Source organism: Malus sylvestris, chromosome 12, assembly GCF_916048215.2.
Source record: "Malus sylvestris chromosome 12, drMalSylv7.2, whole genome shotgun sequence".
NCBI classification, from domain to species: Eukaryota; Viridiplantae; Streptophyta; class Magnoliopsida; order Rosales; family Rosaceae; genus Malus; species Malus sylvestris.
In genome coordinates this window covers 23,887,540-23,948,487 of record NC_062271.1, presented here as the reverse complement: position 1 = coordinate 23,948,487, position 60,948 = coordinate 23,887,540, and the positions used below count along the sequence as shown (strand labels likewise).

The 60,948-nt window shown below is 38.9% G+C and overlaps 7 protein-coding genes, 1 long non-coding RNA gene and 2 pseudogenes across 22 annotated transcripts; 7 read left to right on the top strand and 3 right to left on the bottom strand.

The window, feature by feature from the left end:
* Positions 1–6,555: 6,555 nt before the first annotated feature.
* On the top strand, positions 6,556–9,279 carry LOC126591877 (E3 ubiquitin-protein ligase AIRP2-like). 3 transcript variants are annotated; one of them, XM_050257584.1, is made up of 6 exons: positions 6,556–6,908; positions 7,421–7,537; positions 7,784–7,934; positions 8,037–8,103; positions 8,217–8,451; positions 8,839–9,279. In XM_050257584.1, the coding sequence occupies exons 3-6, from the start codon at positions 7,827–7,829 to the stop codon at positions 9,044–9,046; spliced, it is 618 nt and encodes a 205-aa protein (XP_050113541.1). In that variant the 5' UTR covers positions 6,556–6,908; positions 7,421–7,537; positions 7,784–7,826; the 3' UTR covers positions 9,047–9,279. The 3 variants fall into 3 exon arrangements, with proteins under 3 accessions (XP_050113541.1, XP_050113540.1, XP_050113539.1); XM_050257583.1 differs by having other exon boundaries at positions 6,557–6,908; positions 7,421–7,532; XM_050257582.1 differs by lacking the exon at positions 7,421–7,537 and having other exon boundaries at positions 6,557–6,908.
* A 1,086-nt stretch (positions 9,280–10,365) lies between these two features.
* LOC126593876 (chlorophyll a-b binding protein CP29.1, chloroplastic-like) lies at positions 10,366–12,906 on the top strand. The gene is made up of 2 exons (XM_050260042.1): positions 10,366–11,052; positions 12,377–12,906. Exons 1-2 carry the CDS (start codon positions 10,381–10,383, stop codon positions 12,734–12,736), a joined length of 1,032 nt encoding a protein of 343 aa, XP_050115999.1. The 5' UTR covers positions 10,366–10,380; the 3' UTR covers positions 12,737–12,906.
* A 728-nt stretch (positions 12,907–13,634) lies between these two features.
* Positions 13,635–15,966, top strand: LOC126593708 (uncharacterized; annotated as a pseudogene).
* A 2,053-nt stretch (positions 15,967–18,019) lies between these two features.
* LOC126592474 (protein yippee-like) lies at positions 18,020–20,540 on the top strand. 2 transcript variants are annotated; one of them, XM_050258156.1, is made up of 6 exons: positions 18,020–18,180; positions 18,397–18,537; positions 19,439–19,482; positions 19,955–20,063; positions 20,172–20,227; positions 20,299–20,540. In XM_050258156.1, the coding sequence occupies exons 2-6, from the start codon at positions 18,442–18,444 to the stop codon at positions 20,381–20,383; spliced, it is 390 nt and encodes a 129-aa protein (XP_050114113.1). In that variant the 5' UTR covers positions 18,020–18,180; positions 18,397–18,441; the 3' UTR covers positions 20,384–20,540. The 2 variants fall into 2 exon arrangements, with proteins under 2 accessions (XP_050114113.1, XP_050114114.1); XM_050258157.1 differs by having other exon boundaries at positions 18,024–18,290.
* A 1,097-nt stretch (positions 20,541–21,637) lies between these two features.
* LOC126591772 (pentatricopeptide repeat-containing protein At3g54980, mitochondrial-like) lies at positions 21,638–24,899 on the top strand (annotated as a pseudogene).
* Positions 24,900–28,863: 3,964 nt separating this feature from the next.
* On the top strand, positions 28,864–32,058 carry LOC126593758 (flocculation protein FLO11-like). 2 transcript variants are annotated; one of them, XM_050259876.1, is made up of 6 exons: positions 28,864–29,212; positions 29,299–29,410; positions 29,811–29,925; positions 30,271–31,227; positions 31,416–31,668; positions 31,773–32,058. In XM_050259876.1, exons 1-6 carry the CDS (start codon positions 29,017–29,019, stop codon positions 31,775–31,777), a joined length of 1,638 nt encoding a protein of 545 aa, XP_050115833.1. In that variant the 5' UTR covers positions 28,864–29,016; the 3' UTR covers positions 31,778–32,058. The 2 variants fall into 2 exon arrangements, with proteins under 2 accessions (XP_050115833.1, XP_050115832.1); XM_050259875.1 differs by having other exon boundaries at positions 31,416–32,058.
* A 2,564-nt stretch (positions 32,059–34,622) lies between these two features.
* Positions 34,623–43,273, top strand: LOC126592617 (RNA polymerase II C-terminal domain phosphatase-like 2). Of its 10 annotated transcripts, none has more exons than XR_007612724.1 (11): positions 34,623–35,109; positions 35,382–35,852; positions 36,563–37,702; positions 37,819–37,870; positions 38,545–38,678; positions 38,790–38,843; positions 39,252–39,348; positions 39,442–39,590; positions 40,254–40,324; positions 40,566–40,644; positions 40,765–41,389. XR_007612724.1 is itself a non-coding variant. In XM_050258369.1 (10 exons), exons 1-10 carry the CDS (start codon positions 34,840–34,842, stop codon positions 40,868–40,870), a joined length of 2,544 nt encoding a protein of 847 aa, XP_050114326.1. In that variant the 5' UTR covers positions 34,624–34,839; the 3' UTR covers positions 40,871–41,389. The 10 variants fall into 10 exon arrangements, 1 of the variants encoding a protein (XP_050114326.1); XR_007612731.1 differs by lacking the exon at positions 40,566–40,644 and adding an exon at positions 39,730–39,820 and having other exon boundaries at positions 40,765–40,864; XR_007612730.1 differs by lacking the exon at positions 40,566–40,644 and adding an exon at positions 39,730–39,820 and having other exon boundaries at positions 40,041–40,324; positions 40,765–40,864.
* On the bottom strand, positions 42,139–47,845 carry LOC126592618 (uncharacterized). 2 transcript variants are annotated; one of them, XM_050258371.1, is made up of 9 exons: positions 47,527–47,845; positions 47,000–47,039; positions 46,687–46,847; positions 45,837–46,589; positions 45,168–45,269; positions 44,645–44,684; positions 44,355–44,515; positions 43,503–44,255; positions 42,139–42,786 (listed from the first exon to the last, which is right to left on the bottom strand). In XM_050258371.1, the coding sequence occupies exons 1-9, from the start codon at positions 47,728–47,730 to the stop codon at positions 42,484–42,486; spliced, it is 2,517 nt and encodes an 838-aa protein (XP_050114328.1). In that variant the 5' UTR covers positions 47,731–47,845; the 3' UTR covers positions 42,139–42,483. The 2 variants fall into 2 exon arrangements, with proteins under 2 accessions (XP_050114328.1, XP_050114329.1); XM_050258372.1 differs by having other exon boundaries at positions 45,168–45,215.
* Positions 47,846–49,100: 1,255 nt separating this feature from the next.
* LOC126592282 (probable LRR receptor-like serine/threonine-protein kinase At3g47570) lies at positions 49,101–50,685 on the bottom strand. Its single transcript, XM_050257991.1, has 2 exons — positions 49,773–50,685; positions 49,101–49,620 (listed from the first exon to the last, which is right to left on the bottom strand). The coding sequence occupies exons 1-2, from the start codon at positions 50,683–50,685 to the stop codon at positions 49,445–49,447; spliced, it is 1,089 nt and encodes a 362-aa protein (XP_050113948.1). The 3' UTR covers positions 49,101–49,444.
* A 3,137-nt stretch (positions 50,686–53,822) lies between these two features.
* Positions 53,823–54,818, bottom strand: LOC126593806 (uncharacterized). The gene is made up of 3 exons (XR_007613037.1): positions 54,528–54,818; positions 54,347–54,444; positions 53,823–54,171 (listed from the first exon to the last, which is right to left on the bottom strand). It is a non-coding gene; the product is annotated as an uncharacterized LOC126593806 (long non-coding RNA).
* Between the last annotated feature and the right edge of the window lie 6,130 nt (positions 54,819–60,948).

The window sequence follows — 60,948 nt, the reverse complement described above, 5'->3', positions numbered from 1 at the left end:
GATCAATGCCAACCGAATGGGTGGTGACAAGGTAGTGCCAATTTTCACCATGCGATCCGATAATCTTTTGAGATAGAGACCTTCTCCAACTCTTCAGCGGGTTGTGCTTGCTGGGTAAAAAAGTCATCTCGAGGATCGTCGGGTTGACTGTTGACACCGTGAAGATCCAAGTTGGCTTCGTCTAGGCTGGTCTTTATGACTTGGTCATGTATAGAAAAGGTTTCCTTGGGCACAGGCAAGTGCTATTGCTTGATCGAAGTGTTGTAACATGATCGTTCACTAAGTTGATCTCCTCTGATGTAACCATTGCCATAAGGGATTGGAAATTTCATCAACAAAATATATGTGGATACCATGGCCTTGAGATCATTAATGCATGTGCGTCCGAAGATGACATTGTATGTCGTTGGGCAATCAACCACCAGGAAGTTAGTGGTAATAGTAGTTGTGTAAGGGCCTGTACAAATGGTGAAAGGTAAATGTATGTTCCCTTGCACGATATCACCGGAAAAGCTTATCAAATGAGAAATCGAGCGATCGAGCAAGTGTTCAGCTACATTAAGTGCCCTGAAGCTTTAGCAAACATGATATTGACTGAAGCCCCCGTGTCTACCAGGATTTGTCGTACTTCAAAGTTGGCTATGTGAGTTCCCACGATCAGTGGGTCGTTGTGAAGGTAGATGATACCTCTTTCTTCCTCATGGTAGAAACATATTGGATCTCAGTTAGGCTTTTGATACTTGCCTCCCCTTATGTCTTCCACGTGAAACACTTGGTGACCAGACCTTAAAACTCGTTCATTATTTTTCATGGTCCTGTTAAAAGATTTAGATATGGGTGTGCCGCCACTTATGGGATATATCACATTCACCTAGCGTTGGTTACGGTTACCCATTGGAGGGTTAAGGAGGAATTGATCAATTTTTCCTTCATATGCCAAAGCTTCAATATGATCACGAAAGGTGATACATTTCTCGCTGTCATGGCCGTTATGCTCGTGGTAGCAGCAAAACGTGCTTGTGTTCTTCGTGGGCTTGTAATCCGGGTGCCTCGGCTTTAGCTTCAGTATTAGGTGTGTTATGCTGGGGTAAATTGCCACACATGTGGTGTTCAAATGTGTGTATGCCTCATACATCGGGTTAGGGCTTGTCTTGACACATGCTTGACCCACTGTGTTGACTGCGTGGGGTTGAGAATTATCGTGGCGATACCCTTGGTTATCGCGGTAGTGTCCCTTACTCCTTTTACTAAAATGAGACTGGTAAGGATGGAAATCTTTCCTTTTGCCCTGAGATTGATATGTTTGTTGACTTGGCAAAGTATTAAGTAAGGCAGAGGGAGGCACCGCTACCATTTGGAAGGTTGAGGTTTTCTCATTTGGGTGGGTCTGGCTTTCATTTCCCACTTGCTGATAGGGGATGGTTGTTAGGGGTTTCTCTTGGTATGTCATTGCCTCGACGGAGGCATAGTTATAAGCATGCACCATCACCTCATAGTAAGTCTTTCAAGTGTTGGCATTGATCATGTACTTAAAGAAACAGTCACTTAGGCCTGCCGTGAAGGCTTTGAGGGCAGTCTTGTCGTCTGCCTCAGCACAACGGGAGTACTCATGGCTGAAGCTGCCAGCATACATATGTAATTACTCGTCTAGCTTCTGATGAATAGTGTACAAGTCATCCGCAGAGTGCAAGCGATTGGTCTGGAAAATGTGTTGAGAAATAAACAGTTTCCTCAATTCCTCAAATGAGTCTACCGTCTTAGGTGGAAGACGGAAATACCAATTTAGAGCTCCGCCAGAGAGGGTAGAGGGGAAGATAAGACATCGCTCTTCGTCGGTGTGCATCCAGTATGCCATGGTAGACTCAAAGAGGTTAATGTGTTCAATCGGGTCCTCATTTCCAGTATAGAGTTGCAAGCCAAACTTCTGCTTTGTCTTTGCTTGGAGGGGGTGTCAAGGATCTTTCTTGTAAGAGGGTCAGGCCTAGGTCGGTTCCAATCAGGTATCTCAGCTTGTTGTTTGGCCTTCAACTTGTTTACTTCCTTAAGGAGCTATAGGACAAGAGGGTCCTGAGTGGAGTCATGTACCACTGAAGCTTTCTTTTGTAAATCTCCATCTCCTCTTGGAAGTATGAAGGTTTGATCAAGAGCATGTGATTTTTCCCTGGACTCGCCGTACTGACTTCCAAGGTAGGTCTGTCGGAACATCTCTGAGTCCCCTATACCTTCGTGTTTCTCTAGGACTTATTGCCCCTTCCCCAAATTGGTAGCCGGCCTAGGACATGGGAGGGGACCGAGTCTTTCAGAGACCCTTGGGTCATTGATCTTCGAGCTTACATGGATGGGATTGTCTCAACATTGCTTTAGGAAGTCTCGACAGTCGCGAAAGACGGCTTTCGATCCTTCCACTCCTTGTGTAAGGAGATGCCTTCCTCCACTCCTCATGATTCAGGTTGAAGCAGCTGGGTTAAGGGAAGTCTCATGTTGGTCACCATTTCGATGAATAGCTCGCTCCTCAACAGGAATACCCATGTCGAGGGCAAATGACCCTCAGCGTTTGGGGGCACCCAATTAATGGTTGACTTCCACAGGGGTGATGAGCTCGTGTTTTTTAGTATATCTAGCCTCGTGGAGCATCTCAAAAACCTTCTCATACTGCTCTTGAAGGATCTCATTCTTCATCGCTATCTTATTGTTCTGAGCCTCCAGCTCATCGACTTTAGCCTGAAGAGCAAATTTCTTTTGTTCCTTCTTTCGTTGCTTCGCACCAGGTGCAAGAGGGGTGTCATTCTGTGTGTTATGACTTCCTTCGCTCTCCATGTTGGAAAAGGATGCATGGTCAAAAGAAAGTGTACGAATGGTGGAAACCAGCTTAACAAAGCTGAAAAGAGTGGGAATAAGTGTCGTTCCCACAGACGGCGCCAAATGTTGATGCACAAAATCGACGAGGACTTTGGTACAACAGAAAATGTTAAGTTTGTGACTTTCGCTAGATTACTCCGGTCACTAGTGTGGATAAGTATGTAAATTGATAGAGACAGGGAAGCAAACATAAGATGTACTTGGTTCACCCAGATTGGCTACATCCACAGAGTAGAAGAGTTCTCATTAATTGTGAAGGGTTTACACAAGTACATAGGTTCAAGCTCTCTTTTAGTGAGTACAAGTGAATGATTTAGTACAAATGACATTAGGAAATATTGTGGGAGAATGTTCTCCTTTTATAGAAAAGAGTTTCTAGCTTTGTTTTAACATTGACACGTGTCATGTTGTGATTTGCTTCTGATGTTGACACGTGTCACGCTACGATTGGTTTCTGATGTCGACACGTGTCAAGCTGTGATTGACCTCCTGGTTGTAAGGAAACTCTTCTGGGTCCTTGACGATATAACGTTGACCGGTGCTCAGTAGTTTCGGGATTGGTATGGTACAAACAAAACTAAACATGATAAATACCAATATTAAACTAAACATGGTAAATACCAAAAATATATATGACAATATTTAGGAATTTCTTATATATTCATTAATCTTCAAAGTGGAATATATATAGGAGTTACAATTGGTATTACATATGTACTTTACCAATGTGGAACAATAAACTACTATTTACATTTTAACTAATATATAATTGGCAACAATAAAGCATTTTCCACCCAATTCAGTCGGTTCCCAATTCCAATCCACTTATCTTGTGCAAAGAAGCATATATAATTCGAGGTAGCAAAACAACAAATGCCTTATCGTGATTCATTATTTTTATGTTTTCTGCTAAGTAAATTTATTAAACAAAGTTGGTGGACACTAATTAATTTCTAAACTAATGGAAATACAGGATTATGGACTACAACTGTGCAAGAAACCACCTTTTTGATGGCGTATATCTATAATATGTATCTCTCAATCTTTCCCCAGCTGGGAACCATTATTCCTAATGTATGCGTACATTATTTTAACTATAGTTAATGTGTTAACGGTAGTGTTTGAAATTTATTCAATACGATCCATATTTTCGTTGAAATATCGAAAAATTACAGTTACTCTTACACTATATTTGGATGAGGGAAATAAACTTAGAATTTTGATAAAATTCAGAATTTATAAATTGACATGCATCAATTTCCTTGTTTGGATTAATAAACATAGAAATTTAGAATTTCCGCTTGGGGAAAAAACTTGGAGTTTGAGACCTCCGATTCCCAAGTTTAAATTCCATGTAAATAAGTGTCATTTCTGAATTTTCATGAGTGAGAGTTTAAAAATAATAAATTCCGTTTCAAATTTCATTGTTCTTTTAGATTAACCAAACAAGAAAATTCACAAATCCTGGAAGATAAAATTTCGTTATTTCAATTACCATCATTTTAAAATTCCTTAGTAATCTTCAATTTCCTCATCCAAACATAATGTTAAATTTCGGCTAAAAACGAAATATTTCGTTGATATTTCTGACACATCGGTTAAATAACGGAGAAACTTTATATTTTGTTTGTACAAGTGTTTTTGACATTGAGCAAGTTTTCATTATGTCTATCGAAGGTAACCAATATTTTGATATTTCCATAAATTTGCACATTGATATTTCTACTGATACCAATATTTTAAATACCGGTTAACTGTAAATATACCCAATGGCGGAGCTAGAAATTTTTCACCGGGTGGGCTAGCTTAAGATTTAAATCATTATAAACAAAGAAACTTGATACTATATTTTTTACCGTATCAGCCAGCTTAAGAAAATTTTCATAAAGTGAGCCAAGAACTTTCGTTATTCAAATAAATTCAAACTTGTACAGGTACAACAAGAAGCGATGGTTTGTGAACTGTATTATATAATTAAACCGAGAGAATCCAAAACAGTGACTAAATATATGACGGGTTACATTCAAAAATCAATAAAAATTACATGTAAAATTTTATTTTCTACCAAAAGCTACATGGGCTACAGCCCAGGGTAGCCCTTAACGTGGCTCCGCCTGTGAATATACCAATATTTTAAACATTGGTTAACTGTAAACGATTACCTATACTTGATGGTAAAATTTACATGGATATCTGAACACTTATCACATGGATTTTTTTTAAGGTAATAAGAATTTATTAAGAAACCATTAAGAATGTACATAGGACCAATATGTCAAACGTAATCAAGATGTCACACACGCTAAAAAAAACACCACAGAAACTATTTTTCGTATTAATATAATATGAGTAGACAACATAATTGATATGTCTTATTTGTAGAGTATACTAGTAAAAAATAAATACACGTGCCCGCTCTCTTGTCAAGATAAATCCTTGGATTCAAATTGTGACAAAACATGAAACTTATTCTCTTTGAAATTTAAAAGCGATAGAATTGGTCCATGAGTTTGTTCATCAATAATCATTTTGGTCATTCCGTAAAGAATTTCCGTTAAATAAGGAAACATGACAAAAATACCCCCAATTTTGTCAAATCATCTTGACCCATTGTTTATTAAATTGATGATATTTGTGTCATTTTTATCCTTATTTAACGGAAATTTTTAAGGAAAAAAATATCAAAATAATTGACGTTTGACAAACTCAGGGATCGGTTATATCGATTTCAAATATCAGATACCAAACTAAAGAGTTATGCCGATTTCAATGACCATTTTGGCCAAAATGCCAAAATGAAATATGATAATAGGCACCATAAAATTGATTACTAAAACAATTAATAAGGAGAGAAATTTATATAAAACGAGCTTATTGTCACATGACGTTCTAATTCAATAATACAATGATATTTAAAAATAATTTACAAATAACATTGTATTAGTTAATCAAAATAGTACGAGTATGTTCGTTCTATGTAAATTTAAAGTCTCTGTAAGTTAAAAGTCTGTACAAAAAATGAACTCTATCCGTTTCATATAAATCAACTAATAGTGGTCAAACTTGTCGACAAATTTACTTTTTATTTTGTTTTTTTTTTTGGTACTACTTTACTACTTGTTGACCAAGTAAACCCCAAATATCTAATCAACGAGGCACCAAATTGTGGGAGTCCCTATATTATAGGGACTAATAGGCCAATGATATATTACTCCCGACTCCATGATAAACAGTAAAGCTGAAAGTATACGGCTGGGCATGTGGTGGTCCCTACCATTTCACAAATCACGACACGTCGCGCTTTCAACAACCACCGAGCACGGGACCCACACACTAACGGTTGAACCAGATCGTGATGCATGGAGGCCACGCGTCAAGACGACCGCTGCCGTCACACACCCACACTGCACAGCCCGGATTTAGCTTCCTCCCTGTCCTCACCTGGGGGTGCACGTAGCTCCTATGCAACACCGCCTCGACGACGTCGCTGTCGCTGAATACCGACCGGCAAACGGCGAGTCGGTAGGCTAAACGGTCACTCTCAGGGTGATGATGGAAAAATATCGGGGAACGGTCTGTCATGAATCTTGAGGCGGGAAGGAAAGGGCAAATGGGTCATTTCATACGTAATAATTTTTCGTTTTTTTGTTTTTCGTTCCATACTCTTCTTCTTCTCTCTATTAATACTGTTTACGTGTGCTCTAAGCGAAAATCAAGTAAGCCCCAACCCTTCTCTCTCTCTCTAAAACCCTTCTCACTGTGCACGATTCTCTCTCTCTAACGCTTTAGCAGTTGCGAATTCACAACCCCAAAAACCAATTTTATAAATTTTGACCAGATTTTTCTTCTGGTTCTAGAGAGAGAAAGGGTCAAATATTTCTGCTGTTTTTAGAGAGAGAGGATTTGAGGTGAGTGGAGTGATGAATGTTTAGAGTTTTTCATGGGAGGGATGAGAAAAGAGTAAAAACCATCAGGAAAAGAAAAATGCGAAAGTCCTTCAAGGATTCTCTCAAGGCGCTCCAAGCTGACATCCAGTTCGCCAACACTCTGTAAGAACTCCAATTCTTTCTCTCAAATTTCATCCGTTTCTGTTGATTTTTGTAAATTTTCAGATTCTGGGTCGTTCCCAATTTCCATTTTTTCTTTTGGGTTTATGGGATTTTGATGTAAAAAGATCGTATTAGCAATTCGACGATGTTTCAGAAACGGGTTATCTGTTTCACTTGATATTTGTTCATCTTTCTGGATTTCACTATGTAGTTTGCATTACAGAATTTACTGACATTTGGTAAAAGTTGAACAACTCACCACTGATTTTTACTGTTACTCTATGAGGGTCTGAATTTCTGATGATATTTTTTTTTCGTGTCCTTGTAATTTAGGGATTCATCGATATGGATTGAAAGTTTCCTGTTTTATAAACAATCGGTTCTGCTACTAACCCACAATTCACAATTAATTTAATTTGTTGATGATAGGCTGGTTGCTGTAGATTTATCGAAATTGCCTCTTGATTTGGTGGTTGTTCAACCTCTATATACTAATTTGTGTAGCCGTGTAGGAGGGGGATGTGAGCCGCTGCTTCCAGTTTTTACTCTGATTTGTGTGGTGGGAATTGTGGAGCTGCAATTATTGGTGTTTTCAACTGTCCCAAAATTTTCCTTTTTCTTCAAGTTGGGTAACTTATTTCTGTAGAACTTCAAAATCTGCAGTTAATTTTGATAGAGGATAATACCCTAATCCTGTTCTCATCCTAGCCAATCTGGGAACTTTTTGTTGGCCCACTGCATATTCAAATGTTTTAGGGTCCGAATTTTTTTTGTTTTGATGTCATTTGCTTTGGAATTTTCTGAGGGAAATAGAGGGGTGGTTGTACCTTGTAGGGCTTTATCTGTTTGAAATTTAATGTTTCTTCTGTATACAGGGCTTCTGGTTATCCGAGGGAAAATGACGGGGCCTGCTTCCAAATGAGATTATCCTACAGCCCGGCCGCGCAATTCTTTTGGTTTCTCATTCAGTGGACTGATTGTCACCTTGCTGGATCCATGGGATTGCTTAGAATTATAATATACAAGGTGAATTGTAGTGACCCCTCCATCTAACTTTTAATCTGGTGTATTGGTAATAAAGAATTGTAGCTTCTTGTCATTGTTGTGATGGTGTCAATTTTGTCGCAGGTGTACGAGGATGGGAAGACCACCATGTCTATTCATGAAAGAAAAGCTAGTCTAAAAGAGTTCTACAGTAAGTAAATTGAAGGCAATTTGTATTCTTTTATTAGAATTCTTGAACAGAAGTGTTTATAAAACAAAGATGTACAACTCTTTAGCAATCCCGTTTTGACTGTTTCAAATCAGGCGTGATATTTCCTTCGTTATTGCAACTTCAGAGGGGATTGACTGAGGTAGAAGATAGGAAACAAAACGAAATCCTTTCCACCAAGTACAAGAGAAAAGACGAGGCGGTCAAAGGAAAGCTCTCCGAAATTGATTTAGAGCGAGAAGAAGAATGTGGTATTTGCATGGAGATGAACAGCAAGGTTGTATTGCCCAATTGCAGTCATTGTCTGTGTATGAAGTGCTATCGAAACTGGTAAGCAGCTGTTACTTTCTCCTTCTCTATCCCCTTTTGCTTGTTGATCTTGATTTCTCATATTTCTTACCGAAAGTTTCCTGTTTGTATTCAATTTTTCTTGCACAAGTGGTTGATGATTCAAGTAATCTTCAACTGCACATAGGTAGGCTGAAACGCGATAATTTAGATCCATATATTTTCAAGTTTAGCAATCAAAATACATCGTATTAAGAATGTATTGAAAGTGATGTTCTATAGTTCTCTTAAGTGATAACATAGCACCACGGTCAAATAGTCTCTGGCATATATAATCTGGATCTAAGATATCTGTTTTTTCCTTGGCTACATCAGTTAATGTGTCTGTTTTTTCCTTGGCTAAGAGGATTTCCCTTTTGATTTATCTAGGCGTACACGGTCTCAATCATGCCCCTTCTGCCGGGACAGTCTGAAACGAGTCAACTCATGTGATCTTTGGATCTACACCAGCAACAATGAGATTGTTGACCTGTCTACAATCTCTAGGGAGAATTCAAAGAGACTTTTTATGTACATTGATAAGCTTCCTCTCATCGCGCCAAATCCTAAGTTTGTTTCGTATGATCTTCGTCGATAACAGGGGCTGGAATATCACCTGGGAAATTCTCATTACAATTCTTTCCGTATCTCCAATTTATTTATATTGGAAGTGTAAATAAAGTTGCATTACTTTGACAATTTTCTCTTTAATTTGTAATTAATTACGATACTAACATGCCATTTGTGGTAGGTTAGAGGTTCTTTTATCTTTGTAAGCAAGCATGAAAGTTGTTTTCTGTTTCGAAATCTAGAAGCCCAATTGGGAACAAACTGATCAAATTGCGTAAGCATTTATAGTTTAATTATTCTTGAACTCCTCTCTTCGTTAGTTTGTAAATGGGTTTCAGACGATTCGCACCGTGATCCGCCATGCCAGATCTTGGTGGAAAGGCATGGCAGAACACGGTGCGTAAGCAACCTACTTCCGATTTTTCTTTCAAAGAGAACCTGTTTGGTGAAGGACGCGGTGCCACAGCACGTACGACAGTCTACTCCGGTAACAGATAACGATCAAGATCTTCTGGCAGCATCCAGACCGCCGTAGACGCCATGCCGATAGTGACTTGCACATGATTCATTACAATTTCATGTTACTTATGCAAAAGCTCTCTTAAAAAAACAATGACGCATCTAATCCTAAACATTCGAACATAGCATTAACTATTCATGTATTAACATCCAAAAGGGGTGGGGTGGGTATAAAATGGGACAAGCATGGATTCGGATAAGATTAGAATATATTGGTCTTGTTGCTTTTGTAAAAAGTATTCTACTGACGTGGGGTGCCCAAGATTTTTCTCATGAAGTATGTATTCCTTAAGCTTTCCATTCTCATTCAGATCTTGCATTAAATATGAGATGACTTTTTAGCTAAAATGGTTCATGACATTGATGTAACTCTGCAATTTGGTCTCTGACAATAAAAATCGATAGCAGTGGTCTTTGAGTTTGTCCACCGTAACTCCGCATTCGAATCTTATGAGGTTATGCTACACTAAAGATTTGGAACTCCGCATTCTAATCTTATGAGATTATGCTGCACTGAAGATTTGGGTCTTTTACTTGTGGATTGAGCTTTTACGAAAACGCCGTAGCTAACCTAATTCACATGCTCACCACTAGTTCTAGTTACTTGTACTGGGCTCTTGTCATTACAGTTAGAATACAATTCAAACGTTGGCTTACAAAAACATATATGAAACAGAAGAAACTCACTGAGGAAAAGGAACTAGATTTTAGGGTACTCGTGACCTCAACCACAAGAAATGCCACAATGATCTCAAAAAGAAAACAGTCAATTTGATGTCCAAATTTCCCAAACCCCACCATCAGATAAGGCAAAGATAAGGCCGATACCCTCACATCCGTCAGATGGATACTCTTCTCAATCCAAGGGCCAGTAATCCGCCACACCGGATCATCCATTCCAACCCGATAAAATACTTCACTTCCATATCTCCACATAAAAATCCCAAACAAATTCACTTAAACAGACATTGCAATAATCTCGATCCTACCTCCACCCCCGGCGCCATGGCAACAACCACAGCTGCTGCCGCCGCTACATCCTCCTTCATCGGGACACGCCTCCCGTCTGAGGCGTACTCGAACTCGGGTCGGGTTCAGGGCCGGTTCGGATTCGGGACCAAGAAAAGGCCGCCCAAGAAATCAACAAAACCCACTTTCTCGACTGACCGCCCGCTCTGGTACCCGGGCGCAAAGGCTCCGGAGTGGCTGGACGGGACCCTGGTGGGCGACTACGGGTTCGACCCGTTCGGTTTGGGCAAACCCGCGGAGTATTTGCAGTACGACTACGACGGGTTGGACCAAAACTTGGCCAAGAACTTGGCGGGTGACGTCATCGGGACTCGAACCGAAACCGCGGACGTCCAGTCGACGCCGTTTCAGCCTTACACGGAGGTGTTTGGGTTGCAGAGGTTTAGGGAGTGCGAGCTGATTCATGGAAGGTGGGCCATGCTCGCCACGCTCGGTGCTCTCACTGTTGAGTCCCTAACCGGGATCACATGGCAAGACGCCGGAAAGGTACGTAGCTTACATTTTGCATTTTTTTATTTGGCGCCAAATCAAAGTGCATATACGTGCACTCATTTTTACTTGTCATACATTTTTCTTAATTTTCGACCATCAGATCGAATGAATTGAAGAAGATAAACAGTCAAAATTTAATAAGAACGAGTGAGAGATAAAAATGGCTCTGTGAATAGCTTGGTGTATTTGCCACTTATTATAGTCTCATTGTATTTCTCTTCACTTGTAAGTGAAAGATTTTAAGTTCGATCTTTGCCAAAAGACAAATTTGAATCATCTTATTATTAGTTCATTGTCAGACTTAACTTACTCTCCCTTCTAGAGTATAATATCATTTGTTCGAATCTTGCCAAAATACAAATTTGAATCATCTTATTATTAGTTCAATGTCAGGCTTAACTTACTCTCCCTTCTAAAGTGGAATATCATTTGTTAAAAAAAAAAATAAAAAACAAAACAAAGGGGTTTTTGAACTTTAATCCTTCAAGAAGATTAAAATTTAATAAAAACCTAATGTGAGATTGGATATTGATTTTAGTCCCTTAATGTGTACTTAATTCAAATTTATATTATATATATTTTTTAATATTTAATAGATATCTTATTTAATGTCATTACATTAAATTTTAAATTTATTATTATACACATTTTAATTCATTAATTTTATTTAAATTCCTCTGATTAGTGTACCTAAACGTCCATATCATAATATATTTTACTAATTTATTGTACCGAAATGTCCGTACCTAAATATATTGTAGTAAATTAGTGGCACATAAGAAAATATGCAAAAATATAAGTGTACCGAAAATTCTGTACCTAACTATATGATATTAAACTAGTGTACTGAAATCTCAATATCTAAATATATTATACTAAACTAATATACCTAAATGTTCATACTAAACATATTATACTAACCCAGTGTACCGAAATATTCATACATAAATATATTGTAATGAATTAGTGGCACATAAAAAAATGTGCAAAAACATAAGTGTACCGAACAATCACTACGAAAATATTTTCTTATATAAGATACTCACAATAATGAGAATTAAAAATTTATAATATTTTCATAAAATTTAATTTATGAACACCATAAAATTATAAATAAAAAAGAGAGACATTGAATACATATGTTGACATTTAATAGAGTCTAGGGACTAAAATCAATTTTTAATCTTGTATAAGACATTTTTCTAAACTTCATCTATTTAGGGATTAAAATCTGGTTTTCTAAAAAACAAAATAATTTGGTGTATTTTTGTCTTTTGACCTCACAGTCAACGCTAATTATGTGGAGCTATTTGTACAGGTGGAGCTCATCGAAGGTTCATCCTACTTGGGTCAGCCACTCCCGTTCTCACTAACCACATTGATCTGGATCGAAGTTCTAGTGATTGGCTACATCGAGTTCCAGAGGAACGCCGAGCTCGACCCGGAAAAGAGGTTGTACCCGGGTGGCAAGTTCTTCGACCCCTTGGGCCTTGCCGCCGACCCAGAAAAGAAGGCCACCCTTCAACTGGCTGAAATCAAGCACGCCCGCCTCGCCATGGTTGCCTTCCTCGGGTTCGCCGTGCAGGCCGCCGTGACCGGAAAGGGACCGCTTAACAACTGGGCTACCCATTTGAGTGACCCTCTCCACACCACCATCATCGACGCCTTCTCTTCTTAGAGTCCCCCATTCTCTACGTGTATATCGTGTTTGGTTTTTTTACTTAGTGGACAATGGTTAATTATGTAACGTTAATTACTTAGCTGATCATGATTTGTGATGCTTAAGTTTGTAAAGATTGTGATGTGATCAAAGGATTAGTGTACGCAATGCCATGTGAGCTTTTCCTACCTGCTAAATGACTACATGGTTGATATTTTATGGTACTTGCTTTGGACATCAAACAATTTATCTCGAGTTAAAAATTTGGGTAACTTAAGTAGTGAGAGAGAATAGTGTAACGAGTTTTTGATATGATGGTATAAATAAATAAATATGTATCGAATTCGTCATTCAAGAGAGTTTAAACTTAACTTATTACTTGCAAGGAAAAATAATGTCACTAAAATTTAATATTAAGTGAATATTAAGGCATATAACTTATCGCAAATGAAACCACACTTTAGGACTTGATTGAAAATAAAACATAATTGTATGGCCCATAGTTAAGAAAATTTTCATTTAACAAATTGATCGATTATAAGATTTTTTTAATTTTTTATTTTTATGGGTAAATAAAATCAAATAACACTTATCTAAGTGAAAAATTAAGGATTTAATCAAAGAAAAAAAAATACATAGCATATTCAGGTTAAACCAATTAGTTATAATAGCGTGTCTACCCTTTTCACTCAAGTTCAAGATTACATCTCCTGCTCCCAAGATGATAACACAACTTATTGATTTTGCAATGAATAATAATCTCACTCCATATGAATTAGAATAATTTAACTTGTCCTTTTGTAATAAAAATAAATAAATAAAAATGAAAAAAAAAATGAAAATTGCTTGAAAATTTTGAGTTTTAATCAAAAGACAAAAAATGTTGTAAGTAAATAGTACCAAAAGTGACATTTTAGAGTAAAAATGTCATTTTCATTAGATTTTCAACTCTATGATGGGAGTGGTGGGCTTTGATTACTCTTTAAGCAACTTGCATAGCCCAAATTAGTAAAATTTAAATAGGTGATGTTATTCATATATTTATTTTTATTTTTAATTTTTTTATTAATGCTTGTCACCCAATTCAAATTCCTTGAGCAAAAAGGCATCCGAGATTTAGCTCCAAAGCCGAAACATAATCCAGACTTTGCTTCTCCCCCAAATCACGACTCCGCGACGGCGGTACACGACCTACCTCCTCCCGCCTTACCTCCATTAACGAAGACTCCCGTCGGTGAAGGAAGCTTCTTCGACAGCTAATCCGAAACATTCCCAAATGGTAACCTACTCTCTTTCCCTCTTGTCCATTAAGCTCACCAGGTGTTTGATTGTTTGCCTCTGAGAGATTGGTTACTGTTTTTGCTTATATAAATCTTCTTACTTTATCGAAATTGCGCATTTGATTTGATTTTATGTTCGGTAAAATTGATGATAATTGTTACAGATGGCTGCATTTTGCACATGAAATGTGAGTATTTAGGGAAAAAAAACAGGACATGGGAACTCGGAGTGGTTTGTGGAATTTTGCCAACAAGTTTTTCACATCTGGGATTATAGGTGTATATGTTTCGGATTGATTTGCTAGTGTTGCTCTGGTGCGGGGTTCCTCTATGTCGCCTACGCTAAACCATGGAGCGACTTCTTTGATGGGCTTGCCAACTGGTTGGTATATTGAATGACGTCTCACTAAGATTTTTGTGTTGTGCAATGTGATGGTTTGTTTAGTGGTCTGATTGTGATTCGGTTGCAGATGACAATGTTTTGGTCGAGAAACAATGTCTTCAAAACTACAAGTTCTCGCATGGTGACGTGGTAGTTTTCCGGTAATTTTTTCCCTTAACAACACTCGAGTACTATTTGTGCCTAGTGAATTATAATAAGAAACCTGATGGAACATTCTGCAGCTCCCCAAGTAACCACAAGGAGAGTCACATAAAGAGAATAACTGCCTTACCTGGGGAGTGGATTGGAACGCATCATTCCTATGATGTGGTGAAAATTCCAGAAGGACATTGTTGGGTTGAGGGAGACAATTCATCTTCTAGCCTGGATTCAAGATCGTTTGGACCAGTAAGTCTACCTTACTGCTAAGTTTGTACACCAGAGAAATAAATAGTTTAACGATAGTATAATTTATCATCGTGGCCTTAATTATATTGATTTGGTGCCCAAAGATACGAAACAATAAGCTGACTAGGTATTTGAATTTACTTTTGTATTTTTTATGGCAAATCACTTATTGTTTGTTTATATTCTGAAAAGTTGAATGCGGAGTAGGATGGAAATCGTTTTTCTATTCCGTTAGCTTGTGGCTCGTAAATGAGACAAAATGTTTTTCTAGGACACGATAAATTTGAAATGCTATATAGATAATTAGTTTGGCATTTTGGAAAAAGTTTGCAAATCATTGTTATGCTAGGTAATTTTGTTGTCGTTGGAAAACATTGATAGAATCTAATGCTTGACGTAATCTAAGACTTTGTTTCGGACATTGCTTATGAACATGCTTTGTTCGGTTCAGTTGTCTGCATCAGAATTGATGTTGTGCAAAATAATTTGAAAATGTGGCTACTTTTGGCATCCTTCTAAATTTCTGCTAGATGATTTTGTTGTCATTGCAAAACATTGATAGAATATAATGCTTGATGTATTCTAAGACATTGTTTCGGATGTTGCTTTCAGTTCAGTTGTCCTCATCAGAATTGATGTTGTGCAAAATAATTTGAAAATGTGTCTACTTTTGGCTTCCTTCTAAACTTCTGTTTCTTTGGCTAACTTAAACAAGCTGTTGTTGGCAGATTCCTCTTGGTTTAGTTGAAGGAAGGGTTACCCACATTTTGTGGCCTCCTCAGAGAATGGGTGCTGTTGAGAGAATAACACCGCACGACACGATTTCATCTTCATAGTCATTACTCGTGCATCCCCTCTTTTGAACGGGAGAACGTATACTTTTCCTTCTGGACCCTTTATATTTTGACCACACGTCACGGAGGCACGCTTTCATTGGAGTGTTATTAATCAAGGAAGATCAAATGGTGCCCGTTTCAACTTCCGGCCCTCCTCGAGGTTTAGCCATCAGCTCATCAATGTTCTTTGTCTTAGCTCTTGTTTGGTTCTCTACCTAGTTAATGTCTTGTGCTAAACCTTGTCCGCTGGTCATCAAGTTAACAAGAATATGTGTTTTGTGAAACCATCTATAGGGGATCGCATCCAATTTTTTATTCAATAAAAACTTCATTTATTTTTCATTTATTAATTAAACTAGGGGTATTTTAGTAATCACAATAGTTTTCATTCCGATTCATGTGAATTAGTAAACAGTTATATAGATCAATGTTATTTCTACTCCGATTCCAAACAGTTTTAGTAAACAACTTCAAAAGGAATTTGATTCTGATTTCCCCTTATTTCTATTCCTCCTCAATTCAATTCCTCTCAATTTGATTACGGATTAGTAAACGCGTCCTTAGATGTTTGGTGAAGTTTTGCTTTCTACACTGACCTAGAGGAGCCCTTTCCTTCCTTTGAGGCGGTCCCATCTACAAATTTTTCACGTACTCGAAATACGAGATGATACACCACATGTCATTATAAAAGTGGTGGGATTCTTGAAAAATAAAACCTTCCTTCACTTATGTAATAACATGTGGTGTTTCACCACATGTTCCAGACACACTGAAAAAATTTATCATTTCCTTCTATGGAGTTGCGCTCGGTTGCGTGGTGAAACCAAACTCTAATACAATTTTTTAAGAGTAGAAATTGCCCCTAAAAATCGGCTTGGAAGGGAAAGGTAAGCAAAAGCTCTGAAACGCCTTTAAGATATACTAAATGATGTGGGACAATTGGGTTCTAAAAACAATCATGGATCGTCTTTCTTATCACAACGTGAATAGTCAGGTAATAATACAGTTGAACACATAACCTAGTTGGATTGGATTGACTTTTTTGCTTTGGTCTAGTCACTATGAGTGAAACGTTTCTTTCGTGTGTCCTTTGGCACCTTCTCGTGAAAGGGATTGGTGAATTACTTTCTTTCCGTCCTCCAACCAAATCTGAATCTCATTCGGTTTCGTGGCACCGCCCCCCCAAATAATGCGTCCTTACTTTCTACCGTGGCGTTTTCCTATTAGCGACAAGTTTTTTCAACCGAACAATAGGCCACGAGATTCTTCCTTTTCTTTCTTTTTCCCAAAATAGTAGAGGGATTTTTTTTTTCTTCTGAAAGCTTTTTAAACTGTGCAAAACTTATTTATTTGTAAAATATTATAACGAAATGCATGTGGATGTAGTCACATTATCGAGCAGATTGCACTTTTAATAGTTGAGTTTGAATCATGTCAAAGACGAATTTGAACCATATTATTCTTAATTCATTGTGAGGTTAAGTCCATACTTTTTTTTTTAGTGTAACTAATATTGTTTGTTTAAAAAAAAAAGAATAGTTGAGTTTGAATCTCTCTTCCCTCCTCTTTTTACAGTTCGGAATCAAATATCACGCGTATAAAAATAATATTAAAATACAATTTCTTGTAATTTGGGGAGTTGTTGGTTCATACAATTAAAGAACGGCTTAATGGAATAAACGGTCTCTGTGATGATAATTGATAAGGTATTCGGAAGATAGCCTCCGGTTTGGAAAATTTAGGAATTAAACTCTTGTAGTAAAGTCTGTTGGGGCATGAATCCTAACAGACTTCACCATGAGGGTTTGATTCCTAATTTTTTTCTCCACAGGCCTAACTTCGGAATACTATATCACCACAAAAAACATTTATCTGTTTAGGCCTTAGAGAAATTAAAAAAAAAAATCTTCTTAAATAATTTAACGTTTAAGTTGTTATGTTGGGAATTAAGAACATCATTCGATAGTGATGCAAAGATTATTAATTAACAGTCTCTAGATGTAGCATATCAAATTCGATAGTGATGCAAAGATTATTAATTAACAGTCGCTAGATGTAGCATATCAAATTCAAAGAAGGATACTAACTTTTCCATTCATTTTGCTTACCCTAATGAGGAATCAAAGACTACCACTACTGCATTTAACAGCTCTGCGACGAAAATAAGTACATTACGCAAAACTCGTGAAAATAAGATTTGCGTGATAAAGACATACAATGTACCACAACACAAGAGATTTTTTTTGGTATTAATCTTTTCTCTAAAATTTACAATCTACATTTTCTCCCTTAAATGTTATCAGATTTATTATAATTTTATACTAAAAATATTACATTTTTATAATTTAAAGACAAAATATTTCACTTCAAAAAGATAAAAGAGAAGGAAAAAGGAAATAGAAGGTGAAGAAAAGGTAGCAAGGCACCTTTGGTCCGATTGTATATTTGTACTTGGAAAAGCACTTTCTCTGCACTTCTTCTCAATTCTCCATGAAAGTTCTTATTTCTGTTCAGCTCCCTCTGTAACTACCGGGAAAGATCAACGTGATTATAACTGTACGTCGCCGTTCTGTTCTTATTCTTCATATCACACGGTTATGGGAAATGCACTCCTGCATTGTGTATCATTTCATTTTTTTTCGTAATTTTTTTCTTGGAATTTTCAGGTTTTAATCACGTTGATTTTTCTCAAGTTTTGGTGAAGATAATCTCTGGGTTTCTTTTGGAATGCTTGAATTTCTAACATGGCGGCCGATCTTTGTGTTTTTGTAGGGAAAAGAAAATCAAGAATTAAGAAAGTTTAATTGTATGTGAGAAATGGGAAGGCTGTTTGTGATCACTCTTGAGGAAAACATGTATAGCTGCAAGCACTGCAGAACCCATCTCGCTCTTGTCGACGACGTAATCTCTAAGGTCCGAAATCGCCTTCCCCGTAATTCTGTTTGTTATGAATTTTTACTGTTTATTTGCATAATGCACGCTACCTGGACATTCAGGAACTCTGTGAAATTATGATGCATCGTTGTGATATGTAAATGTGTGGCGAATTTTCGATGAGAGATTTATCGGTGGTGGACGTAAGAATTTAGTTTGTGTGGGTTTGTTAAGCTAAATTCCAATAAGTGATAGATAGGGGGTCTAATCATTAGATATTGAGGAGTTGTGATACGTAAATTGTTGGTTTAGGTTTTGTTTAGAGAGTTTTGTTTGTGATATTGAGGAGTTGTGATACCTTTATACCGTAGCACAATGTGATGGTTCATGTTCAGACTGGTTGAGATTGGAAGCTCAAACATTGGGTTGTTTCTGGGTTCCTTCTTTTATTCATGGTGCAGGCTTTCGTTTCCTAATTCTGTTTATGGCTCATCACAATCAGCTTTGGCTTCATGTGAAATGGCTTGCGCGTTTGATGAACGGATATGCAAAATGCTCAAGATTTTGAACCTTTATCTGCAACCCTCTATGATGATATTCCGGGTTTAATTATGCAATTCTAGGAACACAGATTGTTGCTTTACTTGCTGGAGAAGAATTAGGTCTTCAATTCCTGCTAAGATTAGGTCCAAGATATCTATTTTACACTTTCCTGGTGTAATTGTTAAATTTTGGCTGGAAGATTAGATAGGAACTTGCGTCTCTGTTCTCTACTATAATTCGAGACCAAAATGTTGTCCTGGTTATTTGTGTTACTGTTGGTTTGAACGCTGATCATATGGAAACTAAAGCGATACAGTATGGTGTATTTTTGATATCAGGAATTCAGGATTGATAAGTGACATTCTAACCCCTTGATTTGCTTCTGTTTTTGTTCCAGTCTTTTCACTCCAGGCATGGGAAGGCTTATCTTTTCGATAAAGTGTAAGTGTAATACTATTTTACGGTTGAAAATTTGAATAGATTCAGTCATAGCTATGGATGCTTGTATATCAGTTTTAGGGTTATGAGCATGTGAGTTTATATTGGTCTCACTTGCCACAAAAAACTTGGCCATCCTATGTGCATGTATTGTTTCTTGTCCACCGATATGAAATGACTTGAAGCACCAAACCGAACACGGTCTGATATAGGCCAGAGGATTCATTCCGGTTGATGAATTTTGAAAGCTTAACTTTGAGGATGGCAAAAGAAATAGAATTAATGAAATCAGTGACAGCATAGCAAATCTATTTTGGAGTATTGTTCTCCCAAAATTCACTAATTAATGCATTTGTCTCGTAAATGCATTTTCGTTCGCTTGAATCCTATGAAGAAGACTTATTCATAACTGCATCAAGTGCAGCTTACACATATGAATGCTGAGTTAACCCTTCGTTTCCCCAATGTATGGCAGCGTAAATGTCACACTTGGAGAGAAAGAAGAGCGGATCATGATAACAGGATTGCATACCGTTGCTGACATATTTTGTGTTTCGTGTGGATCAAATGTGGGATGGAAATATGTAAGGATATCTTTTCTTCAAAACGATGCTTTATTTGTTTTCGGTATTTGCAGTACTTGCATCAAAGTGACAGCTGAATGAGAGTTTTATTTTGGTCATCGATTTCAGGAGGCGGCGCATGAGAAATCCCAGAAGTACAAGGAAGGAAAGTGTATCCTTGAGAGGTAAAACCAAATCGACGTCTGTGGTTGCTGAATTAAAAGCTTTTAGAGTGATTTTCTGTGTTCTTGAGCAGATTCCAGATTCTCGGTCCTGATGGAAGCAACTACTCAATCGCTCTCGAAGCTCAGATTGGCGGAAGCGATGGTGATGAGGCTTGATTTCCCATCCATTCAGGAAACTGCACTATTAGTTTCAAATGTAAATTCTTAGCAATCTATTTTCTTTATTGAGTAGGCTTTGCTAATTGATTTAGAACATGGTATTGATGACCAATACAGTTGCTAATCAAGTTCTTCAAAAAAAAGTATTAGCTTACATCTGGTTTGCTATCGCTCTTTTAGGTTCACTGGAAATATACAGACATGTTAATATATTATAAGGTCACATGATGAGTGAGACACTCGTACGGGGATATGTTCCTGATGATAGGGCAAAATCTCGTCATTTTGGCATGATGGATTGAGGTTTTGATGAGACCTTTGAACTTACAAAGGTCTAGTTCCTTGACTCTTGACTTCTGCAGTGCCTATGAAGGTATGCTTAGAAAAACTAAACTACACTCTCAGGAGTAGCAAATTTAAAATAATGAAAAGAGTATTGTACTAAAAGTAGTTTAGAGGTTATGCGTTTGATTTTCTCCTCCCAATATTTGTTGCAATGGGAGAAACAAATAGGTTTAAAAGTAAATACTCTTAACCACTTCAATTACAAATTTCTTCTAAAATAAATTTAAAGACGTTGGATAAGAACAAACACTCACATTATTTAGTAAACAAAATATATGAGTTGAGAAGCGGTGCAAATGTGACTAAAATAAGTATGTCAAGTTAGTCTGATGTTTTCACATCAAGTTTATATCTTTTTTTATAGAATATAATAGTGTTCCAGTATTTTTAAGTCATATAATTTTTAGTCACTAGAATTAGATGGTATAAAACTCACCATCTACGAAAATCGAAGTTAACATTTCACTTATGTATGAATAAATAATTATGTGGTAATTTTTTGTTAAGCGCCATTTTCTGATTTGCCTATCAAACAATTAATATCCTTAATATGTATTTGGGGATTTGAATTTTATCTCAAGGGGGTAAAACCGTAAATGGCCAAAGCTCGCGCCGCAGCCTCTGTTGTCATCCCCTTCCTCGCTTCATCACTATGCCACCAAGCCGAAGCCTTTGATCTCCATCAGGGTTTCTGCAATTTCTTCTTCTGCAGCAAAGGACCCCAAACAATGAAGTCCCTCCACTCCTCGCCACTCCCTGTACTACGTCGTCTTCCTTTCTTAAACCCTAAATTCCTCTCCAACACCCCATTCAGAATCGCCGCCATTTTCCGGGAATTCCAATCCAAGCACAGATTTTTACGAGAAAATCACATCAAAATCTGATTTTCCCGAGAAACCCACATGAGAAATCGAATTTCAGGAAAACCCAGTTGCATCAGACCCCAATCAGGGCGAGTTCGCCGCCCCAGTTTCTGAAGACTCGGAATTAACACAAACCAGTGTGATCAGCACTCTTCTTAGCCACAAAAGCAAGCCCAATTCGGCAGTAAATTACTTCAAATGGGGTGAGAGGGAGCGAGGTTTTGTCAGAGGTGTCGATGCCGTTTGTGTGTTGCTTCACATTTTGATGGGCAATCCGAAGACTCACAGGCGTGCTAAGATGTTGCTTAACCAGTACGTTTCCGGCAATTCGGGCGTCTTTGTCCATCACTTGGTGGACTGCGCCAAACGGTTTGATTTTGAACTAGAATCTCAGGTTTTTGGCTATTTATTGAACAATTATGTTAGAGCCAATCGAATCGAATGTGCCATTGATTGCTTTAGTAGAACTCTGGAGCTTGAGATGTGTCCTTGTGTTACGTATGTAAATATTCTTTTAACAGAATTGGTTAGGAGAAATATGATGGGGGAAGCACGAGAGGTGTATGATAAAATGGCTTTGAGAGGAATTGGAGGTGATCGTGTCACTCTACACGTGATGATGCGTGGTTGTTTGAAGCAGGGGAAGCCGGATGACGCAGAGGAGTACTTTCGAGAGGCGAGGGCAAGAGAGGTAGAACTTGACGCAGCATCCTATAGTGTTGCTATTGAAGCTTTTTGTAAGAAACCCAATTCGTGTTTGGCTTTGGAGTTGTTGGATGAAATGAGAGAAATGGGGTGGGTTCCTTCCGTGGTCACGTTTAGCAGTGTCATCACGGCTTGTGTGAAGCAGAGGAATATGGTTGAAGCCATAAGGATTAAGGATGGTATGGTAAGTTGTGGGTACCCAGTTAATTTGGTTGCTGCTACAAGCTTGATGAAGGGTTATTGTGTGCAAGGGAATTTGGAGAGTGCTTTGGGTTTGTTCAGTATGATTATAGAGGATGGACTTACTCCAGACAGGGTTACGTATGCAATTCTTATAGAATACTGCTGTAAGAATGGGAACATGGAAAAGGCTTATGAGCTTTACACGCAAATGAAAGATATGGATATTTTTCCTGATGTCTTCATTGTAAATCATTTGATATGAGGATTTTTGAAATATCGGTCATTTGGAAATGCGTCTAACTTGTTTGATGAGGTTGTTGAGTGTGGTGTTGCTAATGTTTTCTCATATAATAATATCTTATCATGGCTTTGTGGGAAGGGTAAAGTAAGTGAAGCTTGTAGTTTATGGGATAAAATGATGTGTAAAGGTGTGGTACCTAATGTAGTATCTTACAATAGCAAGATAAATGGCTATTGCAGAATAGGGAATATGGAGCATGCACGCAGTGTATTTGTGGAGATGCTTAAAAGGGGTTTGAAACCAAACGATGTGACTTAATATATCTTGATAAACGGCTACTTCAAGAACGGTGATGTAGAGCATGTCTTTGATGATATGGTGGCTGCCGAGATTTCTCCCACAGGCTTCACAGTTGGCATTGTCATCGATGGCTTGTGCAAAGCTGGTCGTACATCCGAGGCAAGTGATATGTTAAAGAAAATTGTTGCGAGGGGTTTTATTCCTGGATGTGTTAGTTACAATAGCATTATAAATGGGTATACCAAGGAGGGTGACATTAATTCTGCACTGGCTGTATACAGAGAAATGTGTGAAGGTGGAGTCTCTCCTAATGTTGTCACGTACACCAGCATTATTAATGGGTTTTGCATAAGCAATCAAATTGATATGGCTTTGAAAATGTGGAATGAGATGGAAAACAAGGGCATTGAACTGGAGCTACTGCATATTGTGCTCTAATTGATGGGTTTTGTAAAAGACGAGACATGGGATCTGCGAGTGAACTTTTCTTCGAACTCCTTCAAGTTGGTTTATCTCCAAATGTAGCTGTTTACAGTAGCATGATATCTGGCTTCCGGAGTTTAAATAACGTGGAAGCGGCTCTTGACTGGCACAACAGGATGATTAGAGAAGGTATTCCTTGTGATTTGAAAGCATACACTACATTAATTGATGGATTTCTAAGAGAGGGAGAGTTACAATCTGCTACAGATCTCTACTCAGAGATGCGTCAGAAGGGAATTGTACCTGATAAAAGAACATATACAGTTCTGATAGATGCCCTTCGTAACAAAGGACAGCTAGAGAATGCACGAAAGAACTTTGAAGACATGAATAGTAGGGGAATGACTCCCAGTGTTCATATTTATAATACTTTGGTTGCTGGGAACTTCAAGGAGGGGCATTTGCAAGAGGCTTTTAGGTTGCATGATGAGATGCTTGACAAAGGTCTTGTACCACATGACGATACGTATGATACTCTTGTAACTGGGAAGTTCCAGGGAACGAACGGTCTTGTTGGAACTTCATGTGGAGATATGCACCAGATTTGACTAGTTTGTTTATGACGTGCCTTTCTACTTTCCTGCATTCTGCTTCCAAGCACTGGGTGGGGAATTCAGCTTCATGCTTCAGATGTGGGGTGGGTTCTGAAGCGTTGGCGCATGCAGTATGGTTTGGACAAGTAGGAAATGACAGCTTTTACTGCTGCAGTTCCCAAAGGTGTTGGGGCGCAGCTATGGATTTATTGAATCAGCTGCGGCATGTCTTGTCAGGGGAGGAGCTTTGTCGGTTTCCATTCATCAGCTGGTATCTTTGGAGTGAAAGGAACAATGTTCTACATTATCAGACTCCTCGCGACCTTGCCCTTCTTCTCCACTCTGTGATGGCTATTGGGGTGTGGTTGTTTTCATGAAAGCCATTCTCCAGCTCCCCATATATCCATATCCAATTTCTAGTGGAGACTCCTCACGTTTCAGGGCCATTAAAGTTGATACGGATGCAATGCCTCTTTGGGTTGAGAGTTGTTGGAGCAGTGGTTAGTTGGTCCATGGCGAATTGAGTTGCTGGACACTTTTCCTAGAGAACCAACTGACAGCGTTACAGGTCTTCCGACAAAGTTTCAACCTTCTGAAACTCCTAGGAGTGTTCTGACTGTCGAAGGTAATATCATGGAAGAGTTGAAACGGATGATTTTGTTTAGTCCGAGCGAGTCTAATTGAACAGATCATTTTGTTTTTCTGGTTATAATCGAGCCTGTGCGGCTAATTCACCTTCCTATCCTATGAACTGTTGCTTCTACTCAAAAAGTTGCCTATCGGAAAATTGCATTGTTCCTGTGCTCATTATTCATTCATGAATCTAATTCTGTGAGAGTTATTCTCCAGCGATGTTGCCAGCGGGGGGAATCAAACGAATAATCTCGAGGTCAAAGGTAAATGCTCTTAAGCATTTGAGTTACGTCCACTTTCAGTGACATAGTTGCCTATCATAAAAACGGACAGAAACATTGCATGATGATTCGAACCCTCTATTTTCTAGGTCGTTGTATAAAGATTAACTTTGCCAAAATCAACCAAATGTGAAATCCTTTAGCCATCAAACTAGCATTCAATGATTAGACGAATCATGTTCTTCGATCAAACAATTAAACATTGAAATTTTAACAACGTTAATTGAATGGTTAAAAGTTGATTGATTTGATAAGTGTTTTGTAAAGTCGATATTTAAAAGACGACCTAAAAAATTTACGGTTCAAGTCATCTTCAATCATTACAAATAAAATAGAAAGAGAATCAAAATAAAAATAAAAGAGAATCGAAAAAGTATAACAAAAATGTTGAACTGAGAATGTGGTTAACATCTCCCTTGCAATAATGCGGTGATGCCTGCCACTTGCAATTATTCTTATTCTGCAGCTACAAATGCTTTGTATGGTCTCGGGACGACAGGACCTGATGGTGTAAAAACATCATTGTCTTAGGCACTGATTGCTCCGACTATCACCAAAAATTCTACACTCGATGCGACAACCACGTGCCCCTTACCCACTACAAATAACACATGAGAGTAGCATGGGGCTCGATTGAGCATGCAACATGCCATGCACGTCTCACTCACTTCCGACCCCAAAAATACAAAAAGTTTTTCAGTATGTTAGAAACATGGTCTGACAAATAAGTATCATAATATAAGTGGCTAAATATTTGAAAAAAAATTTCAACCAATTGCATTATGACACTTAGTGTATTTGATTGTATTTCTGAAAACACTAAGGGGCATGTTTGGTATTCCACTTGAAATTTTTTATCCTTTCTCAAAACATTTCTTGATAACAATTTTTTAAAAAATCAAAAACTTGATTGGTTTGCAATTTAAAATTTTTAAATCTTACGACTTAAACTAGACAAAGAGATCTAAAAAGAGGGGTCGCATGAGAGGGAGAAAGAGGAGAGAGGAGGTAAGAAAGTAAGAGATAATTGAAGGAAAGAGAAAGAAAAGAGAGGATTGGACGAGATAGAGAATAAGATAAATGAGAGAAAGAATCGAGAAAATAAAAAGAACGGATTGAAAAAGAGATGAAATGGTAAAAAAAATAGGACAGAGAAAGAAGAAAAGAGAGATAGATTTGGAGTGAGAGGGGAGGAGGGGGAAAAAAGAAATGAGTGAGTTTAAGTTTAAAAATTCTAAAAACTCATTTTTTATGTTTTTAGATAATAGACTATATTTTTTTAGTAAGTCTTGAGTTTAATTTTTGACAATAGTCTTACAAAACAAGTTTTTAAGGCCTAAAACTTAAAATTATTTTTTATTTTAAAAAGTTGGATTCAAGTAGAGTACCAAACATACCCTAAAAATTCTCTTAAAAAATACCACAAGTAAAGTAACACAACACATGTATTTCTATCCTCACCCAAAATGTTGTCGTATTCCATTTTACTCTCGAAACTTACACGCAGGCTATGTTTGATTCGTAGAAATGAATGCGAATTACATTTTAGGGGATTGAAAATGGAAGGTTGAGTTTTTATGTGTGGAGTTTGATGTTAAGAAATGCATTGTCTTACTTGTTTTTCTGATTTTAGGCAAACCTTAATTTTGTAGTTTCCTTACTTATTTAATTGGGAATTTTAACGAAAAACTCCTGGTATTGTTCACTTTAACGAAAAACTATACTTTACACTAAAAAGTCAATTCTGGTACTATTTATTTTACCATTTATTTTGTTCTTATCGTTAAAACTCAAAATTTTCAAACATTTTTTATTAGTTTTCTTTATTTAATTTGGTATATTAAAGTTTCTTTATTCAATTGCTACATTAAAATTAAGAACCGAAAATTGACATGACAGCACATGCATGAGCATCAGTAACGTTTAAGTGCTTTGGCTTTAGAAAACGTGCCCTAAACACAACGATTAATATTTTGCCAGAAACCTGAAAACGTAGTTTAAACGCTCGAAATTCTCAGTTTTTCTAACTGATTTAAAACACACAATACTATAAAAAGTCAACATATAAAACACGCATGTACTGCTACGCGAAATTTCATCCTCAAATCTAATGAGTTAGCAAGTTAAATCAAATTACAAAAGTACAAACTTCATGTCCAAAATTTTTAAAAATTGAATTACATGATCTATAGTGAATTTTTTTTTAAACGTTCCAAACTTTCTATATTTAAAAAGAAAAATGCACTTATAATAAATGTAGAATATGATTTTTAATATATCAATAACATTTTCTTAAAAAATACAGTCATATGATATGATCCTTTTCGGATTGGGCTTTGTGTGGGCCATAGGTTACTGACCAGTCACAGCAATCTGCAATCTCATCCGGACCCACGAACTGCATATTGAGGAGAAATTGTAAGAGTGTAAGAAGCACGATCTCGTCAATAAAGTATTTTAATATAAATAGTTGAAATATTTTTTATTTAAATATTTAATTATTTGTATTATAACATTTAGTATACTGAATTGTGTCACGGCATATTGAAATTTTTTTTATTGTCGAGACATATCAAAATTTAAACCACACGATTCTCGAGGTGGGACCCACGACATACAAGCTCCTTATAAATCTGCCAACCAACAACAGCCATCCGATGTGGAGTAGGTCATCTCGAGGAAAGGAATCCAACAACCCACGTTTAAATCCGAGCATCTTTTGAACAAGAAAGTTTGAATTAAATTCCTCGGCGTTTTAATACGACATGTCGTCACGCAAAGGCTCGCGGCTTCCACCATGTGCCATTACGTAATGGGAATGTTACTCCCGAATTTTATATCTCGTTTGGAAAATGGGTTTGCCTGAGCGCTTAATTACGAAATTGCCACTGATTTCGTCATTTGCTTGGAATGTGATCATCTTTCAATAATTTTGGAGCTTCTTGTACTAGTACATTCAAGCAACTTCATAAAAGATGGGGGTAGAATAGTATTTTTAGGAATTGAGGAGGTGACCTATTAATTATAAGATTTCTTGTATTGCAAGTAATCAAGTATTTTATGTAAGTTTCTAATTTTTGATTAGTTTGGAAAGTGTATTATTAACTCAAGTGTAGGGAGTTATTATTAAAAAAACACAATTCATTTATCGTCAAGTTATAGGGTTATCCATTAATTGATGAGTTTCAATTGTTTTATCTTACGTTTGATCACAAAATCTCGATGTAGTTGAGGTTGTAGTTGATATGTTCACATGCAAACATGACAAATGAGCAAAGTATTCTTTTATCACACAGTTTAGCATATTATGTTGTCAGACTGTGACATCTCTCAACAGCACATTTTATGTAATTAGAGTGATCAAATGTAATATGTATTCACAATCTTGAACATATTTTGCAACATACTAAAACAAATAGTCTAGTTACAAGCAATATAAAAATCTTATTAAGAGATTTTCCTTGTCACATATTGAAATTTAACAATCTAACGAGCTACACTTTTGTTTTTTGATATATTTGGAGGAAAGTGAACTAGTAACTTAATTCTCTCCCGTCTTTTAATCCAATCCCAAGAGCTTCTAAGATGCTAAACTTTGATTACCATTTTAGATAAGATACTTATATAAAAAGTAATTAAGAGCGTTTACTCTGCACTTGAAGTCATGCGTTCAAATCTCAATCTTCTCCTACAGAATCTTATGGAAGAAGTTCTAAGCTTTTTCAAACCCAAAAATCACGCATACATGTATCCAATTCAATCCAGCTTTATCTTCACATGTCTACAGTCGATGAGGAAGATGACTAAGGCTGCGTCTCGCAAGAACAAATACAATGGCAGAGTCGTAATTATCGCCACCTCTTAGCCCATAAATAAAATATTAATTTCCCAATGCTTCGTTTTAGTATTCAAATTTCTGAACGCTTGCAAAACAGAGAGAGAGAGAGAGAACTGCCAAGAAAAAACAGCACCTGAAAATTTCAGCTACCAAAAAACTCCGCTCCTCCTTCTCTCTCTCTCTCCTCGCAGCAGCCTCTGTGTTTGCTGAGCTGCAGAGACAACCATGGAAGTTACATTGGAGTCGAGGGCGCGAGAACGGAGCTTCGGGAAGGTGGTGAACGCGAGCGACAGAGACGAAGAGCTCGCTTTGTTTCTCGAGATGCGGAGGCGCGACAAGGAGAAAAATACCGGCTTTCTTCTTCTTCCTCCGAGCAAGAACGCCGATGAGCTCGACGCTATTGCCGCCGCTGCTCCTCCGGGTACGACCTTTTGGGTTTCTTGTTTGTGGTTTAAAGTTTCGGTCTTTGTCTGTTGGTTTTGATGGTGGTTGCGTTTGTTTGTGCAGAATTTGTTAACCGTGGAGGCGCGGCGGTTTCTAGGACTGTTGGGGCGCCGCCGCGGAAGAGCCGGGTGGATGAGTTTTTGAATTCGGAGAATGAGAAGTCTGATTACGATTGGTGAGTAAATTAGTGTCAAAGTTTAAGTCTTTGATTTTATGCTTATTTTTTGGTGGGATTAAATTTTCCTAGGACTAATCAAAGTTTAAGCCTCTGATCATGGTAACTTGTTGAATTGATGAAGATAATTGCTCTGTTGCTAAATTGGATAGGATTAATTATCCTAGGACTAATGAGATGGGATCTGATTTCCAAAACATTTCGCTGAGGTGTCCGAAAAATCGGGGGCTGTTCTGTTTCTAAGGGCTGTTTTCAAGAAAAATTGATTTGAGCCTTCACATAGAAACTCTTGTTCAATTTTGTAGACTTACAGTTATAGTTCTCACTCTAATCTCTATGCTTTGGTCTGAACTCCGGAGTTGTTCTGCTATCGTTTATCGGTGATCTTTTCTATGTACAGGCTTCTTACTCCACCGGCTACTCCACTTTTTCCGTCCTTGGATATGGAAGTGCAGAAAACAATAACGAATCAGACTGAGGTTACTAATGACCATGTATTCGCTCCAAAATCTCGGGTAAGGACTCGTTAAAATGATTTCTAGATACATATAAGCGTTAAATTCTATGAGATGTATGTGCTGCATTCGTACATTTGACTCATTGTTGTTAATTCTATGAAATGTACGTGCAGCATTTGTACATTTGACTCGTTGATCGTAGATTCTATGAGATGTATGTGTGTCATAGACTCATAGTAATGTTGGACTTGAATCTTCCCATAGTTTTAGTCTTCTTTACGAGTTACAAACTTATGACTGCACATGGTGTTTTGTTGTTTGTTTTGGGACATTTCATTTTACTTACGAAGTCATGATTTGCAAATTTATGCTGTTATGTTTCCCATAACTTGGGACTTTCAGCTAGCAAACAACCAGATAGAATCTGCTTCAAGGAACAATATAACATCTAAGCAGCCAACATTGCTGTCTGGACTGAACTCTTCCAGTACCGGTAACAGAAGGCCCTCAACACCCAGAGGGTCAGGAGCTGCTACTCGTAGGTCTACAACTCCAACTGGACGGTCTACAACACCAACTGGGCGGTCCACATTACCTTCATCAACCAAGCCCTCACGATCCTCCACCCCAAATTCACGAGCCACCTTATCATCTGCAAAGCTTGCGGCTCCTCCAGTGAGATCTTCAACTCCTTCTCGGTCCACCCCTCGCTCTTCTACACCAACTGGCAGACCTTCTGCACCAACATCAAGATCAGCGACACCAACCTGTCAACTAAGTTCATCAAGTGCATCTGCTGTATCTGCCCCTCCTGGTCGATCTTCTTCAGCATCAAAGTTACGTCCCACAAGTTCAAAAACTCCCGTTTCATCACGTGGAAGTTCTCCAACAGTAAAACCAAGGCCCTCAAAATCCTCTAAGATTCCTGGGTTTTCGCATGATGCTCCACCAAATTTAAGAACATCATTGCCACAAAGGCCGGCTTCAGCCTCTAGGGATAGGCCTGGAGTGCCAAGTGTTCAAGCATCTTCTGTTGTGGCTGGTTGCAACGGAAAACCAAGACAGCAATCGTGTTCACCTTCTAGAGCACGGGCTTCAAATGTTAGTACCGCTACCAGTGGGAACTCTCATCGAGTCATAAGCAGAGCATCTGCCCATGACAATGATGATGTGAACCCTGTACTTATGGGAACACAAATGGTTGAGAGAGTAGTAAACTCGAGGAGATTGGCACCACCTAAGCAATATGACCATTACACTACTCTTAAGGGTTCTGCTGGGAAGCCTTCATCCTCTGAAAGCTCAGGCTTTGGAAGAAATCTTTCTAAAAAGTCCTTTGATATGGCTATGAGGCACATGGTATGTATCACCTTCGTTGTTCAAGCGCACTTTGTTTCACTTAATGCGTAATGTTCGGCATTCAGATCTTGCAACCCACTTAGTACTATCCAAATTATGCTTGGTGTGATACATAATTATCCGCGTCACTAGCAAAGCACTCGTTGTAAGAAGTAGTTTTTAACTAATTTTGGAATTTTCTTATGCAGGATATAAAGCGAAGCATGGCAGGCAATCTACGGCCAGTTCTGACAAATGTTCCAGCCTCCTCTGGGTATAGCGTCAGAACGAAACCATCAAAAAGCAATACAATTGGTGCTATGGACTCTCCTCTTGCCACATGCAGCAATGCTAGCTCCGAACCAAGTGTCAACACCATTCCTGTTAGTTTGGAGGGGTGTGAAGTTGAAGATATTGATCTTGGAAGTGAGAGAGGAAATTCCTCTCCTGCAAGCCATCGAGGTAGGTGACCACCCCATGTGACCATCAACCCCGGATTATTGGTTTTGCATCCATCCTCGTCATTATCTCAACATTATTATTTGACATGGGGTTGGCCTAATCAGCATGATAATTAAGCGGCAACTCATTCCTGAAGGAGCTGATGGTAGAAGGCACGCGATAATACTGTAAATGTTAGAGAAAGCTTGTGAGTGCATGTCTGTTCTGAATATCGGTCCTCACATTGCTAGCGGAACAAATATCAGGTGCATCCAATGAACCATATTCTCTGTAGACATGATTGTTCGTATTATATTTTGATGATTGGAAGCTGAAGACCTCCTTCGGCATTTACATTTTGCTGTTCACTTCAAACTACGAAACTTGAAATTATTAAGGTTTCATTCTTCATATTGTTGTCATATTAGAACATTCCACGTCGAGTTGCTTAAGGTAGTGAATTTCACATTCCTGTTTTCTCCTTTTGCACTTGTCTCCTTTTTTCTGACTCTTGATTCTCTTATGACTTATTCAATCCAAATCCTAAGAAAAGGGGAGGAATGCAGGAGAGAAAAATGAGTGCGGAAATCATTTCCGCATACTTAATTATGTCGGACAGTAAATAAGGGGGTGTTTGAAGTGAAGGGAATGTTGATAAAGGTTAACCAGTAGGGTTGATAACGTCCACATGTTAACCCAAAAATCTCTCGTGCGTCAAGAAAGAAGGATTTTTCCTCCTAGCAAGAAAAAATCAACTAAGATATATTTTCTTTTGTACAAAACTTGGTTTTGGTGAGTTTGAAACTTGAGCAGTTTCTGTGTGACTGATTACCTACCAGTACCAGAAAATGCCTAAAGAATTATGGAGGAGAACGCCCAAATCAATCAAATTTGACTTACGAATGTGATCACTCCCATTAAGTCCCTCTCCACCAAAACCCTCACTTTAATTTTGCCTAGTCTGTCCCTTCCCTTGCCGTTTGGGTAAAGAGATTAAACCCAAGAAAAACAATGTCAGCCATCACAAACAGTCATAGCCTCTCCTCTCACTCGGTTCTGTAATCGGTACTACTTTTGATCTCTTCAAATTTATCAAATTTCCCACTGAAAAGTGATAATTCACTAAACCCAATTCCTATTTCCTAAACTTTTGTTCGTACGCAACATGGGTTTTCAATTTAATCCTCCCCCTTTGCTTTCCCACCGTCCATCTGCCTTCTCTGTTTCTATGCCATTTGGGTTTTGGTTTTTGGTTAAAACCATACAGGCCCAGAAACGCAAAAGCACTTTTCCGTTACATAAGCAGGATTCCAGAGCCTCCCATTTCAGCCTAGGTTTCCAGATTCCACAGTAATCTACTTTTCTTCAAAGTTCCCAGCTTTTGTTTTTTCATTGTCATTTTACAGATGAGAAAGTTCTTGACTTTAATTTTTGGTTCTTTGTGCTTTTGCTTCTTTTTGCTTAGTGGGTTATGATGGATTTTGGAGCTTGGTTCTGTGCTTTAGGATTAGGATTTTAGGAGATAAGGTGAATGATATTTTTTTGAGGAAAAAATTAAAATTAGGAGAGGAAAAAACCCCTGGAATCCCGTATATGTGTGGTCATGCAATAAACCTAACAAATAGCAAACTTTTATTTATAAAGTAAATGTTTTTGGAAATCTATTTTTTTTATTAAAAAATAAAGACCAGCTGGTAATTTCGCTACTGCAATTCACCGAGACAGAAAGAGTCACATGCAATAAATTGAGTTGTCAAATCCTATTTGAGACTTCTAATTGGATTTTGAGGGCCAAGTATCTCTAGAGGCCCATTTTCACAGTCCCCCAATTTAAATAAAGTCCAAATGGACCTCACCCAGCTTACTAACATTCTTTATGACCGCGACGTTTATTCCTGGTCAATTACATACCAAAACATTATAAATACAACTTTTCCTGTTTCAGCTCATCCTATGTGGCCCGTCAGATAAAATAAAATAAAAAAGAACAGTCGATGCTATTTTGTAAGAGGAAAATTAATAAAAAAAAGTTTTAAAAACTTTGAGTTGTAATGATAAGGACAAAATAAAAGGTAAAGTGAATAATACCAGGATTAACTTTTTAATGTAAAAATATGATTTTTCGTTAAAGTGAAAAGTACTGGGAGCTTTTCGTTAAAATTTCATTTTGTAAGTGGCTAACAAAGTTAGCAACTGGGTCTCAGCCATTAATCTTAGTTCGTTTTCTCAGTTAAATTTATCCCAAAAATAAGTCTTAATCCAAATCATTTTTATAGCCCAATGATTGGAGAAATTTTGGACGAGTTTAAAACTTAAATTTTGAATTTTAACTTAACCATTGATGTTGGTCTTATAATTATATATATATATATATGTATAAAATATATTTTCAAATTGAAATTTCATGTAAGTAATAACAAAGTTCAGCCTGGTTTCCGTTAATTAGCTGACAAAAATCAAATTAACTGTCTGAATTAAAAAATTAAAATATAAAATAATATTGTATTTTCCACAATACACGAAATGGAAAAGTCTTGTTTGAACTGTTGCTGTTAAAGCATCACAATATTCGTCTTTTTTGAGTTAATCCTCTCAATGATGAATCAATTATTCGATATTCTTTTTTTCTAATTTTGGACGGAAAGGAAGAAAAGTAATGAAATACGCGATGGCTATTGAATAGCCTCATTTTATTTTCGCAATAATAAAGACCTGTACCTTTGTATTTCGGTGGCCAATTCTTGATGCCTCTTGAGCTGAAAGATTCGGAAAAGTCCAAAAATCCGACCCACGATCCAACGGTTCGGATCCGTACATTCAAAATCATGGGACTCCTCCATACGACACGCGTACAAATTATTTTCTCGTCTACCCGCCAAGGGCATGACACGCAAGGCAATGGGTCCGGACCGAATGGATATAATGGTAATTTGGACACATAACTGCCCCCTTGGGCCTATAAATACCCGGCGAGTCTCATTGTTTGAAACCGTAGGCAGAGAGAGGGAGATAGAGAGAGAAAGTTAGAGAGAGAGAGTGAGGGCGAAGAGGTCTGAGAGTAGTGAGGAAGGAGGAGCAGAGAGCGAAACTGGAGAATTACTCCCAAATTTTTCACAGAAAACCCCCTGATCTTTTCAAATTACGAATTGGCCTCAAATTTTCGCGCTTTCGTTCTCGGATTGATCTAAATTAATGAGCCGTTTAGGGTTTAAGTCCGTGGTCTACCATGGCGAGCTGTGTTTGGGGGAGCTGGACGCTATTCCGGTGACGGAGGGGAGTTTCCAGTTCCCAAACAATGAGATTCGAATCCACCGGATTTCGCAGCAAAGCGAGAGGTGTCCTCCCCTCTCGATTCTGCAGACGATTTCTTCGTTTTCGGTTCGATGCAAACTCGAATCGTCCTCCCCTGTCGAACAGCCGCATTTGATCAATCTCCACGCCTCCTGTTTCTATGAGTTCAAGGTCCCCACTCAATCGCTTCCGTTTTCCGAATTTCGCTTTTGTTTATGTTGGTTTTGTTAGATTGAGCTTTTTGTTTGGTTCCCTAGAAAATGTACCAGCAGCATAGAAGTTTAATATGAAGTTTTTGGATGTAATTTGATTGGATAAACTGACCTAGTAAAGTTAGCTCACTTAGTATCTTGATTAAATGAAGAATGTGATCCAGATTTTGTTTTTATTTTCGAGTTAATCAAGCGGAGTGTACTAATGCGGTGATTAATTGTGTTACGCAGACGGCGACTGTGTTGGTTGGGGATGAAGAGATTCACTTGGTAGCCATGCCGAGTAAGCAGAAGAAATTTCCGTGCTTTTGGTGCTATGCGGTTCCTCTAGGTCTGTACAGTGCTTCTCTAGGAATGCTGAATCTGAGGGTTCTTTCAATTGTGTTTGATCTCGATGAGACGTTGATTGTTGCCAACACCATGAAGTCTTTTGAGGATAGAGTTGAGACTTTACGAAGCTGGGTTGCACGCGAGAGTGATGGGGTTCGAATGGCCGGAATGTCTGCTGAAATGAAGCGGTACATGGACGATAGGTGGCTGTTGAAGCAGTACATAGATAATGATTGTGTGACGGATAATGGAAAGTTGTATAAGGTACAACTAGAGGAGGTTCCTCCACTGTCTGATAACCACGAGAAAATTGTTCGGCCTATCATTAGATTGCCAGAGAAGAACATTGTGCTCACTCGCATCAATCCTGAGGTGATCCTCTAGTCATGTTTGTTTCTTTATGTTTTATGTGTTTGTGTCCTTTTGTTTTATATGTTTGGCCTGGTGGATTGGGAAGTGCGCTAAATGCCTTTTTTAAGAGATAATGAATGAGCGGATTGAGACAATACGTTGCAATATCTCTCATTCCTAGGACTTGAGAACAACACCATCCTAATGCAAAAGTTATGAGAACTACGTAGTGTGTCCCTTAGGCAGACAAATATTTGGCTGCATGCTAAGAGCGTAGGCGAATCTTGTTTGCAAATCAGTTTTAATTTTTTTTTCATTTAGCTAGACCTTTGTTTGGGAGCAGCCTCTCCATAAATGGGGGTAAGGCTAGCCGACATTCACCTCTCCCAGACCCTGCGTAAAGCGGGAGCCTTGTGCACTGGGTACGACCTTTTTAGCTAGACCTTTGTAGGTTTTCCGAACACCTGCATTGCTTTTTTGATCAACGTATGGATGTTTACTTTTTTATCCATTGATACATGCACCCGTTCTGTGCGATATTTACCCCTTAAATTTTCCAAAATTCATGTGGCGGTTTGATTAGTCAGGAAGCTTTCAGAACTTATATAGTAAAACATCTGTCCTCTTACAAAAAAGTACAATGAGTGATATGTAGTTAATCTCATTATAGTAGCTACATATTCTCATACAAATGTGCAGAGGACTACAATACAATGTTGTTTTTAATGCAGAATCGCGATACCAGTGTGCTTGTGCGGTTACGACCTGCATGGGAAGATTTGAGAAGTTATTTAACTGCAAAAGGACGCAAGAGGTTTGAAGTTTACGTCTGTACTATGGCTGAAAGAGATTATGCCTTAGAAATGTGGAGGCTTCTTGACCCAGGGTCACACTTAATAGGCTCAAAGCAGCTTCTGGACCGTGTTGTTTGTGTTAAATCAGGCTCCAGGAAATCTTTACTCAATGTCTTCCAACAAGGAGTGTGCCATCCAAAGATGGCAATGGTTATTGATGACCGTTCCAAGGTCTGGGAAGATAAGGATCAACCTCGAGTCCATGTTGTTCCAGCATTTACCCCTTATTATGCTCCTCAAGCAGAGACAGCTAGTGCAGTTCCAGTCCTCTGTGTAGCAAGAAATGTTGCATGCAATGTCAGAGGTTGTTTTTTCAAAGAGTTTGATGAAATTTTGTTGCGAAGAATTTCTGGAGTTTTTTATGAAGATGAGGTGGTAAATTTGCCTCCTGCTCCTGATGTGAGCAATTACTTGATGTTCGAGGATACCGGTTTTGCACCAAATGGAAATGCTAATGCTCCCATTAGTGAAGGAATGAATGGTAGCGAAGTGGAACGAAGATTGAACCCATCTGATGATAAGGGTAGCGTGGAGTCAGTGGTTCAATCTGTGAAAAATGCCGAGTCAAGGTCTGACAACTCTCAAGCACCGACTGCAATTCTTCCCAATGCTGCCGGTACATCTCTGAGGCCGGTCATGCCTTCTCAGAAACCTGGTCTGCTTGGACTTCCTGTTAGACGAGATAGCTTTTCTGATCGTGACCATGAAATGAGGAGAGGACTCCTTGGTACAACTCCTAGTCTAGATATAAGGAGTCAAAGCTCTGCTGAGCCCCCTCTTCTATCTAGAGTGCCTGTACAACTGCCAGCATCCTCAATAAATGCACAAGGAGGATGGTTGGTTGATGATGACGACAACAATAGAGGACATCCGAGTAATCGCCCTTCTGGGCTTGTTCAGCAGCCTGATGTTTCAAAACCTGAAAAGTCAGTTTACCAGAATCCTTTCAGTCCTGCTACACCAGGTTCGACACCCACTGGTTTGCTCTCACACAAATCAGATTTGAAGAGGGAAGAGGTATGGTCAGAATTTGTTAAAATTTCTTTAAGAGACTTTTTTTGACAATTTGAATTAAGGTGTTACTGTAAGAACTCCAGAAACATCTCAGTGGCCAAAACTTTCTCTATTTGCAGATATCGTCTGGGTGTGATTTGCAAAATCTTCCTGTGCCAAGTCAGCCATCAGGTAATCTAATTTAGGATTTTTACCCAAAATGGTTCTTAAGATTGGCATAACTCCTCACTTTGGTCGCTGACAACGAAAATCGATAGAAGTGGTCCCTGAGTTTGTCTGTAAATCATTTTGGTCATTCCATGAAAAATCTTAAACATATAAGGGAGACATTGATGTTCCTTGGAGCTCAGAAAATCTTAAAAATAGATATTTTACTTATTATCCATTAATTTTCAAATTACCTTTAACCTTGATTTTTAAGTTCCCTTTTGATTTGTCCTTATCCTCTCAAGTAGTTTGAAAGGTTTCTTTTATAAAATACTTGCTGCCTAACATCATTCTACTTTTTAAGTTTAAATGAGGAATTTTTTTTTGAGATATTAAAAAGAACTGGAGAGTCCAATAGTCCTTTCCAATAGTCCAATAGTCTTTCCAACTTAGTATAGTTTAACATCATTCTGCTTTGTGCCTAATGAGCCTTTCCCCTTGTCTTTATCTTTATCTCCTTCGTTTTAATTTTATTAACTTGTAGCCTGTTAACCCCACAACTTGGAAGGATAGGAATGGGATTATCGTTTTGTCTTTGTATGGTTTTTGATCAAAATGTTCACGAGATAAGTTATAATTTTCTATTAGAATTAATAGTATATGGTGTTTTTGAGGAGTGATTTGGTTTTTCGGTGCAGAGGCTGGTGTATCCCAGATTCAGGCATCTTCTTTGAATATAGAATCTCAAACAGAATCTGGTAAAGTAAACCTGGTACCATCCCCTTTATCTATTGGAGTGCTGCAGGAAATTGGACGGAGGTGCAGTTCAAAGGTATGAATAGCTTTAGTTTTATGCCCCCGTTGTGGCGCCCCATGCCCTCCTTTCTTTCTTATCTTTTTAATTTTTCCTAATGGAGTTATCCATGATATGCCCGTTGCTCAGATTGAGTTCAGGTCTGTTTTAAGCACCAGCAATGACTTGCAGTTTTCTGTTGAGGTCAGTGAACTTCCTTTCTTTCCCTTTGTACTTTGGTAGTTTTATTGCTTATTGACATCACAGCTGTTGTTCTGTGTAAATTATATGCCTTATATGTATGAAGTTGTTGTGAAATGACTTAATTATACCCAATAGATGTTTTATTTGAAATGTTGTCTTAAGGAGTGCTGTTTTCCAAATATAAGCTGACCCTGATTTGTCATTAATCTTTCTTTAGCAGAACAAATCAATAAAACCTGGCCAGGAGAAAATGTCTTTTTTTAAGAGCAATTTTGGAAAAAAATTTAAAGCTCCTTTCTTAATTTGTTTGTTTATAAATTTTGCATTTGTACTTTATTTTTGTTTTGAGGAGCTATCTTGTATCAATTTTGGACTCTAATGTGCTCATTGTTAACTTCGTTTTTAAAGGTTCTTTTCACTGGAGAGAAGATAGGTTTTGGAATGGGTAGGACGAGGAAGGATGCTCAACAACAGGCTGCTGAGAATGCCCTTCACAGCTTGGCTGGTAACTTTATTAGTTAACCACTTTTTTTCCTTGCAGTTTTCTGTGGTATTTTTGTTTGTATGTGCTGAATGTATTTTGTGTGTCGGATGGCAGATAAATATGTAGCATATCTTGCACCTCGTTCTGGTGCCGTGGACAGAGATTTAAATAAAGGAAATGAAAACGGATTTCTATTGGACATGGTTGGTCCAGGATCGGCTGAGCTGCTAAGGGATGGATTGCCTAAAGAAAGAACTTCAGAGGTGGGGATAATAGATGATGTTTTCATTAGTTGATTTGATTTTCTACGTTCAAAAACATAGGTGATGCTTGGATAAAGGGTATGTGGGCAAGACACTGAAAGGAGAACCACTCCTATTTTGAATTTTGCATCTCACGAAGATGTGATGGCTAAAACACTGTAAGCGGAATGAGCCGGCCTCAATGTTTGCTACTGCTGCTTTATTGGCTCCATTAATTCCTGTTTTGAAAGGTACGGGCTTGGTTGTCAGTCCCTCATTTCTACCCGTTATCCAAGTATTCCCATGTGCTTGATTTACCTCTGTTCTTTTCTCTTTTTGGTTTGAATGAATAGCAATTATTCGTACCTCAGTCGATATGTTTTTAGATATCCTCATCACCATTACCACCCCACTGTATGGCTTCCACTTGAATTTTAAACTTCTCATAGACTTGTTTTAAACTTCTCACAGATTTCATTTTTCTTCCCAATATTTGTGCTGGATCTAACTTGTGCATGTGGTGAAACCATTTCCATTTATCTCCTGTGAGAGGGAAGCTTCTGAACCCAAAATTACTATCTTCCTTTAACTGGAAACAGGAGACCTCCATCTAATGTGTAATATTTTTTACTTTTGCGTTGAATTTCCTGATTAATGCCCGTGTGTTCAATGCCAAATATACAGGCTGCTGAAGTTGAACCTGGGAGTACTTTTACGGTGAGTCAGCAAGTTCTAAAGCGTGCCAGTTCCCCAAGGTAACACAACACTTATTTTCACCCTGTTTGAGCTGAGACATTTCTGAAACCGAATCTTTGTTATTTGCTGGGCAATTATGGAAACCTGAAGGGTTCTTGGTTGGATATAATATGGCCAAGTCATACTTTATGTTGATTTATGGCTTCTTTTGTGTTTCTGCTTGGATATTAGATGTCTTTATGGTTCATTTAGGCATTTCTTGAGTTTTTATTTTTTTATTTTTTCGCTTGGTGTTGCTAGGCCAGAGGTCAAATAGAACAAACTCCTAGCCTATGCGCAAATGTATATCTGTAAGATTGACAAGTAGTTCAAGATGATGGTCAGACACTGCCTGGGATATACAATAAAAGGCTCCAAAAGATTTTTGAGTTCAATGTTTACTATTTCATGAATGTCGGTGTTTCCTAAATTTTTCATTTTAGTTATTATCTTTTTGCAGATTGATAGAGTCGGTTGCAAAACGACCCAAGGAAGACATATTGCATGGTTCACGAAGTTTATCATTTTCACGGCAGCAGAAGAATGGGGTTGCAGACAAACATTGAAACGAGTCATTTCAATCTTGGCTCCTGCTAGCGCATTCTTCCTCTTGCACTCGACAAATGAAACAATGGTCTCGGCGAGGTCCAGGTGGCTGCATCTCTCCCCAACCTCCAATGCTTTGTGAAAACTAAAGGAACAAGGAAGTAAAAGTAGAAAGACTGGCTTTTGGAGGCACACGACTTCGGCATCTTGTACAATTCGGAATATATTTACCCCTTTCGGAGAGCCAGTTTCAATATTGCCAACGCGGGTATGTGTATATTTTGTTGGTGGATAGCTGGGCAAATTCTTTGTCTTTTTTCATCTTGCCCCATCTTTTCCTGCTTACATATTGAGGTTGGGGATTGCATCTCTGAACATAGTTCACATTTTTCCCCTTGAAAATTTTTACGTAGATTTTACTGATCATAAGTTTGCAGCATGGAACCTGAAATTTAAGACCATCTTGTTCTCAAAACGAAGGAATTGTATTATCCCGTCAAAGTCCATAAGTAATTACATTGTGTTGGTTCCTTTTCAAATCTTTTTCACATCTTCGTACCCTAGTCATATGAATTCGATACGATACAGATAGACTAGACTGATTTTTGCATACTCATGTTAATGTGATTCATTCGATTATCCTTTGATTGCTAAAAATAAACAGTAGTGGGAAGAAGGGTGCGGAAATCATTTCTCCAGAAAATATGGTGTTGGAAATGGTAAATTTTGATGTCCACTTTATGTTCTTGCTTCAGGATCTATGGGAGGAATCAAATGCTGTAAATTAAAACAAGATTTAAATTTTGCTTCGGAATCTCGGATAATTAAATCTTGCTGTAAATCTCAATAGTCAACGTACTAGCATTTAGGGATAGACTGACCTCGCAAGGGCTTCTAATTCGGTCGGTTAAGAGCATTTACTCCTGCACCTGAAATTGTGAAGAGCACCCAATTCCATACGCAATGTGCTTGTTGATAACTAATATGGATCTCAGTCAGTACAGTTTGTTCTCCAGCTACATGTTAGCTGGTAGCATCGGCAAGCAACTTCTTTGATACCTTCTTGGACTCAGAATTTCAAGCTGCATTTTTCCTGCACAGCATAATTTCCGTTTCGGTTACAATGGAGGGAATCCAAAACTCTCCCGAGATTCGACACAATTCATCGCTAACTGGTTTCCTAATTATGTTCTAACCCGAAGAGCTATGCACATCAGCCACGCACGCTGCTTGGCTCCTTCGCATTCTTCATATAATAGTTCGACACATGAAAACATAACTCATCAAAAACACAAAAAGAAGGCGTTTATTTTACATCCGAAAGACGGAGTCAGGTGTTTTCCACTTCGACCAACTGCATTTTATGACAGTGCTAGAAAAAAGCAACCAAATCCTTACAAAACTTGGTATTTGGTACAAATTTTCCTCTCACACATCATGCCACAGTTATATGACAAACTAAAAGAATACAAAAGCCTGAGCACTCTTGCATCATATCTACATATAACCGTTGTTTATAAGATTGCCTCTCTCTCCTCTTTGCAGGCTACCACAAAACTTCAGCAACAAAGCCGGAGAGTAACAGCAGGCTGACGTGAATGCCGGAAATTCTCTACCCAGGTTTCCGGAAAAGTCAATACCAAAACAATCTGAAGTCAGACAGAAGGTTTTGCAGCATTCTACGACCCCATTGCATATCATTGTGCAAGACCTCGTTGATTGGCTCTGAGTTGGACTGTCCTCCCCCCTTAGCAGAATTCTCTCTCTCACTGATCGCGGAAGCTGTTTCCACTTGAGGTTGGCCGTTGCACAAGACACTATCATTGACTGGCTCTGAGTGGAATTGTTCATCGTCAAAATTCTCCTCGTCACCGTTGGTCATTACACTTGTTTCTGCTTCAGGTAGGTCACTGTATGGTTCTCGCTTCTCGTCTAACTGAATCCATTGGTTTGAGTACATGAAAAGATAGCAGAAAAGAGGACATCATTAACAGCATTATCAAGGGCCAAGAACATCTAAATCAAATACTGATGTTCGACAACAATGCATCGCCTTATGCATAGCAACGAAAAATCATTCATCATGAACTCTCACATTTTTCAGGAATAGGGTTCCTCTAAATGCTCATGAATTAGCAGCATAAACAAAAGATACAAACGAAATGCTTGATAGAGAATTCCTTGTCACATTGCGAGTGTTAATAGTTTCAGTTAGAATCAGACAGTGCAGTTTCGATTTGCAATAGGAGAATACATGGCTATGGATTTGTATTGTAGCATACAACGTTTATTACACTGCAATGATATTGTGCAAAGAATCGAAGATGGTCAACTTTGTTGGTTAATGATTGTAACGAAAATACACGAACAGTTTCTTCATGCGAATTTATAGATGATTGCTCAATTTTGATGAAATTAAATAATTGCCTTGCGATACATCATCATCTTGAACTTCTCTTCATGGAAAACATAGATTCCAACAACATACAAGATGAAACCAAAAACTACCTAGTAGTATAGAATCTCTCCTATAGCCCTGGACAACTTGCGGTCTTATGGAAATGGAATGGATGTTATTTCAGGCTGAGGTAAATGCAGTACAAGAAGATACAGCAAAAGATAAAAGATACTTCACTCTCATCAAGCAGTTACCTCTGGCATATTACGATCCTTAGCTTCAAATGCTCCAACCGAGCCATCAAAAGACATCTGTTTCTCGATTCCCTCTTTGTTCGCTTCTTCATTTGGAACAGCTGGTGAAGGAGTCAGCCCAGGTACCAGAACAGGACCTTCTTCGTGGTTAACTAGGCTTCCCTCGACGTGAGTGCTTGAAAGGTTCATTACTGTTGCAGCTCTACCATTATTTCCGCAGATGTTGTCTGCCACCAACAACTCCTTACTTGAGATGGCTGCAGAATCCTCGCTTGGAAAAATAACTCTCTCTTCATTAAGCACTGCAGTTCTTGCGGCAACTCGTTCCTTGTATGATTCCACATATGCCTTTGGCCATTTAGGGTTCACATTCTCTTGTGAAGGAGAACCATTATCAGCACCAATTTGTTCCTTCCTTGGTTCTACTGATGGTTTCTCTGCCGAATCAGTGTTACTATTGGTGATTTTCGGTTCATTGGTTGTATTGAAGGCCAGTTCACCATTCGGCTGTGTCAGGTTCTCATCCATATTCAACATATCTGCGTTAACATTTGAACCATCGCTTTGATTTGAAACCTGATCTTCCTCTATTATTTTCTGAAGCTCAGCATCTGCCCAATCTTCGGAAACAGTGATCCTGTTCATAGTTTCCCAGGTCTGGAAAATCCGATCAGGGCCAGGCTGCCATGAGATATTCCCTGTGCTTTCTTGTAGTATGAACTTGTACTGAATCGATTTCCCAACTGGTATATCCTAATCAAACACAAACGCATTACATTAAACCACAAATTCTGCCTATACTAGACCCAAAAAAAAAAAAAAAAATTACACTTTTTAGTAGATTTCACTCACCAGCTCAACAGTCCATACATTCCCATCTGACCAGTTCATAGGTATTGCGCTTGCAGGATCCCACAAACCGAACATAGGATCATCCCCTACAATGAGGAACTCCTGCCCGAACGAGCACTCCTTCTGCAACTGGAATCTCACACGAATAGTTTTTGTATGATCTGCACGACATGGTATTGTTAGTAAGATTAATATGCACATATACACACACACACACAGATATATATATATATATATATATATATATGTATGTATTATATAATATTTTAAAAGAAACAGCATGAACTTACGTGTTTCCTGAATTTGAGAATCTGCAATCTCCAATTCTGTCTGCAGAGAGAATGCTCAGAAATCAGATTGACTATCTCAGTGCAAGTTTATTCTCCAGTAACTAACTTAATAACCATTAACACTTTATGACATGGAAACAAATTCTTCAAACAAATATTCTAAATTATGACTACATCCCTAAAGAAAGAAAACAAATTATGACAAATATCAGAAGGCTTAGACAAGATTAAACAAATAAAATCACATGATTATATAATAAAGCTTCCAAATAATAATCTACTCCAAAAAAAGGAAAAAATAATGAGAATCTAGCAAAACCCTCTTGAGCCCCAACCTAAAAAGCAAGATTCCTAAACTTTACACAAAGAAAAGAATGATGACAAAAAACAAGAACAACATCACACTCCAGAATTTTTGAAAACGGAGAAAGCGAAAATGGAAACTTCATCAAAATTTCAAAAACCAGGAAATGAAAAAACTGAATTTATGATAACTATTCAGAAAAAAGATAAAAGAATCCACCTGGGTTTTTGATGAGAGGCAAATGATCGGTCTGATCACGGGCTTGCTCTGTTTCAGAAAACACACCAAATTCAAGAACCGAAGATTCCACTTCTCTTTGGCCTTATGCATAGCAACGAAAAATCATTCATCATGAACTCTTTCACATGTTTTTAGGAATAGGGTTCCTCTAAATGCTCATGAATTGCCAGCAGAAACAAAAGATATAAACGAAATGCTTGATAGAGAATTCGTTGTCATATTGCGAGGGTTAATAGTTTCAGTTGAATCAGACAGCGCAGTTTCGATTTGCAATAGGAGAATACATGGCTACGGATTTGTATTGTAGCATACAACGTTTACACTGCAATGATATTGCACGAACATGGTCTAACAAAAATACATGAACAGTTCTTCATGAAAATATATAGATGACTGCTCAATTTCGATGAAATTAAATAATTGCCTTGCGATACATCATCATCATGAACTTCTCTTCACGGAAAACATAGATTCCAACAACATACAAGATGAAACCAAAAACTACCTAGTAATTCAATCTCTCCTATAGCCTTTGACAACTTGCGATTTTGTGGAAATTGAATGGATTGTTATTTCAGGCTGAGGTAAATGCAGTACAAGAAGAAACAGAAAAAGATAAAAGATACTTCACGCTCATGAAGCAGTTACCTCTGGCATATTACGATCCTTAGCTTCAAAGGCTCCAACCGAGCCATCAAAAGACATCTGTTTCTCGATTCCCTCTTTGTTCGCTTCTTCATTTGGAACAGCTGGTGAAGGAGTCAGCCCAGGTATCAGAACAGGATCTTCTTCATGGTTAACTAGGCTTCCCTCAATGTGAGTGCTTGAAAGGTTCATTACTGTTGCAGCTCTACCATTATTTCCTAAAATGTTGTCTGCCACCAACAACTCCTTACTTGAGATGGCTGCAGAATCCTCGCTCGGAAAAATAACTCTCTCTTCATTATGCACTGCAGTTCTTGCAGCAACTCGTTCCTCGTATGGTTCCACGTATGACTTTGGCCATTTAGGGGTCATATTCTCTTGTGAAGGAGAACCATTATCAGCACCAATTCGTTCCTTCCTTGGTTCCACTGATGGTTTATCTGCCGAATCAGTGTTACTATTGGTGATTTTAGGTTCAGCGGTTGTATTGAAGGCCAGTTCACCATTCGGCTGTGTCAGGTTCTCATCCATAATCAACATATCTGTGTTAACATTTGAACCATCGCTTTGATTTGAAACCCGATCTTCCTCTATTATTTTCTGAAGCTCAGCATCTGCCCAATCTTCGGAAACAGTGATCCTGTTCTTAGTTTCCCAGGTCTGGAAAATCCGATCAGGGCCAGGCTGCCACGAGATATTCCCTGTGCTTTCTTTTAGTATGAACTTGAACTGAATCGATTTCCCAACCGGTATATCCTAATCAAACACAAAGGCATTACATTAAACCACAAATTCGGCCTATACTTGACCAAAAAAAAATAAAAAATTACACTTTTTAGTAGATTTCACTCACCAGCTCAACAGTCCACACATTCCCATCTGACCAGTTCATCGGTATTGCGCTTGCAGGATCCCACAAACCGAACATAGGATCATCCCCTACAATGAGGAACTCCTGCCCGAACGAGCACCCCTTCTGCAACTGGAACTTCACATGAATAGTTTTTGTATGATCTGCACGACATGGTATTGTTAGCAAGATTAATATGCACATACACACACAGATATATATATATATACACACACACACATACAGGCCCTTTAAGGCTTCCTATATCTAAATATATGTATTGTATAATATTTTAAAAGAAACAGCATGAACTTACGTGTTTCCTGAATTTGAGAATCTGCAATCTCCAATTCTGTCTGCAGAGAGAATGCTCAGAAATCAGATTGACTGTCTCAGGTCAAGTATAGTCTCTAATAACTAACTTAATCACCATCAACACTTTATGATATGGAAACAAATTCTTCAAACAAATATTTTAAATTATGACAACATCCCTAAAGAAAGAAAACAAATTATGACAAAGATCATAAAGCTAAACAAGATTAAAAATAAATTAAATGATTATATAATAAAGCTGCCAATTATTAACCTACTCCAAAAAAAAAAAAAAAAAAAGAGAATCTAGCAAAACCCCCTTGAGCCCCAACCCAAAAAAGCAAGATTCCAAAGCTTTTGGCAACACAAAGAAAAGAATAATGACAAAAAGCAAGAACAACATCATATTCCAGAATTTTTGAAAACAGAGAAAACAAAAATGGAAACTTCATCCAAATTTCAAAAACCAGGAAATAAAAAAACTGAATTTATGAGAACTTTTTCAGAAAAAATGATAAAAGAATCCACCTGAGTTTTTGATGAGAGGCAAATGATCGGTCTGATCACGGGCTTGCTCTGTCTCAGAAAACACACCAAATTCAAGAACCGAAGGTTCCCACTTCTCTTTGGCCTGAGGAAACAAGGTTCCAGCTCGCGGGAAAAGACATTTTCTCTGCCCACCCACTTCTTTTCTACCGCCACCCTCGAACTCGAACTCGACAGGGTCCTCATGACTCGGTCACTGACTCACCCGATTTGCACTCGCACTCAAAGCTTGTTGCTTTCTGGATTTCCAGAGAGAGAGAGAGAGAGAGAGAGAGAGTACTTGGTTGTTTGCTAGTGGGGGTCTCTGTCACTTTTATATAATGAGCAATCCAGTTCAAGTGGCATATATAGTGGTGGGGTCCTCCTGGGGAGAGGTTGGATCCGCCTCCACGTGTAGGTTGGGGACACGTCATCGGTCATTTGGGTTGAATGGAATCTGGCTTTGCAACCCCAACCAACTGTTTTATAACTGTTTGTAGAGAGATTGACCTGCAAGAAAATGCTGTGGCCCTTGATCCTCATATACTCCGTGATGGCTGCTTTTTCCGATCGGACAATCTCAACCCTTGATTCGTTTCAGTGTCAAATGGTAAGCACTACAAAGGTGGCATATGTTACGTTGCTATGTCCAATTTTGTTGAATGTTGAACTAGTAACTTCATAATGGTTCTCTATTTTTTTTTATTATACATAAAATATGTTGACGAGAAAAAGAGAAAACAAATAGTAAAGAACAAATAGCTTTCATCACAAGAAAAAAAAAAAAAACAGTAAAGCTAACAACACCGTATCAAAGCAGCAACAACAAACACAAACTATTCATAGGTATATTCTATTCCCGTAAAATAAGCTCATTAATTAGCAGGGGAATGAGTGATTTTCCAAGAACTCAATAGAATTCCAACAATGGGATGGGAGGCAAGGTTACAACGAGGATACAACGTACATGGATGTATACAGCTTCGGGATACTTTTGTTAGAGATGTTCACAGAAAAAATGTCCCACCAACGACCTGCTTAAAGACGGACTACAACTCCATAACTTTGTTAGCAAAGCATTGCCTGAACAAATATCCGAAGTTTTAGACCCATCGTTTGTTGAAGGAGGGGAAGGAGAGGATGAGGAATCAACTTGCAAAGACAAAAGTATCGTGGGGCAGCGAAAAGATGATTTGAACCAGGACTGCCTGATCGAAATATTCAGAATCGGAGCTGCTTGTTCAGTGTACTCCCCGTGAGAGAGAATGGATATTAATCATGTTGTGAAGGAATTGCTGCAATCAAAGACACACTTATTGGATCTGCATTGAATTAAGGCCAATGCAGCAGGTAATTAAACTCTGCACTGAACAAATTAATAAATTTCTGATTTCTTTCGGAGATAGTAACGTAACTGAATATATACATAAAGATATTTGGTTTTCGTTTTTGCAGTGACACAATAGAAGAAGCGATGTCTTCAAAAGGGAAACAGAATGTCTTTTATTTTTCAAACGAAAGGAAAAATATATTGCATAAACAGATTATATAACTATTGCTTGTTCTGCTATATAAACTACAGAATTCATATGTCTTTCTTTATTTTTCAAACATGATACAAAACTATGCTTTTATTAATAATCTATATGTAGATGAGGCCTGCATATTGAGATTAATAATCTATATGCTTCTTCTTCTTCTCAAACCGAGGTACGAGTCTCTGATAGTCTTCATTTTGTTCACAACGACATCCATATGCATCCGCTCTCCTCGTGAAATCGCAGAGCATGAAAGCCCTATCTGCATCATCGAAACCAAGCACTCCTCCAATTTTCTTCCTTGGACTAGGTCGTAATCCTGATGTCTTGCAATCGGTCTTTCTTGTATGTCATTTCTGTATCTGCTATCATCAGCTTCCATGTCATCTCCTTATGTCAATGACATGGTCAGGCAATGCCATAGCAGTAAATTGGTGAATGCTTATACCATCTCCGAACATGTCACCAGTAGGTCTTTTTCCTGTGAACATTTCTGGCAACAGTACTCCGTAACTATAAATATCTCCGAATATGGAAACTTGGCCTCCTATGCCGTACTCTACAGTTAAATACATGTGTTAAGATATTACAACATAAGGAATGTAATTTCAATCGTATTCAAGAATGTTCTAATACTTTCTTTTCAAAAGAAGAAATCTAATTTTAATTTTTTTAAAAATAAAAATTTGGCTTGTTAACAAGGATCCATACCTGGACGAATGTAGCCTACGGAACCTTTCAGCCCCACTGACATTGCTTGACTTTGGGTGGAATCATTTGATGATTCCGAGAGGAACCTTGTTAATCCAAAGTCACCAACATGGGCTACCATATCTTCATTAAGAAGAACATTGCTTGGCTTTAGATCACAATGAACAATGGATGTTTCACAATGGTGGTGCAGATAATCCAACGCGGAAGCAACATCAATGGCAATATTCAATCTTTGGTTAAGGCTTAATCTCTTAATCTGAGATTGCTCCTTGTCTCTTGGATACAACCATGAGTCTAAACTTCCATTTTCCATGAACTCGAAAACTAGACTTTTGAAGTCATTTCCCAGATTATCAATGCTCAAGCATGCAGTTACAAACTTTAGAAGATTACGATGCCTTATACTTCTTAAAGCTTTACATTCATCAATAAAACTCTTAAAAGCTCCTTGTTGTTGAAGGTTTAATACCTTCACAGCAACTATTGTTCCATCACTTGTGATCACTCCTTTGTAAACAGAACCAAAACTTCCCGACCCAATCAAATTGTCCACAGAGAATGCATTAGTTGATGCAAGGAGTTCAGAGTAAGAGACACCTGATTTCCAATCCTTATAAGAACGTGAAGTGGCCAGTCCACCTCGTGAGCTTTTCACCTTCGAATAAGTGGCAATAGAGCATGATAGAGCAATTATAAATGCAAGTGCACAAGCTATAGGCACGACTACGTTTCTGGAAAATAGTCTATGAGATGAATGGGGCTTTATGTTGGGGCATGAAGGTAGACGGAATTGTGAGATTCCACCACAAAGCCTTTCATTACCAAGAACTGAGACACTACTTGCATTTGACAAGATCCCTTCTTTGGGCAATTCACCCTCAAAATCATTATGAGAAAGATTGAGATTCATAAGAAATCTAAACTTGCCAAAAAAATTGAGGAATCTGCCCAGATAAGTTGTTGCGGGAAATATCTATGTCTTCCAGGCTTCTTAAATCTTTAAGAGATTGAGGAAGTGATCCTTTGAATTCATTACCTTCCATATGAAGGCGCCGCAACATAATACAACTGCCAATAGTTTTGGGGATTTCACCTGATAATTTGTTTCCTGATACATCGAGCTCCGCGAGATTTTCCAAATCTCCCACTTCAGGCGGTAGCGGACCAGTAAAATAATTGTTAGCCATGATCAAAGAAATTGAAAGGGATGGCCCAGGCCTGGGTGAGTTTGACATCTCCTACCAACCAAAGCCAGCTGAGAAGGGCCAAGCAGTGGCAGACTTCATTGCCGACTTCACATATCCGGTTGACATTGCTTCTACACCTGAAGCAGTGGCTTCATTACCCCCGGAAGCTCAGAAGGTAGAATCAACGACCTCAGCATGGAGTCTGTATGTTGATGGCTCATCCAACCAACAGGGCTGTGGAGCGGGACTAGTCTTGACTACGCCCGACAAAGTAGCAATGGAGTATGCTATTCGTTTCAAATTCAAGGCATCAAACAATGAGGCCGAGTATGAAGCCCTTCTAGCAGGATTACGTTTGGCCAAACACCTCGGGGTTAAACAAATTGATATTTTCAGTGACTCCCAATTAGTGGTCAACCAGGTTACCAACAACTTTGATGCTAAGGACAGCTCCATGGCAGCATATCTTGCGCAAACACAACTTTTGCTCAAGCACTTCCACTACCAGATCACCCAAGTTCCTCGAGCGGCAAACAGTCATGCAGACGCCCTGGCTCGCCTCGCCTCAGCTGTGGAAGACAAGTTTGGAAGAAAAATTCATGTCGAACTGTTGGCAACACCAAGCACCATGGCCGCAGAAGTATGCAACTTACAACGGGGGGATAATTGGATCACCCCGATCTATAATTTCCTTGCTCATGGCACCCTCCCAAATGATAAAGTCCAGGCTAAGCAAATTCGATACAAGTCTACCCGCTACCTGATCATCAATGATCAACTCTATAAGCGAGGTTTTAGCCTGCCATACTTAAGGTGTCTTACGCCTGCCGAGGCGGAAATCGTCCTTCGGGAAATACATGAGGGAGTCTGTGGAGATCATGCTGGATCTCGGTCCCTAGCACACAAGACTTTTCGCCAAGGATATTACTGGCCAACACTCCACCAGGATGCCATCAAAGTATCCCGCTCATGTGACAAATGTCAACGATATGCGGCTATTCCTCATTCCCCTCCAGAGCCTCTTACTCCTATGATCAGCCCTTGGCCCTTCGCCCAGTGGGGACTTGATTTGATCGGCCCAATGCCGGCAGGGAAGGGCAAAGTCTGTTACGCAGTCGTTGCAGTGGACTACTTCACAAAGTGGGCCGAAGTAGAACCCTTGGCAACCATTACTGAGGCAAAGATAGAAGACTTCGTGTGGAAGAACATCCTTTGTAGATTCGGCATTCCCAATGCGATAGTCACTGACAATGGGCGACAGTTTGACAACAAGAAGTTCAGGTTGTTCTGCTCTAAGTTCAACATCAACTTATGCTTTGCCTCTCCAGCTCATCCCCAGTCTAATGGACAAGTTGAGGCCATCAACAAAATAATCAAGCGCACTTTGAAAACCAGCTTGGACAAAGCTAAAGGCTGTTGGCCAGAATTTGTACCCCAAGTTCTTTGGTCATATCGCACTTCATATCGGACTTCAACAGGAGAAACTCCATTCTCACTTGCCTTTGGCACAGAGGCGGTTGTCCCTGTTGAGCTCGAGCAAGCAACATTCCGAGTCCAGAACTACATTCAAAGTGAAAATGACAAACAACTCACCCTCAACTTGGATTTAGTCGAGGAACACAGAAACCAAGCTCACTTGAGGAATGTCGCCTACAAGCAGCGCATCTCCAACTATTATGACTCTAGGGTCAAGCCTCGTTCTTTCAAAATAGGAGACTGGGTCTTAAAGAAAAGATTACTCTGCGACAGAGTCCCGAGTGAAGGCACACTTAGTCCAAACTGGGATGGACCGTATGAAGTCATTGGCATCAGTCGCCCTGGCTCTTACACACTTAGAAGCTCCGATGGCAAGACCCTTGGCCATCCATGGAACGCTGATCACTTGAAGTACTACTACAAATAGACTCACGATGTACAAGTGTTGAGCTATAGCCGTTCGGCATCCTATGTAATGAAGGCCATTTGGCAATGAATTCAATAAAGAGGTAATTTAGCCAACTCAGCCCTCACTCTTTTACATTCATAGCAAGCGATGCCGAAACCCTTCTCAATCAGAAAGCAATCTGTCTTCCACAGTCACTACAAAACAAGCAAATGAAGACCGTGTCAAGCGCCAAAAAAAAAAAAAAAAAAAAAAAAAAAAAAAAAAAAAAAAAAAAAAAAACAACTTCATCCAAAAAGCTTCACCCGAAAAGCTTCACCTCCAAAGCTTCACCCACAAAGCTTCACCCAAAAAGCTTCACCATCAAAGCTTCACCTAAAAAGCTTCACCCAAAAAGCTTCACCTAAAAAGCTTCACCCAAAAAGCTTCACCATCAAAGCTTCACCTAAAAAGCTTCACCCAAAAAGCTTCACCCGACAAGCTTCACCCGAAAAGCTTCACCTAAAAAGCTTCACCCAAAAAGCTTCACCCGAAAAGCTTCACCTAAAAAGCTTCACCCACAAAGCTTCACCTAAAAAGCTTCACCCAACAAGCTTCACCCAAAAAGCTTCACCCGAAAAGCTTCACCCGAAAAGCTTCACCTAAAAAGCTTCACCCAAAAAGCTTCACCCGAAAAGCTTCACCTAAAAAGCTTCACCCACAAAGCTTCACCTAAAAAGCTTCACCCAACAAGCTTCACCCGAAAAGCTTCACCTCCAAAGCTTCACCCACAAAGCTTCAACACCAAAGCTTCACCTACAAAGCTTCAACACAAAACCTTGCTCCAAATAAACAAATTTTGTTCACAAAACCCAAGATGCCCTTGAACTTGTACAAAAACACTTGGGTAAACATAAACATTTTTTGTTTTACACCCACAAGGGCCCAAAATTTTCCTTCTTATTTATTCACTTATATATGTTCCCAAATATATTATAATAGATCCAACAACAAGCCAAAGTCCCAAATTTCATAATGGACAAAAGTACAAGCAATTCATCAATAATGAAGGTGCTACAAAAATTGGAATCTGCCCCAAAATAGAAATCCAACCCAAGAGACTTTTTTTTCTCTCTCCCTCTTCCGCCTCCTTTCATCTATCAAATTTCTGCAACCTCTGCTCTTCTCCAATGGAGCTGAATTTTGGACACCCTATAGTTCTTGAGCATATGAACAACTTTCAAGAAGGAACCATTTCTGTTTGAGCGACGGAAATTAAAGTGTTGAAGCTCCAAACATGATAGTCGGCTTCTTGCAGATTTCGAAGCTGTTGTGATGTTTCGAAGATCTGGAAATATTTAACCGTTAGTTCATCCTGAATTTTTGATATGTTATGAAAGAGTCGATGAGGAACAACTTCAAAGAAGAAAGCATACCGATCTGAACAAGAGAAAATGGAGTTTCGAAACTCACAACAAATCTGACGGGTTGACAGACAAATAATAACCAGTCATTCATCATACCTGAATTTCTTGAGTTATACAGCTCTGAGGGATCTCAAATTTGGATATGTTGTAGTTCACAAGCTGAGGAACAACTTCAATGAAGAAAGCATACCGATCTGAACAAGAGAAAATGGAGTTTCGAAGCTCACAACAAATCTGACGGGTTGACAGAAAAATAATAACCAGTCATTCATCATACCTGAGTTTCTTGAGTTATACAGCTCCGAGGGATCTCAAATTTGGATATGTTGTAGTTCACAAGCTGAGAAACAACTTCAATGAAGAAAGCATACCGATCTGAACAAGAGAAAATGGAGTTTCGAAGCTCACAACAAATCTGACGGGTTGACAGAAAAATAATAACCAGTCACTCATCATACCTGGATTTCTGGAGTTGTACTGCTCCGATGGCTCTCCAATTTGGATATGTTGTAGTTAAGGAATTAACGAACAACTTTCATGAAGACAACTTTGTGATTCGACCTACAGATGATGGTGTTATGTTGAAAAACAATTCCGGTTGTTAGGGGAAATGAAAAACAATTCCACCAAAGAAACATCATTATGATGTTTCATCATTATGGTGTTTTCATCATTATGATGCTTTCATCATTGTGATGCTTCCATCATTGTGATGCTTCCATTATGATGTTAATGCACCAACGGTTACACCTTCTGCAATTCCACTTATTCGGGCCTAGCAACCTTCATCAACAATATCTATGAAGAAAAAGTCCGGGGCTACCACTTAGAAAACAAAAGAATGAAGTTTTGGTACTTACGACATGGACTATTAGCAAGACACCTCATTCGTCAACTCCCTCGACTAGAGACTTGGGGGACTCCCACCATATGCTACTACGCCTTGGTACTCAAAAGTTCGTGACTACTCAGTGACTTGGATTTTTCAAGTCTCCAACCGAGAAGTTTTCCTCACTCGGGAAATTAAGGGAACACTACCTCAAACTACATGCTTCACTCACAAAGCTTCAACAATACAGGTTTCAACAAAAGCAAAAATTCAAAGAACTTTATGAAGAAGGCTTTGGTGTATTTAACACAATATGTTGAAATGAAGCAAAGCTTATTTATTAATATTTTCGATAAGCCACAAATATGTACATATACATGAGTCAAAATAAACAAACAAAAGGGAGCCTTCACAAAGGTTGCTTAGGGGAAGTCTCAGCAGTCGGTAGAGCCCCAGAAAGAGAAAGCACCGGAGGGTGGTTATCCGGAGCCTCAGTACTTGACAAAACCCCAGAAGGAGGAGGCATTGGAGGTTCATCATTTGAAGCTTCATTACCAGGTACAGCCCCAGAGGACGAAGGCAATAAATGCCTTTGGAACAAACCCACAAACCGCTGATGATCAAGTAAAACCTTACCATCAGATTCCTTCATCTGGTCAAGCTTCCTCTTCATGTTTGTAGCATAGTCATGGGCGAGCCGGTGCAACTGCTTATTCTCATGCTTGAGCCCTCTAATCTCCTGTTTGAGACTCATCACTTCAGCAGCCAATGATTCAACTTGGCGGGTTCTAGCAAATAGGCGTTGGGCCATATTAGACACAGAACCTGCACACTGAACACTAAGAGCCAGAGAGTCCTTAACAGCCAACTCATCAGACCGTTTGGAAAGTAGTCTGTTATCTTTGGGAGTGAGAAGGTTCCTGGCCACCACTGCAGCGGTCATATCATTCTTCATCACAGAATCCCCAACGGTAAGAGGACCAGTAGGGGATATGAAGGATGGGCGCCATATGTTGTCTGGAGAAGGCGTGGCTGTCTCTTCTCCAAGGTTCAAGTCAAAACGACGGTCGGAGGGTCCAGACATTTTCAAATGTGTTGAAGAAGGAAGAGGTCAGACAAATCAAGATCTTAGAAGTGCAAGAAATGAGCTTCTACTGGTAGAGATTCAAGTGTGCTGTGGAACTTAATGCCAGCCTCTATAAAAATCTACACTCGACGGAGCTTCAGAAATCGAAGAGGCGTTTGCTTTCTCAAAAGCTGGGCTGCTCAGAGACCACGAGGGCCGATCTCAGAAATCGAAGAGGCGTTTGCTTTCTCAAAAGCTGGGCTGCTCAGAGACCACGAGGGCCGATCTCAGAAATCGAAGAAGCACCTGCTTTTTCAGCCTCGTCAGCACCTGTCACATGCACACTCAGCTTTGCGGAAATTACGGGCAATCTGTCGAAGATTTCTGGTGAAGTAGAAAGCACGTGAATCTTACTGTTCAATCACCGCTCTCCATATGCACCATCAACTCCTCGGGTACCACATATAACTTTGTCAAAGATCTCTGACAAAGTTTAGGCACGAGAATTTCGAAGTTCCAGCTACCCTACTATTACCCATAAGGGTAAAGGAACAGCACCACTGCTTGACAACTGGAAAGTCCCTATGTGTGTCGACCTCCGTGTTTTGCGGCAAGACAGGTTGGCAAGAACGTCCAACCTTTACTCACATTCGAGAAAAGACTCCCAACATAATTACTTTCTCAAAAACCGGAGTAGCACCGCTTTCCGAATCTCGAGAGTCAGATCCTCGACGGGATTGCTTGTTCGAAAACCGAAGAGGCACAACTCTCAGAACTTCGAGAGCCAGATTTCCTTAGATAAAGCTTGTCTGTAATCTCCACACGTAATATCAGCTTTCCAGATACCACATACCACTTTTTCAAAGTGCTCTGACAAAATTAAAACACGTGAAGCTGGCAGCTCCCACTACATTGCTGTGACCAAGAAGGGTAAAGGAATAGCATTACTACTTGTTATTGGGAAATCCCTATATACATTGACCTCCCTCCTCAACGGACAGGCAAACCTGCAAAAATGCTCAACCCTTTCTCACATTCGAAAAGGCACCCTCAGCATAACCTCTCGAAATACTCAGCTTTATTTCCCCCCGATAATACCTCAGCAAATAAGCCACACCAAGAACAAGAGTATCTCATATCATCAGGGTCGAAAGCAAGAGTATCCCATATCATGCTTTCTCCCTGTCTTTGTCTTTGTCCTTGTCCACACCTGCAGGACAAGGAGAAAGAGAGCAGTCAGTCGGAACCTGAAATCAAACCTCCAATTTGGAACTGACTGCCTGGAGCCTTTGCCTGGTTGCTTACTTAGCATTGCTCTCGAGTACTCATCCTCAACTGCTGTCAAGGTCACGAATTCCACCGGCAAATACCTCATGACAGTTGATCAGATATTGGCTCTTTACACTGAAGCTGCCAAGCGTGGATGAGTCACTATGAAGGAATGTTCTGAAGGACCATTTAAATGCAAAGGTTGCACACCACTTCTGCCATGCAAAAGATTGAAGCAGAAGGTTCAACGGTGAGCTGAAACAGATCACTACAGCACGACACCTTTCCATACCACATTCATTATTCCGTCAACAGCAAAAGTATCCCATATCATCAAGGTCGAACGTACTCTAGATTTGATGGACTTGTTTTGACCCTCAAATTTTTGAGTCGGCCTTATACTCTGAAGGGCACCAGAAAACCCTCCAGCACAGTTCAAGAATAAGCCTGTGGAAAGTTACTTCTTCAAAAGCAAAAGTATCTCATATCATCTCTTATCCATTTGCTTCTCCTTATCCTGGCAGTTGAATGAGAGACAAGGAGAATGAGAACAATCAACCGGAAGCCGACGTCAAACCTCTGATCCTGGGTTGCTTACTTGGAAGTTTGACTGCTTACCTTGTCTGTCACCTCTTTCGGCAGATCTCCTAGCTCGGCGACTTGGGGGACTCCTACTATAGGGTTTGTATCACACTTGACTAAGCCCGAAACTACAACTAAGCTTCAAGTGAAATTGATACATTACTTTGTGCGTCAACATCAGCTAAGTACACCATTCCCGGATGGAGGAAAGGTACTTCCAGAGAAGGGCAGATGAAGATCAGACCACACTTCGGTACTTAGAAGTTTCGTGATTACTCAAGGGATTGGATCTTGCAAGTCCCCAACCGAGGAGTTTCCCTCACTCGGGAACTTAGGGGAGCACTGTTTGTACCATACTTGACCAATCCCGAAACTACCGAGCACCGGCCAACGCTATACTGTCAAGGACCCATAAGAGTTCCCCTCCGACCAGGAGGCCAATCACTACTCGACACGTGTCAAGATTAGAAGCCAATCAGAGCGCATCACGTGTCAACATCAAGAACCAATCATAACATGACACATGTCAATGTGACAAAGCTACAAGTTTTTCTATAAATAGGGGTCATTCCCCCACAATATTGCCTAATGCCATTTTGTGTTAAATCATTCACAAGAACTCACTAAATTGAGAGCTTGATCCTTTGTACTTGTGTAAGCCCTTCACTACTAATAAGAACTCCTCTACTCCGTGGACGTAGCCAATCTGGGTGAACCACGTACATCCTGTGTTTGCTTCTCTGTCTCTATTCATTTACGTACTTATCCTCACTAGTGACTGAAGCAACCAAGCAACCAAGCGAAGGTCACAAAACCTGACACTTTCTGTTGTACCAAAGTCTTCGCTGATTTTGTGCATCAACAAAATTCTTACAAGCTCTGTAGGTATGATGCCAGCTAGATTATTACTGGAAAGATCAAGTATCAGCAGCTTTCGGCAGTTTCCAAGACTTGGAGATATACTTCCTTCAAACATATTCTCCTCCATGTAGAGTTGTGTCAGTAAAGTCAAGTTGCTTAGGGAGGAGGGAATCAGACCAGAAAATTTGTTTGTATTTAAAATCAATACCTCTAACTTCTGAAGCTTCCCAATCTGAGCGGGGACTTACCATCAAAATAGTTACCTTCCATTACCAGAAGGTTCAAGTTTACCAGACTTCCGATACCGATAGGGATACTTCCATGAATCAAATTCCTCCCAAGAGTAAGAACTTCGAGTTTGGTCGAAATGTTGGCTATGGATGTTGACAATAGTCCTCCAAAATGATTATTATAAAGACCGAACTCCTGAAGACTAGTACAATTAGCCAAGAAGCTGAGAAAATTCAGGTCACCAGGTTTCCCACTTCCTAGTTGATTGTATTCAAGGCTTAGCACAACTAAGCTTTGCAATTTTCCAAGAGTGTCCCATTGAGACTGTTTTGAGAAAACTCAAGCAATTGGAGTCCAGAAGCATTTGAAAATGATGCAGGAATACTTCCTGGTAGCTTGTTACCACCGCACGAAAAAGCCTCGAGAGTAGGAAGAGTAATGCCCACAGTTGGTGGTATCTCTCCATGCAGCTGGTTGAAAGTAACAGCGAAATAGTATATGGATGAAATATTATAGATTGAAGAGGGAATTGTACCAGACAGTTTATTCCCCGGAAGCATGAATCTTCCTAAGTGTATTAGACGCCCGAGGTCATTGGGTATGCTTCCATGAAATTTGTTGTGGCCAAGAGAAAGAGCATACAGAGAAGAAAAGTTCCCTATCCAACTCGGGATAGTACCAGTGAGATTGTTATCACTAATCCATAGATGAGTTAAACTCAACGATGAACTGAGTTGGTCAGGAATCGATCCAATAAGTTTATTGAAGTCAACACCGAGGACTCTTAGTTGTGCACAATGAGATATATTATTCGGAACGTTCCCGCCAAAGAAATTGTGAGACAGGTTGAGATGTCGCAGGCGTAGTAAACGACCCACTTCTTGAGGAATTTCACCACGAAAGCGGTTGTTTCTCAGGTTGATTCCTGTAAGATGAGTAAGATTCCCAATAGAGGGTGGCAAGGAGCCCTCCAAGTTTTGAGCTTGCAGGTTCAGAATCAATACTCTTTTGGCGGAAGGTTGCATGTAACGCCTACCCAACTGCAGAAATGGGTGGAATCATTCCAGGAGCTCATGACATGGAGAGGATCTTTAGTTACTCTTTTCTTCAAATCCAGCAGCGACATACGATCAGTTTCATTTGCCAAAGTAGTGCGGGGATGCATTGCATGTGTGCTCATGCTTGAAAGAATGAACCCGTAAACGAATTTGAACAAAATCTGCCTTCCATGAGTACGTGAACGCTCCATTATTTTGCTCGGAATACGAAGCAAATTACGAAACCCGAATTTACACAAATGCATAACAAAGAGGTTATCTCATTACATAGACTTAGATTGTATGGCCACAAAAATTGAGATAGTAACAGCGAGGACAAAGAATAATAATAAGCATAAGATATTGAAGACCAACTTGTAAGTCCATAGCTTTTGTTGGGTCGTTCATGGAAGACTGGCTATTAGGGTAGGACCAAAAACTATAGTCAGCTCCAGTCATAGTCTGTGACCACAGCTGCTTTCAATTTCAATATGACAATCTCAAACCTAACAAATTTGAATGTCAGTAATGGGCACTAAAGGCGGAAAAATCTCAAAGTCCCACGTACCAGTCATACTGAATCGATCAAGAGATTTTTTTAGTGGCCAGATGACAAGACGGTACGTTATATGTCATTATACAATTGAAAAGAAGATTCATTTCAAGTATTCCTTCACTTATATAATGACATATGACGTATGTGCCCATGTTACGGGCACATTGAAAATATCACGAATCAAATTGTTCTCTTTGTTTTGGAAATAATCTTTTGTTCCGTATTACTTAATAATTTGGTACTTAATCATCGACCAACGCAAATAAA

Coding starts and splice junctions, on each gene's coding strand:
- LOC126591877 (XM_050257582.1), top strand. CDS start 6,784: ATGTTTAGAGTTTTTCATGGGAGGGATGAGAAAAGAGTAAAAACCATC. Junction 6,909..7,783: donor ATCCAGTTCGCCAACACTCT/GTAAGAACTCCA, acceptor TTCTGTATACAG/GGCTTCTGGTTATCCGAGGG. Junction 8,452..8,838: donor ATGAAGTGCTATCGAAACTG/GTAAGCAGCTGT, acceptor TGATTTATCTAG/GCGTACACGGTCTCAATCAT.
- LOC126593876 (XM_050260042.1), top strand. CDS start 10,381: ATGGATACTCTTCTCAATCCAAGGGCCAGTAATCCGCCACACCGGATC. Junction 11,053..12,376: donor CATGGCAAGACGCCGGAAAG/GTACGTAGCTTA, acceptor CTATTTGTACAG/GTGGAGCTCATCGAAGGTTC.
- LOC126592474 (XM_050258156.1), top strand. CDS start 18,442: ATGGGAAGGCTGTTTGTGATCACTCTTGAGGAAAACATGTATAGCTGC. Junction 18,538..19,438: donor TCGACGACGTAATCTCTAAG/GTCCGAAATCGC, acceptor TTTTTGTTCCAG/TCTTTTCACTCCAGGCATGG. Junction 19,483..19,954: donor GCTTATCTTTTCGATAAAGT/GTAAGTGTAATA, acceptor AATGTATGGCAG/CGTAAATGTCACACTTGGAG.
- LOC126593758 (XM_050259875.1), top strand. CDS start 29,017: ATGGAAGTTACATTGGAGTCGAGGGCGCGAGAACGGAGCTTCGGGAAG. Junction 29,213..29,298: donor TGCCGCCGCTGCTCCTCCGG/GTACGACCTTTT, acceptor TTGTTTGTGCAG/AATTTGTTAACCGTGGAGGC. Junction 31,228..31,415: donor ATATGGCTATGAGGCACATG/GTATGTATCACC, acceptor TTTCTTATGCAG/GATATAAAGCGAAGCATGGC.
- LOC126592617 (XM_050258369.1), top strand. CDS start 34,840: ATGAGCCGTTTAGGGTTTAAGTCCGTGGTCTACCATGGCGAGCTGTGT. Junction 37,871..38,544: donor TGTGCCAAGTCAGCCATCAG/GTAATCTAATTT, acceptor TTTTCGGTGCAG/AGGCTGGTGTATCCCAGATT. Junction 38,679..38,789: donor GACGGAGGTGCAGTTCAAAG/GTATGAATAGCT, acceptor CCCGTTGCTCAG/ATTGAGTTCAGGTCTGTTTT.
- LOC126592618 (XM_050258371.1), bottom strand. CDS start 47,730: ATGAGGACCCTGTCGAGTTCGAGTTCGAGGGTGGCGGTAGAAAAGAAG. Junction 47,040..47,526: donor GCCTCTCATCAAAAACTCAG/GTGGATTCTTTT, acceptor TTCTCTCTGCAG/ACAGAATTGGAGATTGCAGA. Junction 42,787..43,502: donor AGGATCGTAATATGCCAGAG/GTAACTGCTTGA, acceptor CAATGGATTCAG/TTAGACGAGAAGCGAGAACC.
- LOC126592282 (XM_050257991.1), bottom strand. CDS start 50,685: ATGAATCTCAATCTTTCTCATAATGATTTTGAGGGTGAATTGCCCAAA. Junction 49,621..49,772: donor CGTAGGCTACATTCGTCCAG/GTATGGATCCTT, acceptor ATTTAACTGTAG/AGTACGGCATAGGAGGCCAA.